The sequence below is a fragment of the Lactuca serriola genome, chromosome 3, assembly GCF_051521515.1.
Source record: "Lactuca serriola cultivar US96UC23 chromosome 3, Lser_US96UC23_V15, whole genome shotgun sequence".
In the NCBI taxonomy this organism is placed as follows: Eukaryota; Viridiplantae; Streptophyta; class Magnoliopsida; order Asterales; family Asteraceae; genus Lactuca; species Lactuca serriola.
Window position 1 is genome coordinate 71,034,012 of NC_136410.1, and position 72,089 is coordinate 71,106,100.

The window sequence follows — 72,089 nt, forward strand, 5'->3', positions numbered from 1 at the left end:
TGTTTGTTTTGGAAGTGGTTAAATGTCTTTTGTCTTTTTCCAAGTTTGCGGAAGAAGACGTGCACTTGCAAAACGTCTACCCGCCAGAAGAGAAAAGTGCTCAAAAAGTATTTTTGTAGAAAAACAAACGAGGCCTTACTGTTGATGAATATCCTATTCTTGATTGAAATCATTTTTAACAATACCTTTTTTATATATTATAATGATACCAACAAACATGGTCTTCACCATATATAGACATTTAGAAACAAAGAGGGGACTTTCCTGTATACAAAAGAGACAATTTACCAAGGCTAAGCTTTCATTACTAATGCTTGTTGTTGTTAATTAATATCATTATATAACATATGGTTAGAAGCAACTTCCTTGTCTGAAGTAGGTTCACAGTGAGATAAGACTCGTGTAATAGTGAAAATCATGAAGATAAGAGGGAATGTGTCTTGCCAAGTCTAAGTATTTTGGATTTGATTGTGGAGTAAAAAAATGATCTATAGATTAAGGCAATGTATTACATGTAGGTAGTGAGGTTATGGTAGAGAGTTAAACATGATCCAAAGAGTTGAGGAAGACGAATTTGAAAATGTAGACTCAAAAGTGTGGTGCTCGGGATGATAGCAGTCCAGTGGTACAATAGATATCATCAATTTTAAACGGAAGATGGGGATTGTATTAGGAGGTTTGAAAGAGATAAGAACGTTATGTCCATAAAAAAGTGACTTAGCGAGAGATTCGTATAAGTGTTTGATAGTTTTTCTAAGAAAATTAAACCATCATGATGTGAGTTTAAATATCAACACACGATAACAAAAAGCATTTCATAGGAAGTTAAAAACATTTATAATAACATCATAACATTCGACTCAATAAGAAAGCTCAATTTAAGAAGACATCTAAGCTTTTGCGACATATATTTCGCAATTGAGTTTTTTTTACTAGATTGAAAACACAAGATAAAACTCAATACCCATAATTATCATCAACAATAGTATAACCTCCCCTCCGTGATCTTGCTTCTCTATCAGCCTACAAATTAAAACCAAAAAGTTGTTACACTTCATGCATAATTAAGGACATGCATGTTGGAATAATCCATGACTTTTTAGAGCGAAATATATTTGTTTTTTCTTTAATTTTGGGTATGACCAAATAAATGTCACGTGGGGTCATGATTTTCATGTATTTTCGATGAGATTAGTGGTTAGTTGTTTAAATGCGTCCTTTCCATTTGAAGAACAATTGAGTAGTAAATTTGCCCCAATCGTTTCTCCCGTTCTCTTTTTACTCCGTTTCAAAGTCGTGAGAAGAAATAATTGGCCTTATAAAATGTATCATGTATGTTAAGGCAAGACAAGTGAATAATATAGATGTAAACTCACCCTACTTATAATCCTTTCGAACTCTTCGGGTCCATTTTCTGCTATATATTTCTCTGCAGCGGTTAAAATATCATCCCGTTTACTGAAAATGCCTTTCTTTTGTGGTAAATACCATATTTTAACTTGTGGATTTCTGTAAAATGGTCTGATGAAATGCTTATAGACATAAGCAGCTCCATTAAAATAAGGCAGTACTAACCAACATGTGGCAAATAGCCTAGCATATGGCCATATTGGGAACCTGAATCATGAACAATCTTGTTAATTTAGTGTAAATTTTTATCATTTATTGGACAATATATACCAAGTGTAAGATTCAACTATGGGAAACATTTTAGTGAAAATAAAGTTTAATAATTACCATTCAAGAGGCTTTGAGAATGTGAGTTCAAAGAGTGTGATTAATGAGTAAAGAACCCAATAAGTTAGCCATTGTTGGTCATCTGATTGAGACTTTGTCTCTATAGCTTTGATTGAAGCATATCTGGTAATGAATAAAACACAAACCTTCAAAATCTAAATACAAACAAAAAAAAAGACATGATTTTTTGACAGTATGAAAAGAAGAAAAGAAAAGAAATAGCCGGATCAAGCTTTACATTTAATGATTATAGAATGGATGACCTTTACATTTATTCATACAAAATCTGTTACTAAAATCGTTTATGCTTAAAATCTAGAAGTTTTGGTATTTTTGCAATAATCGTTTAGTGAATAATTTAACTCTGTCAAGAAAAATGTTGCTAAAACAACGTTTTTCTTGATCAATATAATAAAAAAAAATGCACTTAAACTATATAATTATTGAATCAACTACAAATCATGCAAATGGATTTTAAAGCAAAAAGTTCCGCTTACAAAGGATAGACAAGAGCAATCACAGGCCTGCAACACAAAAAATAAACGAAGTAAAAAGATCAGTAAAACTATAAAATGTAAAATGTAAATGAGCTAATATTTGAGTATATAAACAAGTCATGATCAACGTTTCTAGAATTCTAGGATATTAACTAAGTTACCTCATATTCGTGAAATAACTTAAAAGAACTCATTTATCTCATTTGTTGTTTTTAAACATTAAAAATGCATGAAATTAAAATAAATACAACTAAATCTAGAGTTTGTATTTGGTGCTTTCATCTCGTTGCACAACATACCTATATATTTATAGGAATATTTTTTTTCATATGGCTATTACATGTTTAAAGTTTAATATTTAATATTGGAGATTAAAACAAAAATACAATTAAGCAAAAAAATAACAAAAGTTAAAAGTTAAATATAATAAACGAGTAAAAAATAAAAAATAAAAGAATTACTAATACAAACATAAAACTCAAGAAAAACAGATTAAAAATGGCTTTTAGTATTGATTAAAAAAGAACTTACTCTAATTACAAAAAAACATTGTAGTTGATTCTCAATATTTGACCTATCAGTCTATCACATACCCCTATTAAAAATATTAAATCTTTAGTTTCAACATGATATGATATGTTTGAGATTTGATATAAAATTTTCAAGAACCGTTGTAATTTACTTAAATGAAGTTGTTTGGATTTTCAATTATAACATTTTTTTGAAGATGAATATAACAAATTTTTTCATCACTATTATACGTAATATAAATATAAAAAATAAATATAAAAACACAAAGAAATTACCCAATAAGGACATCAATATTCTTGGCCACCACAGAGAGAAAATTTTGAGAACCCATATGCAATTTGTTTCAAGAAATCACTAACATGTGGTTTTTATATTGTGAATTAAAGGAGCGTGAGGGTAAATGGCTACCATGTTATTCAAAAGTGATAACTCTATATATAATACTTTTTAGAGCATGATTGTAAACAAAACATCATCATTTCAAAATTAGATTTTTAAAATTTCTAGTACTTTTCATGTTAGCAATTAAAATAAATAAAAAAATATCAATATTTTCCTTGTCACTCGGGCATGAATTAAAAGACTATTAGGTAGGGTGAGCATCAGTTATCCGTTTTTGAAACTGGAAACGGCAACTTCAGAACTGAAACCGATATAATCGGTTAATATTTTGGTTCCTAAACTTTAAAACCGATCAAGACTGGATCCAATTCTTGACATTTTGGAACCACTATGTACTATATATCCATCTTATATATATCAACTCCATAATCTATGTTAAAAGTATTTATAAAATTAAATTTTAAATATTCAAATGTTAACTATATGTATATTTTTAAATTTTAAACAGAGTATACAACCATACATTATGTTTCACATACATTTTATATGTCTATACAATATGAAACTTAAAAACATTTGTTGCAATATAAAACCTAAAAACATTTGTTTTGAGCTAGTGACTTACTTCGATGGCCACAGTTTAAAAGGAAAAGAACTTCTATTTTTAAAATTAATTACATTTAGATCATGTCATCTCTATTATAAAAGAGGTATTGAGAGATTCAAATTTTCATTTTTCAGTTCATTTGTCTTTTACAAAATATATACAATCCTTTAATGTTCCTATATCTTATGACAATATCACAATATCATTAAAAATATCTTAGAATCTAGGTATCTGGAATCGAAACTAGTTTCAAGATCTTAAGAACCGATGTAATCGGTTCCGGTTCTGATTCCAACATTCCAAACCGTTGGTTTTGAGATTTCAGTTTCAGACAATTTAACCGAACATCTATCTGAGCTCAACCTTACTTTTAGGTAACCAAGTCTTTGCATACAAAATAGGCAACCAGGTCTTCACATACAATTTGACATTTCGATCTTTAAAATGAATATAGCATTATTATTATTATTATTATTATTATTATTATTATTTTGTGATTTACCCTTCAAAATCAAATGTTAAAGAGTGCTCAGAGGAAATGTCAAAAGGTAACTGAAAAAGCCGAAAGTTTGCAAGTAAAAGTGCATTTTAGTTGGAAATATGGAAGCAAATTTGATATAAAAGAATCCTATGAGTCGCTAAAAAAGAGGCACCGAAAGAATTTAAGAGAAATTGAATCGTACAAAAGATGTAATATATTTATAACAGATTACAATGTGTTTATAATATTATTTTACTAGGTATAGGTATAAGAACCGTATATTATACGAGTTGATTTAAAAAATAAATAAATATTAAAGTGTAAAAAGAAAATATTTTTTAATGTATAACTTTCAAATAAGAAAAGAATAAATGTATTTATTGCAATTTAATATTATATATATATATATATATATATATATATATATATATATATATATATATATATATGACATTTAATACTTTACATATATAAATATATGACTTTAATTTTAAAATTGAAACAAACCAAAAATTAACAAATGGATAATATTTATTTCAAAAATACCAATGACAAGTGTCAAAATTCATGAGAGATTGACATGTGACAAAAAAACTTTCATTTACTAAGAAGTATATATTTCAATATTCCGAGAAATAACCGATTAAGAAAGTTGTTTCAGATTGCGGTAACTTGTTATAACAAGTTTATATATTATTATTTTTTTTTTCATTTTTTCCTACAATTTTTGATTAAAAATTTTGTTTTTTAATTTTTCATAAAATTGTTATTAATTTTATTTCTTTTATAATAGACCAGATTCCGTTTACCACTCATTTTTACATATCTTTATACACATTTGTTACTATGTTTGTTTTTAAGATTTGTTTTATAACTTCAGATGTTTATGTTTCTTTTATTAAACGTCTCAAATAGATTTATAATAGACAAAACTTCAAAAATGGTCTCTATGGTTTTCGAAAATCTGAAATATAGTCCCTAATCTTTAAAAACCTCACAAATGGTCCTTGTGGTTTCAAAACTTTTAACAAATGGCCTTTTTCGTTAACTCCGTTAGCTTTTGGCAGTTAAGTGAAGGTATTTCTGTCATTTCACTGCCATAGGGACCATTTATGAAGATTTGTCTTATTTAAAAAATATATATATATTTAATATTAAAGGGTCCCACCTCTCCCTCTCTCTCCCTCTCTCTCTCTCTCTCTCCAAAAAAAGAAGCTACAACAATGGAAGCTGCAACAATCATGTTACCAAATCTCAATCATTCAAATCCACGAAATCCCTCGAATCAAATCCCCGAAATCCCTCGAATCAATTCATAGATCTCACACCCAACTCTACCATCAATGATTCTTAATGAAATTTCCAATTCACAACATCTGGGCTCAACTTTTTCTACTCATCGTCTTCCCCATACACACCCACAAATAAGAAAAACCCAAAATCGAAAACTCCATATTTGTCCACCGAATCACATTCTAAGAAACTAGTCTCGACCCACGAAGAAGCACTACTAGGGACGATCCAGAATTGCAAAATCAGAATCCCACAAGGTAAGCATCGAAACCCAGAAAAAATTGAAGATATAATTTGGTAAATAGGGCATGAAGCCACCTGTGAGAAGCATGAAGATGGTGGCTAAGAGAACCAAGAAGGTGACCGACGTTGGGAATAAAGTGACAAAAGAGGGGTTTGTACATCAACAAGAAACAAATATGTTTACTCATTCTCCTGGAATCAATTCAAAGTACATGGATCGGGTTAGGCTAAGTTCACAGAGCTTACCAAGAGTGGGGGAGAGGGGGAACTCGGTGACGTGCGACAGGGGGCTGCTCTGACGGCCTTCTACAACTTCTCTTCTGTTTTAATTGGACGGAGACACGAGTGGGTGGGGGTGGGGGAGGGGGAACTCGGTGGTGGTCAGAATCAGCATTGGCGGTGGTTGTGGGTGGTTTTCTCTCTGGTGAAGGTGGTGGATGGCAGTTTCCGGCCTTTCTTGCAACATAAATGGTGGTGGTGGTTGATTATCTGATCAGGAGAGGGACGGAGGGGGTTACCGGTCAATAATAGTGGCATATGGTGGTGATTCACGGTAGTTAAATCCACCAATGTTGGTTCTTTAATGGAGGCAACGATGTATTTTGACCACCCTTCACGGTGGTGTCATTTCTTGATAGTAGGTTAATGAGAAGGAGAGAAAAAGGAGGTGAGGTGGTGATGTTTGATCGAATCAATGGTGGGGAGGTGGTATTTCATAGTTGGTCCTGGGTTTAGTTTAAGAGCAACCAAACAAATGCTCTAATTAATTATGTAAGATTTCATTTGATCAGGAAGAAAAAAGAGTTATCACTTTTCTACATCTTGGGTGTTGACGTTCAAGGAGAGAGAGAGAGAGGAGGGACCCATTAATATTAAATAATTAGTTTTTTTTAAATAAGACAAATATTCATAAATAGTCCCTGTGGCAGTGAAATGACAGAAATACCCTTCACTTAACGGCCAAAAACTAACGGAGTTAACGAAAAGGACCATTTGTTAAAAGTTTTGAAACCACATGGACCATCTATGAGGTTTTTAAAGATTAGGGACTAAACTTCAGATTTTCAGAAACCACAGGGACCATTTTTGAAGTTTTGTCTAATGTGGAACATATTCAAATGCTTATGAGGGTCTTCATTCTCTAATCCATGAAAAGTTGGAAGGTGATGGACTAAACTTGACTTCAATTTCAAACCTCCTTCCAAAACCAAATAATTGATACCGGTTGGATTTTGTGTAACATCGGTTTCCATCATTTGCCTCAAAGTTCTTTCAGGAGATTCTCCTTGGCCCGCCATTGCAATTGGTTCAATAATGGGTGGATTTTGTTGTAGGGGTGGTGTTTTGGGAAATTCTTGGCAATGGTCGGGACTAGAATCGGGTTCCGTGTCACTTGATGAAGCGGGTTCAACCTCCGGATCCCCATGAGGATTAGAAGTTTGACCACGTTTTATCCTCTTTTCCTTCGCCAAACGCCTTGCTTCTTTTTCAATTTTCAGATTATAAATCAAAGCACCTGTACGTTGAGATCTGGGCATAGAGAAACAAATTGATTAAAAATAAACCAATCCCCAACAACTGCGCCAAAATTTGGTGGTTGTCGAGGCCAACTACTTGTTCAAGGGATCGTATCCATGAAGATTGGTTCAATTTAAATCTCTATGTAAACCACTTGTTCAAGTACTTGTAAAACGAAAGTAAAAGTAAAAAAAAAAGGGGGGGGGGTTAATTTTGTTTGATTGTTTGACAAAATTAAAACTAATCTATAATATAAGTTTGACAAGTAAACAAGTAAAAGATTTGATTAAATTCAATGAAGTGAAATTGGTTGATTTTGGGTACACCACATGGATGACATGGTTGACTTATCATTCTACTAAATGGAACAACACTTGTGAATTAATTTAACTTGGCTATAGCAATCTGTAAGCACAAATTACCCCAACTCTTCATTGTTATTAAAATGGCTAGAGGAGCTCTTAACACATTTCCTTAATTAAAGTCACAAAATCAATGAAGCATATAATCTTGTGAAAATCAATTACCTTTAAGTTCTAAGAGTTACCAAGTCCAAAAGATAATCAAATGCTTACATTATCTTTATGGAGGAAATATTTCCATGGCCTAAATGAAATGAAAACAAACATATAAACCTTTTGTTGCTTACTAATTTGAGGGTCCATTACTTAACCAAGAAATTAGTCAACAAAAATAAGCATTCATTCATCAAAGCTCATGATCAAAGATAAATAAACAGAACAAGATGTTTAACTAGAAAACATTTCTATAAACTTTAAGCACAAGATAACATTTAGTCTTCAAATCAACCAATCATCCATGGGATTTAACCCTAATAAACCAAATGAGAATCTAGCCAAGCATGCCCAAAATAAAAGAAATACAAGATAGTTTAGAGATACCAAACATGATTCAAAGTGCAAGATGAAATGAAATTACACCAATCTTCAAAATCTTCAAACTCTTCCCAAGCCTTCTTGAGATAAAAACAAGTGATTCTTCCAAGTGTTGATAATGAAAATCTCCCCAAATCTTCAGTAAAAAGTGTTTATTTGCGGATTCAAAAGCTCCCCAAAATCCATCCACCAACCTTCCCAAAATAGAGTCAAAAAGTCAAAACTCGGATTCACCACAGCACAATCCACGCTGACCGTTTGTAGATCCACGCAGACCGCGTAGGACTCGCTGATTGCATGCCTTGGGCCATTTAAAATACAATCCAACCTAATTTTCTCATTCATCCTTCAGCCCACATGCACAACTCTTGGGAGCCCAATTATGTTATTCCAAAGCCTCCTATGATGGTCTAATGCCTCCTTAGTCTTCCTTAACTCGGATCCTCTTCCAAAGATTAAGTCCAATGCGCTTCTCACTTATACTGACACCAAGCCCAATTGCACCACTTCAAGTCCATGAACAAATTGCAAGCCTCCAGAGTCCCGCACTCCTTCTATACCTCCAATAACAAATAGTCTTCGATAAATCCTGCAAATAAGCTTAAAAGACTGGAAAGCACCTGGTAAAGGAGAAAAACAACAAAAAGAGAAAATATGCATGAAGATTAACTAAAATGGGATGATTTTAACTAAAAATAAACTATGAAAAGAAGTAATAAAAACGAAACTATCAAAGATTCAGTGAAAGTTCTAAATCATGTTATGAATTTTTATTATTCTTCGTACAAGTTGAGTTGAGTAAAATTTTATAGAAGTATTTCATTAAAACATTTAATTTTTGTTATTTTTAACAAAAAATGTTTTGAGTAAAATTCTTTAGTGAAGTTGTGATAATTTAACATTAGGTTATATCATAAGGTATGGAAAATTATAAGAGTTTTATCAATAGCTTTAAATTATGAACTTATTGAAATATTACTTGAAAATTTTATTATTCGTTGAGTCTTAAACCCATGTAACTCATGACACTTTGTCTTACGTTGTGTTTATTTTAAATGCCATGTGTCTCACAATTTGGAAGTAGGGAATTAAAAGTGAAAATTTTCTACAAGATAACTTTTCGAAGTCATAGAAGTGGGACATATCATTTGGTAACTTATACTATGTCTGTTTGATATGTAGCTTGTCACCCTAAATTTGTGTAATCATTTTATAAGGCTTTTTGTTAAACCTTATTTTTCTGAACCCGTGACTATATGTTATGAACTTTGAACAACAATATTTGTTTAACCTTTAGATTTTCGTTGTCACAATTTGTAACATCCCGGAATATCCAGAGTAAAGTTGAAGGGATAAAAGAGTAAATTGGGAAGGGGAACTCGGCGAGTCCATGGGTGGACTCGGCGAGTAGGGTCGCGACTTTGGTCGCATGTTAAGTGGCCGACTCGGCGAGTCGGCGGATGGACTCGGCGAGTAGGCGCTGAGTGGAGAAAACCCTAAATCCGGAGGATGAGCCCTATATAAAGAACATAACATCCTTTCCCCCAGCCTCTCTACTCTCTCTTAAGTCCAGAAACCCTAGTTGTCATGTGTGAGAGGATCAAAGTGCATTTGGAGGCTTGAAGAAGTGATTGTTGAGGAAATCTTGAAGGTTAGGAGGCTTGGAGCAAGGGGCTTTGCTTAGATTCGGGTTTCATTGCTGTTGGGGCTTCCTTTTGAGGTATTATCTCGTTCTTGGGCTGTTATTCATATAGATGCATCATTTTGGGGTTTATGGGGAAACATATCTTGTGATGTATTGGAGTGTAGAGGTTAGATCTGAGGTTTCTACCTCAGATCTGGAATGGAAAAGGGTTAGAGATTGAGTTGCAGTTGCGTGAGCTGAGGCAGGCTCCGGTGCAGTCACAGACGGTGCCAAAATGGTCCAAGACTGTTGATTCTAGAGTGGGAGACATGAGTAGCCACACTTTTGGGAAGTGTGGGAGGAGCCACACCGGAGTTTGTAGGTCCGGTGGTGCATGCCGCAAGTGCGGAAAGGAGTGGCACTATACGAGGGATTGTCGGCAGTCAGCGCTGGTTCAGGATTTGAGGATTTGTTATCATTGTCATCAGGTTGGACATTTGAGGGTCAACTGTCCACAGCTCGCTACAGGATCGGTGCAGGCTCCAGCACCGGCCACTTTGAGGATCACGGGTGGAGGTCAGGGTGGAGCGGAGCCCCCAAGGGCTCAGGGTCGTGCTTTTCAGCTTACAGTAGAGGAGGTCAGAGCAGTGCCGGAGGCAGTCGCGGGTATGTTTCTTTCTTGATGTCTTGATTATCTTGTGGTTATTGTGGAATATTGTTTATTTGCTAGTCTTATTGTGTGGTTTTCGGTGTGGTATTTGTTGTTCTTTGAGGGTTATGGTTTGGTTATGGATCAGTGTTGGGAATTTCGTTGGTTATCATTCATGAGGGTTATTAGTGGAAATCTGGCGTTGGTCAGAATGCCTGGTAGCATCTGCTTTCTGAGGAGTGGTTCGCTGCAGATTGAGTTTCTTTCGAGCGGGATGATCGGTGTGGAAATGTGATTTTTGTGAAGGTTGCTAGTGCTATTGGGAATTAGTCTGCGTGTAAGTGTTGGTTTTGTGCAGGGTTGTTTTGGGAGGTCGGTGATAGCGACCGGTGGTTGATAGTCAGTGCCCTAAGTGGGGGAGAATTGGAAAATTCTCCGGAAGATCGATGAGTATGTGAGATTGTTGAGCTGTTTGGGATTCAGCAGTGTTCTGTCAGCCAAGAGCGTAGGCTGGTATGAGTAAGTTTCGGGCATGCGGGGCGGGATTCAGACCAAGGGTACTTAATTGCGGAGGGCCTGGGATCAGGCCGAGATTGAGTTGTATGATGGAGATAGAGTTCAGAACCCCTAGAGGGCTAGAACAGTATGCATGGGAGGATTTCTCGGAGAGATAGCTCGGAATGATGAGCGTTAGTTGAGCGGTCCGGATAGACTGAAGGCTGGTAGGCGTACCAGTCAGGCCGAAGGCTCGGAGAACGGTCAAGCCAGACTGAAGGCACTGGAGGGCGGTTCAGATTAGATGAAGGTTCTGAGAGTGGTCTAGATTGGCTGAAGGCCTGTTAAGGCGGTCCAGTCATGCTGAAGACATTGCAGGTATTGTTGGATCGGTTCAAGGAAATGGATTGAGTATGTTGTGATGTGTTAGCATTAGAAGGTCTGGCCCCGGGTATTGATCTTGATTAGTGGAGATGATACATGGACTCGAGACTCCTTGCGAGTAGAGTCATAGCATGTGTGTTGGATGGATAGCGGTTACGCTATGAAGGAGTGGTGTAGCATTGGGCGAGCACTGTGGCACTTGTCGTAGTGACAAGGCGGCCAAGTGGATTTCCCTGGTAAAGGAAAGAGAAAGGAGTGTAACTCCGAGAGGGAGTGCAAATTCACGGAAGTGAAAGCAGCAGCGCAGAGTTATGTTTGGAGTAATCCAAGTATGGTCATTGAGCAGCGTGTTTGCGACAGTGGAATGGAATCACATCCGGTTTGGGATATCTGTTGAGGTCGCGGAAGGAATTCCACGGGTGTAGAGCCAAGAGGGCTCGGAAGGGATGCAGGGAGGGAGTCTTGGGCTCTTAGTGTGATTCTGATTAGGGAATTGTGTATGTAGTAGTGGTTCATCCTGGGGGATGTTTGGATATGTCGTCAGTGTAACGGGTTTTCCCAACCTGAGGGTGCTAGAGCTAGTTCAGCATGTGTATGTGATTTCAAGAGGAGAACTCATGGAAGTTGCTATGAAGAATGTGTCTTTCTATCAGTGGAATGGATAGAGTTGGACTCGGATCGGGAATCCGGTGGTGCATGGTTATTTCTAGCTCACAAGGGTCGCGTGATGGTTGCGATTTGGAGCAGTGTTGCATCATGAGTAGTACTCCGTTGTTAAGTGGGGTTATCAGAGGGTGAAGCCGGTGGCCGGCTTGAGACGGTGGTCAGGACACTGTAAGAAAGGAGAAAATGAGTTCGAGTTTCGATGGTTGTGCCTTGAGGAACCTGGTCTGGTTAATGCCAGGTGGCGCGTTGCGGGAGTATTTCTAGAGTTGAGTTGCCGCAGGCTTTGAGGGCGAAGCCTAATTTAAGTGGGGGAGAATTGTAACATCCCGGAATATCCAGAGTAAAGTTGAAGGGCTAAAAGAGTAAATTGGGAAGGGGAACTCGGCGAGTCCATGGGTGGACTCGGCGAGTAGGGTCGCGACTTTGGTCGCGTGTTAACTGGCCAACTCGGCGAGTCGGCCGATGGACTCAGCGAGTAGGCGCTGAGTGGAGAAAACCCTAAATCCGGAGGATGAGCCCTATATAAAGAACATAACATCCTTTCCCCCAGCCTCTCTACTCTCTCTTAAGTCCAGAAACCCTAGTTGTCATGTGTGAGAGGATCAAAGTGCATTTGGAGGCTTGAAGAAGTGATTGTTGAGGAAATCTTGAAGGTTAGGAGGCTTGGAGCAAGGGGCCTTGCTTAGATTCGGGTTTCATTGCTGTTGGGGCTTCCTTTTGAGGTATTATCTCGTTCTTGGGCTGTTATTCATATAGATGCATCATTTTGGGGTTTATGGGGAAACATATCTTGTGATGTATTGGAGTGTAGAGGTTAGATCTGAGGTTTCTACCTCAGATCTGGAATGGAAAAGGGTTAGAATGCATAAAAGCCCATGTTTATGAGTGATTGAAGGAGCTATCTTGTCCTAAACCCAAACCCTAGAGTGTAAATGTCTAGATCTCCTTGGATTCACGTAAAGTTTGCCACTTTACGTGATTGATGGCCTTAGGAAGGGTAGATCTATGGTTTGGATCATCTGCATGGCTTGGAAAGCCTCGGTATGGATTCAGACCCGGTGGTACTCGGCGAGTCACATGGGTGGACTCGGCGAGTTGCTTGAAGATAGGCTGGAACTCGGCGAGTTGGAAGAACAACTCGGCGAGTAAGTTGAAGATAGCCTTAGACTCGACGAGTCTGTTCTTGGACTCGGCGAGTCTTGTCGAAGAGTCCCAATCTTTTCTGGTTGAGCCGAGAATCGGTGAGTCAAGGGATGACTCGGTGAGTTGTGTGTGAGTGGACTCAGAGTTGTTGGACTCGTTGAGTCTCGGGGTGACTCGGCGGGTTGAGTCGCGGATTGGGGAATTTCTGAGCATGGGGATTCGGCGAGTCATCGGGTTGACTCGGCGAGTATAGTCAGTCAGGGGTTGACTTTGACTTTGACCAAGGGTTGACCAGTGATTTCCAGGGGCATTTTGGTAATTGTTGGATATTGTTTTGGGTTCAGTACCTTGGTGGTTGTCCAGTGGTGGAGATCGTATCAGTGATCGGAGCAGCTTGGGTTATCTGTTCAGTCGGCAGTTTCGAGGTGAGTTATCCTTACTATATCAACAGGGTCTAAGGCACCAAGGCCGGCCCTTTATCGGATTGAGATCCGGGTATTTGTTTTTATGTTATTGCTTTGATATGTTTGCATCCTGGTAGCTAGGATGGTATATGTTAGAGACCTGGTTAAGGTCGGTTCCCTGATATGTAGGGTGATGCTATGCTAGTGACCGGTTAGGTCGATATCCTGGTTAGAATGATGGTATGTTATGTGATCTGTTTGATCGGCTTGTTGACTGTGAATTGTTATATGATTGTATCTTTATGTGCACATGGTTGTTTGGACTGGGGTTGGGTTGATGCGGGTCCTGCTTTGTGCTGTAGGCCAAGATACCCAGGGCGGACCGGTTGTCCCGAAGGCCCAGCGAGCGGTCCGGATAGGCTGTAGGCCCCAAGAGGGCGGACCAGATGTGCCGAGGCTCGGAGAGTGGACCAGGTCGACTGAAGGCCCGGTGCGGGCGGACCAGTCATACTGTAGACTCAGAGAGTGGACCAGGCCGACTGAAGGCCCGGTACGGGTGGACCAGTCATACTGTAGACTCAGAGAGTGAACCAGGTGGATTGAAGGCCCGGTGCGAGTGAACCAATCACACTGCAGACTCGAGGCATATGGCTAGACTCGGAGGGTGGACCAGGTGGACTGTTGGCCGGTGCGGCGGACCAGTCACATAGTAGACTCGAAGTGCATGGCTGTTCTGTGATCAGATATGTTATGCGTGTATGGTATATGTGGTTGGTATCTTGGGGATATCTCACTAAGCTTTCGGGCTTACAGTTGTGGTTTTATGTTTTTCAGGTTCTTCAGGAGACCGTGGCAAGGCAAAGACATGATCGTACCGCTCCTCATGTTTATGTTGTGATGAGATTCTGGGAATACTTTAATTTAACTATAATGAAAACCTTTTTGTAATAAGTTAATGAAATCGGGGTGTTTTTGAAAAGTTTAAATTGGTTGGAACTTTTCGGTCGTTACACAATTTGTTCAAGATGGATCACGAAAGAACATGAAATGATATGTAGATTGTCACCCTAAATTTGTGTAATCATTTTATAAAGCTTTTTGTTAAACCGTATATTTGTAAATGTAACGCCCGTAGATCCGGGCTAGTCAATTTAGAGATAATAGGGTTCGAAAATGACTTTTCGACAAAAGATTATTTAGAATAAACAATCTTAATCAAGTTCTAGTACATGTTACAAGGGTTCCGTACATATATAGAACGCCGAAATCCGAGTTATAACGAAGAAGTTATGGCCCGTCAAAGTTTCGCGACGGAACCAGCACGACACCGGGAAACGTAAATAGTGAATTTACTATAGAGAGATATTCAGTCTTAGCGATCTAAACGAAAGCCGTAGAATTTGTTAAACCGAGAGCGTCCATAAAAAGAACGCCCAAATCAGGCTTCGTATGAAGAAGTTATGATTTTTCGAAGTTTCGGCTTAGCGATGTACAGCCCGAAGTTCGAATATTAGATCGAGCGGTTTTTAGCCGACACAACCTAAATGAGAATCGAAGATCTCATTAGTAGTAGCGTAACGATAAAAAGACAGACGAAAACGGACATCGGATGATGAAGTTATGAATTTTTTAAAGAACTAATCATGTCCCGGCCTGTTAATAATATAACTTCTAAAATAAAGTCAAAATTAGCCAACGGAGTCTAAACGAAAGTTGCAGAGTACGTTCCCGTGTACGCGTGGATATAAAGAACGTCGAAAACGGAGATCGTATGCGAGAGTTATGATTTTTAGAAGTCGGAAAGGGAATTTGCGAAATTTGATGGGAGATCGATGAAGTGGCTGAATTCTAGCCGTTCGATGATGATCAAGACTCGCTTCGGATGATGACGCGTCGTCCTTCGCATACGCCCAACGTCCGCAGCTTGGTACACCCAACGTTCCGATCATTTGCGCGGTTCCGAGACAAGCCACGCTCCACCACCGAAACCTCGCCACATGTTGTACGATGCAAACTACGCCCCGCGTCCGAGGACCTGTACGCCCAGCGTACGTCCGAGGACCAGGCTATGAAAGGAGGCCGAGGGCTGCCTGCATTTTCACACCAAAATCACTTCTCTCTAGTTTCTTTCTCTCTCTAGGATCCCAAACCCCTCCTAAACCCTAAGTAAACCCCTAGCTCCCGAAGGAAGCCCCGAGGCTCCCAGAGTCTCGAGAAAAAGGGTCTTTCGATTCGTAAACGCTGATCCAAGAGAAGCCTAGTTTTCTATAAAACCCGCTGTAAGTGAGCTACGCCTATGCAATTTTTAATATAGCTTTTAAATCATTATAGTAACATTATTAGGGCCTTAAAATAATTATTTAAGCTATTATTATGAGTTATATAGAGTGTTGTTTAATGCTTATATAATAATAATAATAGCTAGACTATTAATTAGTCGCGGTTAACGTTAGACTAAACCCTAGCGATATTGATACTAGGTTTTGTCGAGGAAAATTATTTTGAGAGTAACGAAGCGCTGTCCGAGTGCAGAGGCGCCACCTAATCAAGTGAGTGCATGGTCCCATTCATCTTACACATAGATATGAAGTATTTTATATAAATGAAGTGCTATGTGTGTATATTATCTATATACTAGCTATCTATGCTAGATGAACGATTTTATACAAGTTTTATATGATTTAAACTGTATATGTATTTATATCTACATAATATGTTGGGTAAACACATGGGTAGATGAAATATGAGTTGGATGATGAGTTGAGAGGTGAAATAGACCATGAGCTGAGGGTGAGAGGTGGACGATGTAAGAAGCCTTTTACCCAAATGTTGGCCCCATCATCTAGCAGAGTATGGATGACAACCACGGACTATTCTAGACAATCCAGTGGAACACTAGCAGGCTCGCAACCTGTAGGTGTTATTTGAACTGTGTATTCACCAGCTGTACTCTAAAAACCCATTGACCTGTATTGCGAGTGGACTCTCAAAAACGATACTATCAATAAGTGAGATAACCCTGGAAGATGCGCCTAAAGGACTCTACCGGCAAAAGCGCCTAATAGAGAACCTCACTGTTGGAATAGTGTCTAAGGCTGCAACTATATTAGGCAAGTATTTGACCCGGTTGTGCATGGTCCTTTTGGGTTGCCTTCACCATAGCAACTTAACAGGATGATTTATTATGAGAGAAGTAATATTATTAATATATTATGAGAATAATATAAAGAGTAATAATATTATTATTTAATTAATATAAGTCATAAATTAATTAAGAATTAATTTGGTGACTTAAAGAGATTAATTGAATAAAGGGGCATAAACTGTCAATTGTATGATAGTTGTACTTTGGGCTGTAAATCCCTTATAGATAATGGTGGACGGTTTTAAGGACTTTGGATAGGCCTTGAAAATCTTCCAAAGGCTTATCATGAAGGGGATTGGATTGCTTAGGGCTTAAGTTATCCAATTAGGGTTTAAGGGTGAAACCCTAGGAGCCTTACAAGTATAAATAGACCCTAGGGGTCAAGGGAAATCGGCACTTGTGCTTTAGAAAGAAACCCTGGCCGATTTTCACTTCCCTCTCCTCTCTCTCAAATCATCCTCTTGCTAGTTGGTGTTTGTAAGCCATTAGAGGAGTGACAATTGTGACTCTAAAGCTCCAAGGACAAGAAAATCAAGCAAGTGATTGAAGGTAAACTTCTAATTCTGATTTCATGTTGTTATTATAGTCTATTAGCCATTAGAAGTTTTGGATTGAATGCATGTTTAATTAGAGAAACCTAGATCCAAGCATTAGGGTTTGCATGTGCACATAGGAATGTTCATATGGCCAAAAACCCATCACTCACAACCCCGACAGATGCGCCTAACGGACTATACCTGCAAATGTGCCTTATAAAGGATGTCATAATTCTGGAAGCTGCACCTAAGTGATAGAGCTAGCAGATGTGCTTGACAGTTGTGTTATAGGCAACAATGGACTTCGTACCTATTCCTTAGGAAAAACCTTAGAAATGAATGAACAAGAAATAGCTGATTCTTAGGGTAGACCCGTAAGAGTAAAGAAGATAATGGGGATGGGTAATTGGGTTAACTGTTTGATGATTAAACATAATAATTATATTATCGTGGGTTGAAAACCTTATGTACTCACCAGGTTTCCCAACCTGACCCACTCAGTTTATTTATATCACAGGTGTTGATATGAAGTCACATTACACAGAGAGATTAAGGAGATATAAATCACTAGTGATAATGAATGTAAGTTCTGTTTATGCTTACGCTTCTGTATTGACGATGACATCCCAAATGTTTTAAAATGAATAAAAATACTTTTCTTCGGACAAGCTTTGATAACGTATTTATCATGTTTTACTGGGAACAAATTCCGCAACATTTTTATTAAAAGGGGTACTCTGATTTTCATAAAGCATAAACAAAATCGGTCTTTTTTGATCGTGAAAATGGGGATGTCACAGTTGGTATCAGAGCATTAGTTTAAGCGAACTAGGAATCACTACTAGAAAAAACGCCTTTTACGACGCTCATTGCGCGTCGTAAAACGCTCAGACGACGCGCAAATGCGCGTCAAGGAAGGCCCTGTCATAACGAGAGACGACACGCATTTACAACGCGCATTTATGACACACAATGCGTATCATTAAAGCCACTGTCAAGAAAGGCCATGTCATAAATGAAGATGACACACGTTTTTGCGTATCGTAATTTTTATTTTTTATTTTTAAAAAAATTATTTATAGATTTACTAATTTTCAAATTAAATTTGCATTTCGTGTCTCATAATAGAAAATAAAATACCATATACAAAAAATACAATCCATTGCACAATCAATTTCATTCAATAACATCATGTCATAAAATTGTAATACATTGATATTAAGGGGATCTAATTGTACATTGTTATTAAGAGGTTTTCCCTAACTATATAACCTAATACTACATAGAAGCAACTTAGCATGGAAATAGAAGCAACTTGAGAAGTTCTGATATCAAATACTCAGTCCCTTCATCATCAATTACCAACACCACAGTTTCTGCAACCTTCTTTGCAAGATTTTGGACCTCCTATATTACAAATAAAAGCTAACTTAGCATGGAAATAGAAGCAACTTTATCAAGATCACTATGGGAATGTGAATGTCACAACTTATAAGAATATAGTCAAACCTGCTGGAGTGTTGTCTGCCATGCAGACTGAACTTGCGGATGCGTATCAGTTAGCACCTAAAGTCAATAAAAAAAAATTAAAATTAGAAATTTGATTATATTAACTAATAAAGATGTAAGCTAACATTGTATTCTTGTCCAAAGTACCTCAGTCAACTTTGGGACAATTTTTTGGCTACATGAAAGGAAAGTAGTGTTTATAAGCATATTATAATATAATTTAAAAGAATATGGGAGAAATTAAATATCACAAAATAAATTGAAAATGTGTTTAGAATGTTTACCTGACCATGCAATTGCAGAACCAAATGTGAGCTGTCTAAGGGTTTTATAAAACGAATCATATTGGTCTACTATTACAGTCCAACAAGGAAAAAGAAGTCCTTACTCTAAACACCCACTTTTTCTACATACCAACTCCAACTTGAATTTGACAGTGAAAATTCACTCTGAACAAATGTAGAAGCATCACCAACATTTTTCTGAGCCACAACCTTTTATCCATATTCAACATAACCAATAGATATAAAAAATTAGATCATGTTTCAGCTTCTGTGAAGTTAAATACACAAGAAAACATAGATATAATTTTACCTTTGCTATGTTGAAAATAACGTTCTTACAATCTGGAAGAATGCTCACAGACCATAAATATTGCTGCAAGAGTAAAATATGATCCTATTTCCTGAATTATAGAAAGGAAAACTACAAAGCACCCATTTAGAAGTGGCGAATTGCTCATAGTCACAGTTTTTAACAGACCAACTATTTTGACCATAATGAGGAGCCAGTGATAGTTTTAAATAATTAATGGCCTATATCATTTCAACAAAGGTTCTTGCTGAACTATTTTGACCATAACTATTGCTGGTCCCAAGGTTCTTGCTGGATTCATTGATGCTCCTATCAGTGGCCTATATCATTTCAACAGAGGGAAAATGTGAACAAAGAGGGTACCTTTTTTTTAAACTTCTATCAACATACCTAGTTATCAGAATATTAAGAAGGTTCACTTTATACGTACCCAGCTATAAGAATATTAAGCATGACAGTTGCTCCCACAGCTATTCCCGCCAGCTCGCCAACCTGTGGTGAAATAAAAATCAGGGCTTAGGCTATGCTGATTTTACATTTGAAGATTTTTTTTGCAGTAAGTGATTCTTTCATATTAATTCCTTCTTCTCTGATGATTAATAAATAAATATCTTTAATAAAAATGATCTCTGTCTAGACCATTATACCCTTGAATTGTATTCACACGATTTTACATTATTTTATTGTTATTGATAAGTATCAAAAGATATTAGACTAATAATTAAAACATATTTGACCATCTGTGCCCCTATGTACACCGGCACCTACCACCAGTTTAATTTAACCATAGTTAGTTTTAGGGGATTAATTAATTAATTAATTAATTAGAGGTGTTATTAATTACATGCTTGGATCTTCACTACAAACCGAAAGGGCATTATGGTCACATAAAACTCAGCAATCCCATGTTGATGGTGGGCTGAATTCATAATCCGAGTATGGATAAACTAATTACCCAAAGATGGTATTCCTTATCTTCACTACAAAGCAATGTTTTTTGTTCTATCAATAGAGAATTATATGTCCATTAATTTAATGATGTAGACTGGATAAACTAATTACCCAAAGATGGTATTCCTTATCTACAGATGACAAACAAATCATCCAAAGATGGTATTTTTCCAGATTAATTGTAACAGCCCGGAATTTCAAATATTGATATAATTATGATTTTGGGGGTATTTTAAGAGGGGACTCGGCGAGTTGGAGCCTAGACTCGCCGAGTAGGATCGCAGACCGGGTCACGGGTTCGCGACTGGACTCGACGAGTCCAGATATGGACTTGGCGAGTCTGCGCTGTTTGGCGAAAACCCTAACCGTTCAGGTTTGGGACGTATAAGAGGCACTTATAGGCCGTCATTGTCCGTCTTTAGTCGACTGAGAAGAACCCTAAACGGCTGTGGGCATCTGGAGCAAGATTGAAGGATATTAGGGCCTTGAAGGAATTGTTGTGCAAGGAGGAGAAGAGTTTTGGCTAAAGGAACAGCAAGGGATTCGAGTTCTGCGGGTTGGGGACACAGAGAGTGCGTTATTCAGGTAATATTTCGGATCTTCTTCTGTTGTGTAGATGTGTGCATGGATTTAGGGTTTATGGAACCCATTTGGTGATTAGATGGATTAGTACCTTGTTACCCAAACGACTATAACCCTGTATTAGGACCTTAGAGGTCCAGAAGGTCCCATGCTTGTGTATTTCGGGACAATACTTATCTCAGGAAGCAGTTTGATCGACTGCATGGCATGGACTCGACGAGTCCGATGAACAGACTCGGCGAGTAGCTTGAAGAATAACTGGGACTCGTCGAGTTGTTCTTCAGACTCGGCGAGTTGAGTCGGGGTGGCCCCATGATTCTTCCAGGAGGAACTCGTCGAGTCAAGGGGGATACTCGGCGAGTTAGATCGCGGATTGAGTGAAGTTCTGAGTATGGGGACTCGGCGAGTCATAGGGTTGACTCGGCGAGTAGGGTCAGTCAGGGGTTGACTTTGACCTTGTCTTTGACCAAGGGTTGACCAGTGGTTCCAGGGGTATTTTGGTAATTGTTGATTACTGTTTGAGTTCAGTGCATTGGTGGCTGTCCAGAGGTGGAGATCGTATCAGTGATCGGAGCAGCTTGAGCTATCTGTTCAGTCGGCAGTTTCGAGGTGAGTTATCCTCACTATATCGCTAGGGTTTATGGCACCAAGGCCGAACCTTTTGTCGGATGGAAATCCGGGTAGTTGTCATTGCATGTTATGGGCCGGAAGGCATTGCTGTGTGGACCGGAAGGTCATGGCCTGGAAAGGCGTATGTATGCATTCAGTATGTTGACTGATTCGTAGGGTAATGTTATGTTAGTGACGGGTTAGTCTGGTATCTTGATTAGAGTAATGCTACGTTATGTGATCTGTTGATCAATTGCTAACTGTGAACTGATATATGATTATGTGTTATGCGTATGATTGCTAGATCTGGGGTGTGACCCGGTATGCAGGGTCGTTCTATGATTTGTTATGTTATGTATGCGTTTTATGCTATGGGCCGGAAGGCAATATGTTATGGGCCGGAAGGCAATATGTATGGACCGGAAGGTCGTGGCCTGGAAGGGCGTATATGTGGTTGGTATATTGGGGGTATCTCACTAAGCTTTCGGGCTTACAGTTGTGGTTTTATGTTTTCAGGTTCTCTGGAGTCTGTGACAAGGCAAAGGCGTGATCGTACCGTTCCTCGCGTTGGTGTTTTATGATATGAACCTGGGAAAATACCCTGTTAAATAATGTATTGAAAACCTTTTTGTAACAACGTTATTAAAATGAGTGGTTTTTGAAAGTTTTAATTGTTTTGAAATTTTGGATGTTACATTAATTATTCAATTTTCCGATAAATTCATAATCCGAGTATGGAACATAGCAAATTCCAGCATAGTTGTTGCATAATTGAAGGAAAATCAGGATGAATACCAATCAGAACAAACAACCATATGAAATCTAACATGTTTACTCATCAAAATTGAATCAGTTATGAAACCGACCACATACCTTGGGTTACTACTTGCTTTAACAGTCACTGTGATAAAAGAAACATAAAACCTCAAAAAGTAACAACATGATAGATGTAATTTAGCATAATACAAAAAGTTCATACCCTGGATAAGATAAACATACAAAAAATTCATCGGACTATAACATATTCTCGAATTTATGCTCGAAATATTAAATGTGAGTTTGTGTGTGAGGTGCTATGTGCGACTGCTAACAGTGTATCAGAATGGGATCGAGAATCAGAAAAGTAGGGGGAAGGATATCGCACCTAAGAAATCAAACAAGAAAAATTAAAATAAGGGAGAAGGAACAAAGCATATCTGAGATGCTTAGAGAGTAGAAGTGAGGATCGTGGAATGAGGAGGAAATCGCCATTGAAACCTACATAGTTTTTCAGTTAGGGTTTAACACATGAGAAGATGAGAAGATCCAAAATCAAAATCAAAGCTATGAATAGAGGAGAAATTAAAGAAATAGAAGAACGAAAACATTAGGAAGAAAGAATAACCAAACCATATCTTAGTCGGGCTAGGGTGTGGAAATTTGAGCAGTCTCCGACGAGGTCACATGAGCCCGAGGTTGCCGGAGGAAAATACCCCTAAGGTCGTTTGAGGAGAAGTGAGAAAAGATGTTGTCGGCGAGGTGAGGTGAGATGTCGATAGATTGTTGCATAGGCCAGAGAGCACCAAGTGTTTCCGTTCTTGAAAACAAAAAGCCCTAGTCCCTGCGATTTTGTGGAATTTAGTAGTACTATCCTTGCTTGTCTTCTTCTTTGCTTCTGAAATCGTAATAACAATCTCTATGAAATCACAGGTTGGGTTTTAGGTTAGAGGGAAAGAGAGAGGAAGACGAAGACCCTAGGCTTCTTTCTTGCTAATTGGAAGACGAGCGGGTTTTAATTTTTCACATGGAATAGGTGGGGTTTTAATTTTTTGGGATTTCATTTCCCCCTTTCAAGAACGCGCGTTTTGAGTAAAACATAAAGCGACATTCACAGAGGACGCACAATTTTAGATAAAGTGCCCTCCGTGTTTTTTTTTTACATGAGACACTAATCTAAGGGCACGCAATAATCCGTGACATAAATCCTTAATTTTTTTGAAGAGACGACACTTTTTTAATGTCACTCTCTTTTGCGTAACATAAATCAATGAGTGTCGTGGTTTGCACGTCGTAAAAGGGTCTTTTTCTTGTAGTGAATATGAATTTATTTCTAGACTTAAACTTAGAATTCTAAGCGATGATTGTGAGGTATGAGCACTAGCTTATTTTAGGAATTGTGCCTAAAAATGCTTTTATGTGTTAAATGCTTGTGCCTGATATGCGTTATTTGTTCGGATCTATGGTCTATTGCCGACTGCATCTGGAAACCTTATGTATTTAGGATTCTTAGCGTTTAACTACGATATTAGAACTAGCATATGAACGTTTCGGAGTGATAAGGATGATTTAAATGTCAATCCTAAATAAAGATCTAGATTCACCTTATTCGGTGTATAGATCAAGATGGAAAGGACCCGTAGCGGAAACGTGAATGCAAATGGGAACCGAGATCAACCTCCAGTGATATAGAAAATACCAGTCGTAGTAGAAGTTGCACCAAAGCCAATCACCATGGTTGGAGTACAAGCCATGATGCGGGCTATGTTAGCTGAACAAAGGGAAGAAATGAGGCAGATGTTGCATGAAAATAGGGACGAACCTATAATGCCAGTTGAACAGCCCGAATTGAACGATGGGCAGTCAGAAGGAGGGAACTACAGTGGGACTGTTGGTCAAACCAACCCACCAATAGTTCAACAAAACAACTAGGATGACGGAGTCGAGAGGAATGGATGCAAGTACAAGGATTTTCTGACTTGCAAGCCATCGATTTCACTGGAAAGGAAGATCCGATCGGGGTCATGGATTGGATCTCGGAGATGGAGTTAGCTTTCATGACATGTGGTTGTAGAGGAAAACTACAAACCACGTTTGCGGTACACCAGTTCAGAGGAGGCCCGGTTCATTGGTGGAACACTCTGGTGAAGACTTTAAGCCCCAATGAGCCCCTGCAATTGACGTGGGCAGAGGTTTTGGTGCAGTTCAAACGTAAGTACTGCTCACCAATAGTTCAACAAAACAACTAGGATGACGGAGTCGAGAGGAATGGATGCAAGTACAAGGATTTTCTGACTTGCAAGCCATCGATTTCACTGGAAAGTAAGATCCGATCGGGGTCATGGATTGGATCTCGGAGATGGAGTTAGCTTTCATGACATGTGGTTGTAGAGGCAAACTACAAACCACGTTTGCGGTACGCCAGTTCAGAGGAGGCCCGGTTCATTGGTGGAACACTCTGGGGAAGACTTTAAGCCCCAATGAGCCCCTGCAATTGACGTGGGCAGAGTTTTTGGTGCAGTTCAAACGTAAGTACTGCTCAGCCCAAAATCTGCTCAAGCTAGAAAACCAATTCTTTACCTTGAAGAAAGGAAGCATGTCTATTGATGAATACACCAACAACTTCATAGAGAAGATGGAGTTCACCTTGCGTCTTGTTCCAGATGAGCTGACGAAAATCGACAAGTACACAAAAGGACTTCCATGGGAGTACGCGGTGCCAGTGCGTCAGGCACCTACTCTGGAAGCAGCTATCTGGGCGGCCAAATATGTGGAGGATATGATTAAGGGAAGAGCTTCCAGCAAGGTTGAGGTTGGCAAAAAGAGGAAATTCGAAGGATCGACAAGGCCCGATGAGAAGATAAATTCCAATACAAGGAAGTTTAGAGGAGGAGGAAGTGAAGAAAGATGGTGTGAAAAGTGCAAAAAGAAACACACTGGAAAATGCGGTGAGGAGGTGACTTGTTTCAAGTGTGGGAAGCATGGGCATTATGCCAACGAGTGTACATTCAACAAAAGGGTGTGTTACGGATGTAACAAGGAAGTGAACTTCAAGAAAGACCGCCCAAAGAGAGAGGGGGCTACAAAGCCAAATGTGCCGCCAAAGCCAAAGGCGAGAGCATTTCAAATGATCATTGACGATGCAGATGACAATGTTAGGATTTAGGAGTGAAGGCTTGACATCCAAGATCGAGTTATGAAGTAGTCGTGTAGATAGTACCACGTGGTGTAGCCTATTAGAGGCATATTATAGGTTGAACCTGAACACCTATGTAATCGTTTCAAGGAATAATATAAAACCTTCATTTTGTTATCTGGTGTGTTAAGTTCTTATGTGATTTTATTGTATGGTGAATTGGAAAACTATGAGACAATACTTGGGACGAGTATGAGTAGGTGTGAATGGTAGTAGATGCATATACTACCGGAAGCACATGACTCATGCTTGGATCAGGGAAAGTCACAAGTTTACTAAGAAGCTAGTAATTCATTCTATTTTATTCAAGTATGTCATTACCATCGTTTCCGTAATGACTAAGAAGATGATTGTTATTCCGACCCTAGTGGTCATATCGAATTGAGTCCGACTGCGGTGAGGATGATACGTGGTTCAGAGAACCAAGTCCGATGTAGCATCTGACTTAAGCTCGAAGATAGAAGTGAAAGACAATCAAAGCAATCAGTAGAGGTATCGTGATTGTTGCTTGTAGCTAGGAGTACTACCTTCTAAGATGTGATTATATCACATTAGAACATGAAGGAAGATATAGTCTGTTCTGGAATTTGACTCTAAGAGACATGAGCCTAAGCATTACAACATATGATGATAGGTCATGACACATCGTTCCATTGTAGTAATAAAAGAACTTATCTTAAGTTCGTATCCAGTGATGATCGAGATTGTGACTTGAAGGTCATAATTTGTAAAGGTAAGAAAATTTTAAATTGGGATGTTTCTGTTAACATGCTAGACCTTAGGGACCATTTATGCCAAATAGCGAATTTTGTTTATCACCTTCCTATTGCAGCGACACAATGAACTGTCACATGTTCTTTCTCTTTTGGACATGCAGTTCACGAATGTAGTAAAAGGTATTTGATACCAACCCTAAATAACCTTCCCATTGACTGATCACACATATCCTCTTTCTTTTCAGTTTATTATCTCGAGAGAAACTTGGTTGTGAAAGACTAAGTATTGATTAGGGTTTTATGAAAAGAAAATTTAATTTGGGCTCATTTCTTCCATCTTCAGTCCACTTTGAGGTACGTTCAAGGTATTATTCCCCCCCTAGTATCATCCTTGATTCGTTACCGACATTATGGAGGTCGGAGCTTCCTCCGACAACCTCTAGTTTGCCAGAAAACCGCTAATAGCAGGATTCTCTATTTTGAGAAACTTTTGTCTAGTTTATTGAGTTATAGGCTTTGTTAATCATCTCTACGAATGTCGTTTAGTTGCCTTAAAAATTTAGATCAAATATATGTAGCTAAAACCAAGTAAACAACTCCAAAATGCCTTTTAAATCTCACATGCTCTCTTATATCACGATTTTATTCCAAAAATATTTCCGACCAAGTTTGATAAGTTCTACCCATGGTTATGATCATTTCTAGGTCCCTTGGGCACCTAGAAATAAGATCGCCATCATATCCAACTTCGCCATCGTATCAAATTGTGCCACCGTATCCAACTATGACATCGTATCCAAGTGTGTCATCATATCCAACAGTGCCACCATATCCAACTGTGCCATTTGAATGCTCTAAATTCTCAAGTCACATTTAACAGTTAAGTTTAGGTTTGCCAACCCAATCTACATTTTACATTTCTTAGTAACTTATTCACTAGGGTCCATCAAAGGGTTTATTTTCCTGCTGATGAGAAGTTTCCCCTTTTGATTACTGATAATTTGATGGTCATTCATTTGTGTGTATTTCTTTCTTTATCCCCTAAAAATGAAATTCTATCTCAAATTATTGTAGGTTCAAACCGTGAATAAGCATTCAAATTATCTAGATGTATTAGGTGATACATACAACAAAACCACATATTAGAAGATCGAAATCGATGTTGATCTAGGTGAAGATTACACAAAGCATGTTTTTATAGGATATATACAAGTAGTCTCCTTTTTATTTAAATTTGGTCCTCATTTTTGGCTTTTGTAGGGGGATAGAAGATTCTTTTAGTGTTTTAAATACATGTGAACTTCTATATGTTGGTACTAAGTATGATGGTTTAATTTCTGATGACAATATATGGAAGCACAAGGTATCAATACAAACAACCACAATGTTAGAAGAATCAAAAGATGTTACTAAGGACCAACAAGAATCTTCCCCTTAAAAACTATAAAAGGTTGTCATTACCGGATGCAATTTCTACGACAATTAAAGATACACAAGTTTGTGATGACAACTTAGATCAAAAAACCATGGAGGTGGCTGTGTTTCAACAGATGTGATGAAATAAATTAGCACAAAAGTGCTTGATTGGTACATGATTTTTTTGTATAATGAAATTATTAAATGCGGTTCAGTTTGAATATTAGCACATTTATTATATGAATTGGACTGTTGTGTTGTATATGTATTTTATTTTGTATTATGAGACATTATGTAACACTCAGTTTTCACTTTACAGTATAATTTAGAATAGACATCTAGTTATGAAATTCAAAGTGTAAATACATTTTGTTTTGGCATATGATCCATACGAAAGTTATAGTAGACGAAAATGTGAATCCGTGAGTATAAAGAACACCAAAATCCGATGTCATAGGAGTTAGTTATGATTTCTTGAAGATTCATGTTATAGTGTATTGCTGCAATGTTTTTTGTAAAATACGAAACAGAAATAGATTACTTATTAGCTAAAGTAATGTAAATGAGAGTTGATTTCTACATAATTACGAAACAGTAGATATAAAGAACGCCGAGAACGAAAATTGTATGAAGAAGTTATGGATATTTCAAGGCCATTCACGATATAATCTTTATAAAATATAAAGTAGATAGACTGTGAATTAGCTGTTAAGATCTAAAGGAAAGTTGTAGTACATAGAATTACAAAACTGTGGATACAAAGAACGTTGAAAATAGAACTCGTATGCGGAAGTCACGATTTTTCAAAATGTGAGAATTTACCTGTGAGGGGTGATGCGGCACCATACGAATGCACCATGTGGCAGCTGGAGGCCCAACCTTCCCACCTTACCAGTGATGGCGTTGCACCAACATAAAGATGACACGTGGGGGAGACACACCTAAGATAGGGCACAACACGCCTTTCCAATATATATATATATATATATATATATATATATATATATATATATATATATATATATATATATATGTTGGAATAATGTCTAAGGCTGCAACTATATTAGGCAAGTATTTGACCCGGTTGTGCATGGTCCTTTTGGGTTGCCTTCACCATAGCAACTTGATAGGATGATTTATTAAGAGAGAGTAAATATTATTAGTATATTATGAGAATAATATTTAGAATACTATATTGTTATTTGATTAATATAAGTCATAGAATTAATTGGAATTAATTTGGTGACTTAAAGAGATTAATTAAATAAAGGGGTATAAACTGTCAATTGTTTGATAGTTAAGCTTTAGACTATAAATCGTTATAGATATATAGTGGACGGATTCTAGAAGCTAGGATAGCTTCAAAATCGTCCAATGACTTATCTATGGAAAGGATTTGGATAGCCTTAAGAGAAGATTATCCGATTAGGGTTTAGGCTGTAACCCTTAAGGAGTCTACAAGTATAAATAGACCCCATATTCCTTCAAAGGTAAAGTAATCTATTCTTTTATCTTCTAATAAACTTTTGGTAATTAAAATTTGAATGTTCATGTATATTTCTTTTGTTGATTATGTGATACTTTTCTCTATAGAACTGTTATTTGGGTAAAAAGTTATCATAATTTGTTAACCCTAGCTTTTGAATATAATTGGTAGTTTACTTGTGATTTTTCTATAATAATTCTGATGTCTGGATAACCCAATCCACCAAACGCATTCACAATAAGGAAATTCAAGAGGCACAATAGTGGCGACTTTTGATCAAAACCCCAACCAAGCATATCTTCTACATAGGATGGAAATAAAATACTATGATCTATTAATCATTTGGAAGAACTTGGTAAGGTCAGAGTCTATAAGCAATATTAAATGTGACCGAAATAAAACAATTATTTTTTTTACGTAAAACGTTCTTGACCAGAAGCAAGCATTGTTTAGATTTTTTTTTAAGTTCTAGGATGCTTGATATTTGCTCATTTAGAAATGCCTTTGTTTGGTTTATGTATATTTTGATTCCCTGATCTATCTATAGTTTGGTATCGAAGTTACCACTGCCTGGATGTGATCATTGCAAGTAATTTTAATTATGTTAAAGAAGAAACAAGAGAAATGCCAATCAATCGTTGAGAGCATTCTAGGTTCTAAATTAACCATTAAGAAAACAATTCTTGTTCCTAGAATCATGGATGCAAACATCTCGACCAAATTATGTGACTTGGAACTAACTTTGTTGATTTGGGTTTCTTTTTTTTAAGGGTACTGACTATGGAATATAGTTCATAAATAAAGGGGATGAGTTACCACTTGGGTTTCTTATTTTATGACAAAAAATAATATGCCTTACCGTATTTATTATAGACTATTGGCATATTGAATCTATGTTGACATTGTTTTAATCTATAACCATTTTTGGTAAAACTGTATATTATATGGGGTTATATTGCTCTTTGCAGATTCAATGACTTCAAATATTTTGTTGTTGGTTCAGGACGTTATAATTTACTTCAAATAAGCTTAATTTGAGAATCTTGTTGTCATGAACCTCATTTCTTCACATTGCTTTTCCAAATTTTCATGATCTTTAGCCGGTATTGGAATGATGAATTTGTTTTTCATGTATACTTGGTTCTCTTGTAGGTATCTGATATTTTCTCAGATCCCTCCTTTAAAATCCTCTCAGATGTTATAAGTGATAGATGTTATAAGTGATGGGGCAGTTATCAAAGTTTTAGGTGTGCCTTCAGGTACCAAATCCTTTTCCTATACTACCCTAAAGTTAGGTGATGTTTTTCGATATCAAACATTTTCTACTTTACTAAAACCATTTATATGGTGCGATCAATTACATAATAATAGAATATTCCTACATCGACTTAACGATGATTAATCAAAGAAGTAAGTATTTTAGTGACATCACAGTTTCAACAACTAAGAGTTGTATGCCTTCAAGAAGCTATTAATCGAGCTATCCATAAAAGAAAACAAAACAGGCTTTGAATTTTATTTTTTAAATATTGCTCTCATTGTGAACCAACAAGTTTAGTGACGAGGAACATTCATGCTCAAGTGGTACAAATCAGTTGGTTCTTTATGCCACTTGCTCTACTTATAATCATCAAGATTCAATAAATATGTTGCGCACAATAAACCTATAAGATCACCATGTCGTATCCAAGTGAAGGTTACTATCAGTTTTTTTTTATTTCCCACACTTAGCTTTTTATATTTGGTATTTATTTCCTATCAGGATTATGCATGTGAAGCTTTGGGACACTCTATCAAAGTCATAGAGGGCTGCAACGGTTGAGAAAAAAAAAAGATTAGCTACAATACACTTTTTTCTATCAAGCAATTGTATTTTGGAAAATATACATAAGTATAGCATTTTACTTTCAAATGAATGTTATTTTTATTTTTTTATGTAGCATCATATTTTCATAACTATTGTATCTTCTTTAAATGTATCCGTGGGTCGTGCTTAGCACGACCCTCAAACATCATAGTATATATATATATATATATATATATATATATATATATATATATATATATATATATGGAAAATAGAAAAATCATAAAAATACATAAAAAAAATACTAAGACATCACAAGATTTTTTTTTGAATTTTTTTATCAAAAAATCGCAGCATTTTTTACAATTTCGCTGAAAAAAAAATCATTTTTTTTTGTAAAAATTTTTTTTCCTGCAATTTGACCTAAAAGTTGTGATTTTTTGATAAAAAAAATTCAAAAAAAAAGTTTGTGATCTCTAAGTATTTTTTTATGCAGTTTAATGATTTTTAGGGTTTTTTTTTACGGTTTTTTGTTTTCCATAGAACATATATATATATATATATATATATATATATATATATATATATATATATATATATATATATATATATATATATATATATATATATCACAATTGTAGATGGAAAAACGACATGTACAACTCATATCCATGGACTTTTGTGAGTAAAATGTGAATGGTTGATGATACAGAAACAATAGTAAACAATAGCAGGGCAAGAATCATGGGTTGTAGGGTCGAACAAACACTCAATGCCACAAAACTATTTTCACCCAACTCATATGAGAAAAGACCTGCCAAGATTTTTTGTGCTACTAAACTATAGGAGACCCTTGGATTTATTCTAGTTAGACAAACACCTTGTATTTTGTTCCTGCGGATGAATTAGGCAGTATCAAAAATGAAAAAAAAAAAAAAACACCAATTTATCCTTTGGTTGGCCTATATATAAAGAACTAGTAATTCAAATATATTGTTTAACATAAATGAATAAATGTTTAAATTGAATTAAGTATTTAAGTTGAAAGATAAAAACGAAGAGTTTGTGTAGTGCTTTTAAATTTAAACAAAGAGATAACATAAGGGTTTTGGTTTGGTAGGTTAGACAACATAACATAATTTTGATTGGAATATTTGTGAATTGTCATGTACGCTAGTCTCGATTTGTTTTTATCAATAATTTATAAACAAACAACACTTGATAAATTAAGATGCAAAGAATTTTTTTTTTTAAAAGACAAGGAATTAAGGCAATTAAATAATTAAAGCGATCGGCAAATCCATATACAAAATAAAGATAGATTTTATTAATCGTAAGCGTCAAACATACGATTTCTGCCTAAAGTTATAGTAGTTCAAGACTTCAAGGCGATCTATTTATATAGAAGAACGAGTCGACCTAACAACTGTTCGTAGATCGTTCCAAAAACACAATCAAGTGTCTAAACATGCTTTTGACCTTGAAATATAAATAACATAAGACTTTCACAACTGGGATTCCACTGGAAAGTCTCAATTGTGGAAATAAGATCAAAAGAAATTAGACTTCATAACACAACATAAATAACCTCAATGGATTAACAATAGAAAAATCAATCCATCGATTTATTGGGACCTTGAAATATAAATAACATAAGACTTGTTTGTCTAACGTATTATAGTTTTCTTCTCCACGCTAAAACTAGAATAAAGATGTAATCTTTGTTTGGCAATCTTTTTGTCAACATATGCGTTTATTCTTTGACTAGTTTATAACCCGTGGAAACGACGGTTATAAAAGTAATTAAACTTTCATAATAAAAATATATAATTATTAATCAATTGTTTTAAATAAATGATTTTAAATAAATTATTAATTAAGAGATATATCAAATTTTTAAAGTTATTATATCTTCATATTTAACATATAATTAGAAAATATAAATTTGAATTTTGAAATGGTTGCCTAATATATTTACATGACACATGACATAATATTAATGAGAACTTGTATTAGAATGACACTTGTCACAATGAGATTAAAACTATTCATTTATTAGAATAGAGATTTTATTGATTATCCATAATTTTACTCGTATGAACTATGTAAACATTTTCTTTTTCATTACACTTATTTTTTTTTACAATATATTAAACTCTAGAATGCTCAATAAAACATTAATTAAAAAAAAAATTAAACTTTGTTTTTTCCTGTTGAACTTCAAATTATGTCAACTAAACATTCTATCTTATTTAATTATTCCATTTAACAATATAGATTCAATGCTGTTACAAATAAAGTAATTTTGAGAATAAATTAAAGGGAAGAATTTGAGAATAAAATTAATAACTAGTCTTAATAAAAATAAATATAATGAAGACATGCCCTTATGGCTAAAGCAAACATTAATATTTTGGATGACGTTTAACAAAATTTTATGCAATAATTACGAATGTTTGCGATTTACGTATCATGTAACAGTAAAATAGATGTGTTGAATACAAAAATGTAAATGGAGACCCCTTAATTCGTGTTGATTTAGGCATTATGGCTGTTACTCGTTTCGTGTTGTATTAGCGTTGATCAGATAACTGGATCCACCGCCATATGTTGGCCTAATTGAGCTTAACGCCGCCAGCATCCCATCCGTTGTGGGCAGCGCACCACCACCGAACTGTTGTCCGTTCAATAGTGCCGTTTGCGCACCAAAGTTCATAAGATGTAACCCACCACCGACGTCTTCGTCGGAGATGCCATTAAGATTAGTCCTTGAAGACCCTCTATTATAAAGATTACTGTTATGGTTATCATTGCTGCTTGTATTACTGGTAGACGGAAAATTCCACGTAGATTCACCTGAGAAAGCACGACTAGAACGCGTATCAGGGCTAGTGCTATCACTGTTACGGTTTCCCATCATTAAAAACGCAGCCGTCGCCGGAATCTGATTGTGACACGCCGGGATCGTAGATTGCGTCATGTAGTTAGATGTAACGCCCATTTGAATACTCCTTGGATCTAAGCAGAACTCATCGTCTTTCGTTACCGGTGTTGCAAAGTGTGACGTTGACGTCGGTTGATTTGTGACGAAGCTAAGACCGTTCCTCAGGTAAGATGTCGGTCCGGCCATGCTCGTGGAGCCGGATCCTCGGAGAGAGATGTTAAGTGAAGTGTAGTTGGCGGGGATTGTTCCGGTTCCGGTGGCGGCAATGACGGAAGGTTCTGCCTGTTGGAGCAGCCACTCGATGGTCTCACCATCGGATTTGTGTCCAAGCTCTCGTGTCAACTGGAAGACTCTGGCGGCACACACGGCGGGCATGCGGATACGGCGGCCTCTGCCGTCGACTTTCGTGTGTCTGTCTTTTGTTGTTCCTCTTTTTTGCAATGGCTTTGCTTTGGGAGCTGGCTGCAGCTCCGTCGTGGAATATTCTTCGCCATTAACGCCACCGGATCTTTCTTCAAGAAGTTGTAATGGGTGGTTTTGGCGGTGGAAGGGAGTTTGATCTTCATGACCTTCCATTATCAGTTATGAGTGTGATTTCCTGAAGAACGGGGATCGTTTTATGGGATTTTGCGATTTTCTCTCTCTAGAATATATAGGAGAGGTTGTCGTTAGCAGCAAGCTTTAGGCAACGAAAATTATTAAAGTGCTTCAAGAAAAATATATACGCCCATTCTTTTTTTAGTTAACATCAAATTATATATATATATATATATATATATATATATATATATATATATATATATATATATATATATATATATATATATATATATATATATATATATGAGAGGTTCAATTGAGAAAAAAAGGTTGAGAATGGGGGAATTATTCTCAGCCAAGCATTTATTTTCGCCACAAAAGTCTCTAACGTATCGACGGAAATGGGAAAGGAATGCACACAGGGCCTCCCTTAGTGTATTATGTGTTAGGATAGGGCTTAGGGCCCCTAATTGATAGGGCCCCCTTTAATTTCAATCCAATGTCCGATTTTCCAAAAAAAAAAAACTGTATCGCAGAAATCACGATCGGTATACAGCACACAACACACGACGATTAAAATTCTTCTTTTTCTTCCTTCTCCAATCGATTCAAGTCTTCAATCCACTAATCCAGGGCCGGCTTCTTGCTTCTTAATTCTCCAATCGATTGAAGCAGGGAGCAGGGTTATCGATTCAAGGGCTTCAATCAAGTTATCATTGTTGTCTTCAGTTATTCTTGGCTTCTTGCTTCTTAATTCTCACGGTCTCACTTCTCCAATCGTTAATTGACTCACGATAATACACAGTTCATGATGAAATAGTTTTTTTGCTCAAGATATTAGATATACATAAACGAATTTGAACCATTCCTGTCTTCATTAATCTAAACAATTGTGTTCTTGAAATGCTTTAAACACCATTATAAACACATAATTAGTTTCCTAAGTTTTCCGTTTTTAATATATTTATTCAAAAATATATATGTTTGGAGGAATTAAAAGAGACATAAGGGGATGAATTGAAGTACTAACAAGGGAGTTCCCATGGGTAGAAATCTTAGACATGAAGCCTAGGTATGACTCTATCGATATGTTGCAGTAATCTGGTGGTGCCTTGTATCTTATGCTTTAAATAAAAGGTTATCAACTCTTCTTCTGTAGGGTAGAATCTAATTGGGGTTAATAGAATAATAACCAATTAATTACCTAATTGGGGTTACATAAGAAGGTTTTTTTTTCATAATAGATCAACCTTATTTGCAATCTAATGAATGATTTTTTTTTCATAATATGTGATAGTACATGTTTGGTTCCTAATTATTGGCAGAATCATGTGGAATTGCATGTAAGATTTCAATTACATTTGTATATAATTGATGTCATTATAAATATAGCATACAAAATAGAAAAAGTTTTCAATTAGCTTTGTATTTTAATTGTTTTTGGTTTTATCCAAATGGCATGAATGATCAAAGTTGTTAATCTTTTCAATTTCTGATTTTTTATTCCAGATTAGAAGATTCCATTGTTCACAGATTTCAGATTGGCTGATTCCATCGTTCACCGATTCCAGATTAACAGATTCCATCGTTTTTGAGCTTTCCATTATCTCAGGGGCGATATAATCCTAATCCATATCTTATAAACTTATAGTTATTATTAATCAAATAATTAATAATCATGTCAAAGAGAAAATACGAATCCGGTGCTTCAAAAAGGAAACGAAAAATGCAAGAAGAAGCTTTTATAGATAAACAAAAAGGGTCGTTTTTAAAATATTTAACTATAAACAAAAACATTGATAATGAACAACAACAAACTAATGTTGATAATGAACAAGAACAATCTAATGTTAATAATAATGATCATGAACCAACTAATATTGAAAATGATAATGAACCAACTAATACTGAAAATGGTAATGAACAAACTAATAGTCAAAATAATAACGAACAAACTAATATTGAATTTGAGAACAAACAAACTAATAGTGAAAATGATAACGAACAAAGTAATATTGAAATTGATAACGAACAAACTAATAGTGAAGATGATAACACACCTTTAAACATATATGATCCAAGTAGATGGAATAATGTTAGTACTAACTTAAGAGATTTAATCGTAGAAAAGGGTCCTATTAAAATTTATGATTTTAAATTTCCAAAAGATCAACATTCAAGAAGCTTTACTATATCTCTTTATATGCAAAAAATACCAAATGGAGAAAAATACGAACGAACATGGTTGGTTTATTCCATAGATGTAGATAGAGTTTTTTGTTTTTGTTGTAAATTATTTAATGTGAATACATCTACATGTTCGTTAGCACATAAAGGTAATAATGATTGGAACAATATTTCTAGTATAGTAAAAAGACATGAAGCAAGTAATGGACACATTTTTAATATGAGGTCATGGATTGACTTAGAAACTAGATTAGCAAATAATAAAACAATTAACAAGCAAATCCAAAAACAAATAAATAAAGAAAAAGAACATTGGAATAACGTGTTAATAAGAATCATTGCTATAGTAAAAACTTTAGGAAAAAATAATTTAGCATTTCGTGGAACAAATGAAAAGATTTATGAAGAAAATAATGGTAATTTTTTAACTATAATTGAAATGATTGCAGAATTTGATCTTATTATGCAAGAACATATTAGGAGAATTAATGAAAATGAAATTCATAATCATTATCTTGGACATAATATGCAAAACGAACTTATTAGTTTATTAGGAGAAGAAGTTAAAACTAAAATTATTAAAAAAGTAAAAGATGCTAAATACTTTTCAATAATACTTGATTGTACTCCTAATACAAGTCATAAGGAATAAATGTCAATTATCTTACGATGTTTAGATCTTTCAACCACTCCAATAGAAGTTAAGGAGTACTTTCTAGGATTTTTAGTTGTAGATAATACAGCCGGTAAAGGCTTATATGATGCTATAATTGATGAAATTAAAAATATAGGACTAGATATAAATGATGTTAGGGGTCAAGGTTACGATAATGGTTCAAATATGAAAGGAAAACATCAAGGTGTACAGAAACGATTGTTAGATATTAACCCTAGAGCATTCTACACTCATTGTGGTTGTCATAGTTTAAATTTAGTAATTTCTGATATGGCTAATTCATGTGAAAAAGCTAGTGAACTTTTTGGAGTTATACAACGTATATATACGATATTTTCTTCATCAAATCAAAGGTGGAAAATATTACAAGATAATATATCAAACCTAACACTTAAATCATTATCGCAAACTCGTTGGGAAAGTAGGGTAGAAAGTGTAAAAACAATTAGATTTCAAGCACCACAATTAAGAAAAGCACTTTTACAATTATCTAAAAATTATGGAGATCCAAAAATTAAAAGTGAGGCTAAATGTTTAGCTACATATGAACTTGAAAACTATGAATTTTTATTAGGAATGATTATTTGGTATGATGTTTTGTTTGCTAATAACACTGTTAGTAAAAGCTTGCAATCAAATGATATGTGTATCGATGATGCTATAGATCAACTAAATGGACTTTTGTGTTTCTTTGAAGAATATAGAGAAAACGGATTTGAAAAGGCTTTAGATTATGCAAAAGAATTGGCTTTAGAAATGAATGTAAAACCAGAATTTCGTGAAAAGCGTATCATTCAAAGAAATAGACGATATGATGAAAATGTTGCTAATGAAACTATTAAAACTCCTATTCAGTTATTTAAAACTGATTACTTTTTATATATAATAGATAAAGTCATTACTTCACTTAAAAGTAGATTTGAGCAATTTAATGAGTTCAAAAATATTTTTGGTTTTCTATTTAGTATAGAAAAATTAAAATCATTTGATGAAAATACTTTAAAAAAACATTGTTTAAATCTTGAAAAAACTTTAAAGCATGATGATAGCTTAGATATTAATGGTTTAGATTTATTTCATGAACTAAAACTATTAAGACATATTGTACATTTAGAACGTGATACAATTATTAATATACTTAATTACATTAAAAAGTTTAGTTCTTTTCCTAATGCATATGTTGGCTATAGGATTATGTTAACTATTCCTGTAACCGTTGCTTCTGCCGAAAGAAGTTTTTCTAAATTAAAACTATTAAAAAATTATTTAAGATCTACAATGTCACAAGAAAGATTAAATGGATTAGCAATTTTATCAAATGAAAAACAGTTAGTAAAAGAAATTGATTATGAAAATTTCATTAAAGAATTTGCATCTAAAAAAGTTAGAAAAATTAACTTTACATCATAAAATATATTCACAAAAAACATATACATAAAAAAAAATTTAACTCCGCCATTTGTAAACTTTTTAGTTTATTATTACCGGTCCCAAGCCCGGATAAAGGAGGAGGGTTTATAATATTAACTATAGTAAATGTCAAAACTATACTAAGTATTACCTTAATATATATAGAAACATAGTTTTTCGTTTTTTTTTTTATAATAATTTTTAAGAAGTTATTTTTATCGAAAAATGATTTTAAATATACCAAAATTCATGATTTTTTATTCTCTACAAATAGACATCTATATTGATATAGTTTTAAGATAAAATAAAAAAGTTATTTTTTTTTTTATATTTTCAGTTATCGTTATTCATAAGTGAATAAAAATGAATCTAGTTTTTACTACAGTACATTCGTTATTCATTTATGAATAAAAACTATGAATAATTTTTTTTACAATTTAAGTATCATTCATGTATTAATATAACATATATACTAAACATAGTATATTCATATTTAAATATTAGACGATGCATTCACTTGTGAATATTACATAGTATATTCACTTGTGAATGTTAGATGGTATATTCACTTATAAATATTATATGATATTTTCATATATGAATATTATATAGTATTACATGGTATATCACATGAGAATAGTAAATAGTATATTCAATTGTGAATATTAGATCGTATATTCACTTATGAATAATAGTTGGTATATTCATATGTGAATATTGCACAGTATATTCATATATGAATATTACAATGTGTTGTCAGAAATATATATAATTTTTATATATTATTCACATATGAATAACATACAGACTTGCATATTTGTTTTGTGTTTTAATAATCACATATTGATTCAGGTGAGAAAACATATTCATATGCGAATATAACGTGATAATTTACTTTATGCATTTCATCAAACAGTTGGAGTGCATACAAGTTAACTTTTTTAAAAATGTGATAAATATGGTACTTTGACTACTTAAATCTTACAAAATAGTAGATTAGTGGAGAAATATATGAAAATTTCAAACAAAAAATGATTTGATCTTTTTCTAACCTTAATTTCGATGTTTTATTTGATGAACGATGTTGAATGCATGATACGAATTGAATTTTTTGTTGATTGTCGATGATGTTGTTCTAATGATGCTGGGAGTATAATTAATCGTAGATATTAAAGATATGTTCGTATTCAAACAGAATTGAAGGTTGGATTGAAAGAACAAAAAAAGAATGAATTTCAACTGTTCGTATTTGTGATTGAATGATATTATATCATATTTACAAGTTTGCCACCGTGTCCTTTATGTTTAAAGGCTAATTAAATGAGTGGCTGAGAATGATTCCCCCATTCTCAACCTTTTTTATTTTCTCAATTGAACCCACCTCTCTTTCTCTCTCTCTCTCTCTCTCTATATATATATATATATATATATATATATATATATATATATATATATATATATATATAATAGGTGTGAGACCCATGTACTACATGAGTTTATTTAAAAAAACTAAATACAAAATTTTAAACATTTGAAAAGTATGAATTTAGAAGAAAAGTGAGAAAATATTGAATTATAAAAATTAAAGTGATTTTTTTTCTCTTTTAAATTTAAACAAATAATTTAAATAAATAAAGAAAGAAAATTAATGAATCTTTAATTTGGTAATTTTGAAATTAGAAGGAAAGTTTATTAATGAAATTGATATGCATTTATTGTTGAATATAAATACTATTTACAATTTAATAAAATGAAAAAAATCATAAAATGACATGTGAAATATAAATTAATTTAAAATGACCACAAAATTACATGTGACAAAATAAATGAGAATGTGACATGTGACAAAAAGATCTTTATTTATTAGGAAGGATTAGAAAAAGCAGTATATTAGAAAGAGAAAAGAAAAACTCAATCAAGAAGGTCGAGCAAAATAATTATAAGAAACAGTTTCAAATGGAAAGGAAAGCTCCAAAACAACCTAATATATAGAGGAACATTTAGATCTCTGCTTAATCTAATTGAAAGTGAATAAACTAATATCATTCGTTGTGACCATGGTAGCACGACTGACGTTCCTAAAAACAATCATGTTACGCTCCTTCCAAATCAACTAGATACTGATGTATACCAAAGACAATTTGTATTCTTTTGCTATATGTACACGAAATCATCTCCAACAGGTCAACCCTCGAACATGGTTGATTAACAAGGATTGAAGACCAATCCAACAACCACCTCCGTAACACCACATAACAGGACTTGCAAGTGAAAAACAAATATCGGTACCTTCCTCCACCTCATGACAAAAGAGACAAAAGGTACGTATAAATGAAAGTAATACCCCTCTTAATTAGATTTGAAGTAGTGGGTATTCGAACTTAAAAAAAAAATGATAGTGTCAATGTGACTTGAGCATTTGGATTATAAGATCGATCATCAGAGATAACGAGTGAGCATCAAGAATCATCAATGTACATCAGAGATCATGAGTGAGCATCAAAGATCACTAGGTCCGGCCCTGATAGTGTGCAATGTGTGCAACCGTACATGGACAGGAAAAAAATAGGACCCGGTTTTTAGCCAATTTTTATAGTTATTATATATTATATTTCATTTTACGCAAAAAAAAAGTAATAATAACAAAGTATTTGTAGTTCAACTGGCTCTATGAGGTGCCTTTTGCTATCTCTTGCCAAAAGCCTAGGGTTCAATTCCTATCTGTTCCCTTCGAATTTTTAACTGATTCGTTTCCAATGTATACACATTTACATAAAACTTTAATAAAATGTCTCGTAGTTCAGTCGGTTAAAAGACTTACATCTTGTTGGCTCCTTCATAAAATAACCAGGGTTCGAACCTCTAGCCTCATGCCTTTTGAGATGATTTTTAACTAATCAATTTTCTTATATTAAGGTCCCATTTCTTACTTTTCGCACATGGCCCTCAAAATCAATGAACCGACCCTGAAGATCATGAGTTAACATCATAAATCACATGTGGGCATCAGGGATTACGAGTGAGCATCATGGATCATGAATGAGCATCAGGGATCTTGTTTGAGCATCATGGATACTCACAAGTTGAAGATACTCAAGGAGGATGCACATTATTTGATGATACTCAAGGAGGATGTTCATCAGTTGAAGATGCTCATGTAATGTATCTCAAGGATGAAGGTTAATTTTAGAAGCGATTGTATGACAGATTGTGATTGGTTGACACCTCTCATGGGCCCGTGGATTAATGGGCTTATACCATTACGGTTTTAGGTCGGATCTATACTCTATAAATATGGATGCATGCTACTCATTTGTTTGTGTCTTTAGGCTTTTGTATCCTTAGTGAGTATGTCGAATCTCTATTGGTTGTACTTGTAATCTTTGTTTGATAACTCTATACATATGGATGCCTGCTACTCACTCTTATCCCGTGGATAGAGGTCACCTTGACTGAACCATGTAAATATTGTGTCTTTCTATGCTTTTGGTTTCATATGTTATCCGCATTACTTCCTAACAAGGGTCATCAGAGCTTGGCAAGTACCATCATATATGTTATGATTCAAGTTTCATTTGGTTTTCCTAACAAGTGGTATCAGGGTTGCGGTATTGTGTTTCGTTGATTAAAGATGGCATCTTAAGTGTTCGATTTGGATAAGTTTTTTGGTTCAAATAATTTCACTTTGTGGAAGGTAAAGATGAAGGCTATTCTAGTTGAATAGTGTTGTGCGACTACATTGGAAGGAGAAGCGAAACTTCCAAAAGACATGACACCTGACAAGAAGGTGGATATTCTAGAAAGAGTGTGTAATGCTATTCTATTGATTTTGACATGCGAAGTACTAAGAGAGGTCATGGATAAAACCAGTGCATTTGGGAATTGGGAGAAATTGTGTGATAAATATCAAAACACTTCTCTTACGAACAAGCTATATTAGAAACAACATTTGTATACTCTTAGGATGTCTAAAAGTACCCTTGTGAAGGATCATCAATATAATTTCAATAGGATCATCTTAGATTTACAAGGTGGGAATGTTAAGATCGAAGATGAAGATCAAACACTTATCATCTTATTTTAACCGTTGAATTCGTTTGAGAATTTTGTTGATACTATGTTGTATGGTAGGAAAATGATCAATGTGAATGATGTGAAGGACTCTTTGATGCCCAAGGAAATCAAAAGAAAAGTTTCAGTTTTGTTTGTAGGCAGAGGGAGAACATCAGATAGAGGTGGAGGTAACAAATGGATACCAAGTTTCAAATATAAAGAAAAATTTTGATGTTATAACTGCAATAAAAAGGGGCACTTAGAAGAGATTGTCCATTACTAAAGAAAGGGAATCATGACGTTGAATCAACCAACAAAAACAATGTTGTTATGGTTCAATGGAATTCTGATGAAGGGGGTGATGGTGAAGTTTTGACTATATGTACAACTAAATCTGTCGATGCTTGGATCTTGTGCTCGGGAGCATCTTATCACATGAATTATAATTGTGATTGGTTCAACTCCTTTAAACAGTGGAATGGTATAGTCGATACGGGTGATGATGGGATATGTATGATCAAGGTTAGTGTCACAGTGGATATCAAGATGCACGGTGGTATGGTCAAGAAACTAGATTGTTGGTTTGTCCCGGATCTTCGAAAGAATCAAATCTCTCTTGGCACTTTGGCAAAGGACGGACTGAAGTATTCTGGAAAGGGTGACTGGGTAAAAGTCTCGATGGGGGCTCTTATAGTTATGAAGGTAAAGATGAATCATGGTATTTATTTCCTGGAAGGCTATACAGTTAGGGGAACTGTGGCAGAATCTTAATCCTTGGATCAATATGATGATAAAATAGAGTTGTGGCATCATAAAATAGGGCACATGAGTGATGTGGGTATGAAAATGAGTATATATGGGATGTTTATTGGAAATGTAATGTAACATCTGGATCCTCGAGGTATGAAAATTAGAGTAACTTATGAGTTTTGTGTTGGCCACGACGTGGTGAAAGCATCACCACGACGTAGGATGGCCGCATGAGACATGTATCTCATTTAGGTATCACAGTGTGAAACTATATTGGTCAAGATGTGACATCTGGGTGAGGGAAAACCCTAATTTTCTGGGGTTTTAGGCTTATTTAAGGTATGCTATGTCTAGGGTTTTCACACCCTGAACCTCCATCACCTCCCTTTCACCAAAGAAGCCATAAACCCCATTGTTGAAGATCTTGAGCTTTTGTTGGTATTTTTGGTGTCTTGAATGAGTAGAAGAGATTTTGGGTGTAAATATGCATATTGCAAGTCTCATGATCATCTTCTATCTCATATTCTGGACCTTTGTAAGTGTTCAAGTTCCAAGCTTTATTGTCCTATGTTGCTAAATCTAGGTTTTTGTCCCTTTTCTTCAAGTATAAGCTAGTTAGAATGGTGGGATTCCATAAAGTTGGCAACTTTATGGGTCATTGAGGTCCTTTGATGAACATAAGGTTTATATATAATTTTTGTTAGTGTATTGAGCTCCATTCATGAGATTATTTGTGTTGATTCTCTATTTTTTTTATCTAACCTAAGCTCTAGACTTGCATTGGACATTCATGGCTGAAAAACATCAACCTTTAGATTGTATTGGATGTTAGGAAGCCTTCTGGAAGGAATGGGTGGATGGATTAATAGATTGAGAGCTGAATACATTTAGCTGAGAAATCCCAGTTCCTACGACATGGCAGTCTGCTCGCCGCGACGTGGCGATTGGGGGTTTCCTGGCTGTTTTGGGCGGACTCTATCATGATGTGATGACATGACCATCACGGCATGATGGTAGCTTTGATCGTGACCGAGTTGGTTCGTAACCAAGATTTTAATCGAGCATGAGTTCGCTCTCCATGACATGACCATGGATTGATCACGACGTGGAAGTTAACTGATGTTGTCTTTGACCGTTGAGTTTTTGACCCTATTGAATTTTGGTCAAATTGTTAGTTCTAGAGTGTAAGTTAAGGTGTGACATTGTGTGATTCCATAAGTGGGTTGTAACACCTATTTCGTGGCATAGAGTTATGGTTTATCTGACTTCGTGAGAGAGGTGGGTCTTCTCACTAAACTATGTAGGTTGTTAGATTGTCTCTATGACTCTTGCATGAAAATTTGTGGTTGGATCACAACACTTGTATGAAAAACTATGGTTGGATCACAACACTTTTTTGTCTTTGTGACTTTCATGGAAGACCATGGTTGGATCATGGTAGAAAGGCTACAGTTGGACTGTATTCTGCAAGTGACTATAAGACTATGTTTGGATCATAACATTCATATGGGTTGAAAAACACCCCTAGGACTGAGCGCACATATATGTATGGTATGTGATATTTTGGGGAACTCACTAAGCTTTGTACCTACAATCAATGTTTTAAATGTTTTAAGGTACTTCCAGTTCTAATGGGAAGGGTCCGACTTGATCGCACTGCATCCCCAGAAAGCTTTTTCCGCATTGATTATTATGATTTTACTCGGATGTTTGAGAGATACATTTTACTATGATTGGTTTTTGAACATATGTTTATGTGATCTAGGTGTTTAAAACCAAAATTTTTATTTAGTATTTTTGGGATATTACAAGCTGGTATCATAACCTTAGTTTGAGGGATTCTGTGACATCCCCATTTTCACGGCCAGAAAAGACTGACTTGTTTATGCTTGTTTAAAAATCAGAGTATCCTTTTGAAGAATAATATTGCGGAATTTCTTCCCAAAAACATGATAATGTTATTATCAAAGCATTTCTGGAGAAATGTATTTTATTTATATTAAAACATTTGGGATGTCATCGTCAATACAGAAACATAAGCATAACGGAATATTACAAACCTTACAATAATTAAACTAATGACTTAAAACTCATTGAATCTCTCAACAAAATGTATCTTTCATATTGCTAACTGTGATACAATAAACTGAGTGGGTTAGGTTGGGAAACCTGGTGAGTACATAGGGTTTTCAACCCACAATAATATCATTATTATGTGTAATCATCAAACAATTAACCCAATTTCCCATCCCCATTATCTTCTTTATTCTTAAGGATCTACCCTAAGAATAGTTTATTCTTCATTTATTTTTTCGTAAGGATTGTCCTAAGTAATAGGCACGAAGTCCATCTCTGCCAGGGTTTATCCAACCGACACTAAGTCCATAGTTGTCGATGTTATCTATTAGGCACAATTCTCAATGTTCATTTGTAAGGCACTAAGTCCATAGCTGCCAGGGTTTTTAGAGTACATCTGGCGAACACGTCATTCACGAACACATACAGGTTGAGAGCCTGCTAGCATTCCACTAGACTGTCTACAATAGTTTGTGGTCATCATCTATACTCTGCTAGATGACTGGATCAACTTTAAAGTCAAGGATTCTCATCATCTATATCATCTTTCATCTCTCATCATTCATCTACCCATCTTTACCCCCATATATATAGGTAAAAAAATACATATGTAGTTTACATCACGTAAAACATGTATAAATCGTTCATCTAGCATAGATATTAGGAACATAGATAATAAGCACATATAACATGTATTAATATTAAATACTTCATATCTATGTGTAAGATGAAAGTAACTATGCACTCACTTGACAATTCGAAATTTGGACCGCGCTTCGCTTCTAGCAATTGTCTTTTCCTTTGACATAACCTAGTATTATTATCGCTAAGTTTTGGTCTACTATTTATTGCGACTAATTATTAGTCTAGATTCATCATTAACTCAAATTCTACTTCAAGATCTATCAAGTAAGGATCAACCAGGCAGGACAGTTGGGAGGCATGACCATTTCGGCATATAGTTTTTCTGAAATCCAACAACCAAGCCAACGTGACCATTCTTAGACACCTCTCCCGTAAGTAGATCAATCGGTATAAAGACTTTGAATCTTTGATAAATTTTATTTATAGGCTCATAATAACGATAATGAACTTAAACATAAGTTATACTTAAAGTAGTATAAGCATAACTCACTTACAAGTGGTTTTGCGAGAAACCGAGCTTTGCGCGGGCAGAACTTCGTTGCTGAATCTTTCTAAAAAGATTTTTGCAGCGCTTCAGCACTCACCTTCCTATAATAAAACTACAGAAAGAAAAGTTGAATCATGAGAGACCGAAATGCTTGGGGGATAAGAAGAGAAAGACTCTTGAATCAAGAGAATGGTGCAAAAAATATAAGAGCCTAGAGCCTCTTATTTATAATAATTGAATTTTCAAAAACCACCCTCTATAGTTACTTAAATGACCTTATAGTTATTTAAACGACTAAACATCCATTTAAAATATTATTTTAAATAGATTTAATGATATTTTTACTAAACTATTGTCTCAGTCTTATAACGACCGCATCGTCGATACCTTTCTAATGATATATATATATATATATATATATATATATATATATGATTTATACTTTATTTTAATATGTAACTATGCTATTATAAATAATAACTCGTTCATATGAACTCCGCTTTTTGATGTTCATCATATCTACGCGCCGCTATCGACGAGATCTACATTCATTGTGCGCTGCCGACTTTTATATCTTATAAAAGTCATATATAACTCATACGGAGTTGGATTTCTACGAAATTTATATTTTCGGGATTGAGAAGACGTGTACTTTCTAAATATTATATATATATATATATATATATATATATATATATATATATATATATATATATATATATATTATCTTATAAAAGTCATATATAATTCATACGGAGTCGGATTTCTACGAAATTTATATTTTCGGGATCGAGAAGACGTGCACTTTCTAAATATTATATATATATATATATATATATATATATATATATATATATATATATATATATATATATATATATATATATGTTTTGGCGCACTTATTTTTACGATTTACGAACGATTTAGCTGATTTTTTCTATTTTATTAAATTATAATAATCATGAAACACATAATATTCATATAATTCTTCTTTATTACGTCAAATAGGTTAAAATTGTTGATCCTAACTATTACTTTGGTTAAGATTATTTATCCTAGATAATCTTCTATAAAAAAATCATTTTTAACGCTTATTATATCTTAACTGACTAGCCTGAATCTACGGGTGTTATAGATTTAGGAACACCTTTGGCTATGTCTGAACTCAAACTGATAAATTGTTAAATCTTTTTGTAAGAAAAACAAAATTTCAAAAGATTTTCACAAAGAAATGGGTGTGATGTGTGCAATCAGCTGAGCTCAAGTAAGTAATTTCCAAAATACCCATACATGAGTATTATGTTTAGTATGTTATTATGTGAGTTTCATGCTAGATTAGGGTTAAGGATACCTTCAGGAATTGCATAATGATAGAATTCTTTGATATGTGTGATACCTGATAGCCTAGGAGGAAGTGAATGTTACATGCTACTTGGGGTCTACATTAACAAAGTTAATTATTAAGTGTATGTTTAAAAATTGTATACGGTTAGGATCATGTAACCTTAAAATGATTGATTTTGCCTTATTTCCTATTCCTTGTGTGGTTGTGAGCTTAGGGTAGAATTTTTATTTGACATTTTATTTGATCCAGTATTGTGTATAATTTGCATGCATAAGACAACTAGTGGTGCTGATAGAGGATTCCTAGGAGAGCCTAAGGAGTGTTGTAGCGAGATTTGTATGTTGTTTAGCATAGGTATCATGAGAATTTCTATAGTGGAGTGATTTATAGGATTCACGATGATTCTTCAAGAAAGTAAGGATAGGTGTGCAAGGAAGTATTGGGCCCGTACTACCGAAACTATAGGATCTATACTCGAATCAAGGAAAATTGTGGAGAACCTAAGGAGCTTTTAGTATGAGAGTTCCCTCAAGTACGTTCTAATCGTTTATATGTTTTCCATTGAATATGGTGGTGAGCACTCAAGGAGGAGATTTTGGTTCATGTTCTTGTTTAGGCTCTGGTGTTAAGTCGATTAATGAAAGGATACACGAGTTCATTATGTCAAAGATTACCCATGGTATTTTAGATGCAAATCTTATGATGTTTGGTACCATCAATGAGGGGATCATCGATATGTTGGATGATCGCTTAGGGTCCTTTCACTCAGAGATTGCAGTTGGTCAGTTTGGGACACGTACTCTTTCCTTTCAGGATTTCAAGGCTTGTGGAGCCCCATAGTTCTTTGAGATGAAGGAGCCCATTCCTAGCAGATGGTGGATTGCAGATATGGAGAATTCTCAATGGATGAGTTTTTGCCCTGAGGGATTGAAGGTCGGGTTTGCATCTTGCCTTCTGAGGGACCGAGCTCGCGACTGATGGGGGGAGGTTGGAAATGCCTTGGGATATGAGATTGTGGGGGCCATGACTTGGACTGATTTTGTGACGAGATTCAGGGCAAATATTGCACCTGTTATTGAGGTGTAGAAATTGGCAAGGGAGTTTTAGTACCTTCTCCAGACAATGGAGTCTGTGGCGAAGAGCACCGCCAAGTTGTGGGAGAGGGCTTTACTAATTCCACAATATACTTTTGATGAGGAGATGAAGAACATGAGGTATCATGACATGCTCAGGGATGACATTCGAGAGTTCGTGAGTATGTCAAGCTGAAAGACCCTAGATGGCATAATTGCTAGAGACCATGAGCGAGAGATTGAGTTGGAGCTTCGGAGGAAGCGAAAGCCAGCTACTGTTCAGACGATTGAGGTCTCAACAAAAAGGCCCAAGACTCTTGACTCACAATCGAGGGGCCAACAGGGTCGGGGCCGTTGCAGAAAGTCACATGATGGGACATGTAGAGTAGGTGGTTCGAGTTGTTTTAGGTGCGGCTAGACATGACACTTTGGTCGATATTTCCCTCGTGGGACACTTATTTGCTTTCACTATAACCAATCAGGCCACAAAAAAGTTGAATGCTCGATATTTTCAGGAGGAGCAATGGCACCACCTGCTCCAGCTATGTTAAGGACCGCAAATGGCTGCTAGGACAAGGCGGAGGATCCTGTGGTAAGGATTTGGGCATTTTAGTTAACGACCAAGGAGGCCCGAGCAGCACCGGATGTGGTTATGGGTATGTATCGTCATCATGTCTTTTCCTGCTTTCATTATTTATGCTTATGTTTTATTTGATCGTGTATAGGGATGTTTTTAGTCAATGGTTTGACTGCTCATGTTCTTTTAGACTCAGGTGCTACCCGATATTTTGTATCTCTTATGCTTAGCAAGAACTTTGGTGATACTCCGGGAGCTTTGGATTACCCTTTGGATGTAGAGATTATAGACGACCGTACAGTACGTTCTCCGAGTGTTCATCAGGGTTGTGTTCTTGAGTTGTTCTGCGAGAAGTATCTGATAGATCTAGTCCTTATTCCTCTTTAGGGTACTAAGATTATTGTGGGCATGGATTTTTTGAGCCATAATGGATCTATGATTGATTGTGAGCATCAGCTGGTGAGAGTTTGAACCCCAAGTATGGGAGAACTGATAATTTATAGTGATTCCACTCAGCGAGTACCAACTTTTTACTTAACTGCGAGGGGTATGAGACATCTTTAGCATGAATTCTCTGGGTTTGTGGCTTATGTTATGGATACATGGGTTGTAGAGAGAAAGATAGTGGGTGATGTTCTTATCGTTCGAAAATTTCCAGATGTGTTTCCTGAGTATTTACTAGGAGTGCCTTCTGAGAGACAGTTAGAGTTCCAGATTAATCTGGTTCCAAGTTCGGCTCCGATAGCCAAGGCACCGTATTGCTTGGAACCACCAGAGATGCACGATTTGTCTACACAACTTCAGGAGCTATTAGATAAGGGATTCATGAGGTCGAGTAGTTCACCGTGGGGAGCACCGATCCTATTTGTGAAAAAGAATGGTGGTTCACATAGGATGTGCATTGACTGCATGGAACTAAACAAGTTGACGGTTAAGAATCAACACCCACTTCTTAGTATTGATGATTTATTTGACCAAATCTCGAGTTACATCTTGGTTTTCCAAGATTGATTTGAGATAAGGATATCATCATTTGAGGGTCAAGGATGAGGATGTGTACAAGACAACCTTCAGGACTCGTTATGGTCACTATGAGTTTGTAGAGATGGCACCCGGGCTCAACAATGCATCGGCATCATTTGTGGATATCAAGAACTGTGTATGAAGGATGATGTTAGACCGGCCTGTGATAGTGTTTATTGATGATAGCTTGGCCAATTTTAAGACCAAGTAACAACATGAGAAGCACCAGATGCATGTTTTAGATACTTTGAGGAGGGAGACGCGTTATGCCAAGTTCTCCAAATGCGAGTTCTGGTTTCACGATGTGAAAATTCTTTTGGTACATTGTCAACCAAAATGGTATATTGGTTGATCTAACTAAGATCGAGGATGTGATGCAGTGGGAGGTTCCGAGGTCACCATTTGAGGTTCAGTGTTTCCTTGGGTTAGTAGGTTATTATTGGAGGTTCATTTAGGATTTCTCCAAGATTGTTGTCCCTTTAACCAGATTGAGGAAGAAGAATGTTTCTTTCCGGTGGGGGCCTGAGCAGCAGGAAACATTTGATACCTTGAGACAGAGATTATGTGAGGATCCGATTTTGACCCTTCCCGAGGGTATGGATGACTTTGTGATTTATTGTGATGCATCGATTTTGGTTCTGGGCACAATACTTATGCAGAGGAGTCATGTGATTGCTTATGCATCAAGGCAGTTGAAGCCTCATGAGGCGAATTAACCTACTCATGATCTGGAGCTGGGGGATGTGGTTTTTGACCTCAAGATTTGGAGACATTATTTGTATGGGCTCAGTGTACTATTTATACAGACTACAAGATCTTGAGATATTTTATGGATCAACCAAACCAGAATATGAAACAATGCAGATGGCTAGACATGGTGGAAGATTATGACTGTGAGATTTTGTATCATCCTAGGAGGGCCAATGTTGTGGCCGACGCCTTGAGTCGCAAAGCATCAAGTAAACCTATTAGAGATCTATGCTTGAGGATGGTTATTGTTTCACCAGTATTAGATTTGATTAAGAAATAGAATGTATAGGGGTTAAAGAGGGAGAATTGGAAGGAAGAGAGAATCAGAGGATAAATTATGTTATTTGTCAGAGGTAGTTGTGGGTTATTAACTCAGTGCAACAATGTATGGTTTTCGGTTGCTGGTAGGCTTAGGAATACACTCTTGGAGGAAGCACAGAAGTCTAAGTTTTCGATCCATCCGGGGGTCACAAAATGTCTATAAATTTTAGACTGAGCTACTGGTGGCCCTGCATAAATAGGGAAATAACATGGTACGTCGAGTGGTTCCTGACTTACCGGAAAGTCAAGGCCGAACATCAGAGACCCCATGACAAGATGCAAAATTTACCCATTCCCATGTGGAATGAGAGTATATCACTATGGAATTTATCATGAAAATGTCAAGGACAACACGTGGGGTTGATTCTAGCTGGGTAGTTGTCAATAGATTGACCAAGAGTTCTCATTGCATCCTTATATCGAAGGGCATTTCGATCAAGAAGTTGGCCGACTTCTACATCAAGGAGGTAGTCGCTCATCACGGAGTTCTAGTTTTAGTGATTTCTGGTTGTGATGTTCATTTCACCTCCAGGTTTTGGAGAAATTTTCACGAGGAGTTGGGTACGCAGCTACATTCAGAATAGCATACCACCCCCATACCGACGGATAGAGCGAGAGTATTATTCAGATGCTCGAGGATATAATCAAGGAATGTGTGCTAGATTTTGTTGTGGAGTTGCGATACTTATCTTCCAATGGCCGGTTTCTCCTACGACAGTAGTTATCATGCTTGTATTGATCGACCTCCATTCGAGATGATGTACGGGAGTAAGTATTGGAAACCGGTTTGTTGGGGCGAGGTTGGACATCGAGTAATAGGGAGTACTAAGGTAGTACTCATGACTATTGATTTAATACAATAGGTGTGGGATCGGTTGTAGACCGTGCAGAGTCGCCAGAAGAGTTATGCTGATCGGCGATGTTTGGACCTCAAGTTCCATGTTTGAGATTTTGTGTTTCTAAAGGTGTCACCTTCGAAGGGTGTCACCCGGTTGAGGAAGCAGGTCAACTTAGTCTCTGGATTTATTGATCCTTTCGAGGTTATTGCCTGGGTGGGCAATTAGATTTAATTGTCAAGCTTAGCTAGATTCACAACACCTTCCATGTTTCCCATATGCGAAAGTGTGTGTATGATGATTTCGTAATGGTTCCCTTGGACAAAATTCATGTTGATGAGCACCTAAATTATGTAGAGAGACTGATTGCGATCCTCGACAGGAAAACGAAGACCTTACACAACAAGGTGATGGGCTTGGTAAAGGTGCAACATGTAACATCCCGAAATTCAGGTAAGGTTATTTAACCCCTTTCTTTTGTCAAGTTGCCAAGATTAGTCCCTTGAGTGATTCTTGTAGCAAATGAGTACGTTGGGTGTACAGGGGAGTACGCTGCACGTACTCGTGCGCTTAAACTGGACGCGGACTCGCCTGGGTACGCTGGGCGTACCCAGGGTTATGCTGGGAGTAAAAGGATCCAGATGCAAACCCTAAATTTTTGGCTTGTGCACTATTTAAAGGATGCTAAGGCTCATTTCTCAGTCTCCATATCAGAGAGTGAAACCCTATGTGAGCCTTTCGTCGTCCTTAGCTTGAGTGTGTGTGTCTTGGAGCTAAAAGTTCCTTAGTGTGTTAGTGAGGAAGAAGGAGAAGAGCTTGTGGAGGCTAGGGCTTGAAGTGCAAGTTTGGATCTGAGATCTTCAGAGGAAGGAGCTTCATTTAGAGGTATAAAGTTCAAAACTTTCCTCTTTATTTTGGTTGATGTTGCATGGACCATTTCTAGGGTTAAAAGTCCCAAAGGTGGAGACTTTATGAGTGTAATGGACTCCATGGACCTAGATATGTCTCATTTCAGTGATATTTGTGTTATAGATCCATAAAAATCCCATCTTGCTCGTTGTTATGGGGTTATGCTTGAGATATGAGCTTTCTAGAGTTGGAAATGGAATGATATGGGTGTTGGTGACTTGTCCAGCCATGCAAAGGCGTAATGTCACCAACTTTATGGATTAAGAGGCTTAGAAATGGTTAGATCTAGAGTTGGACGTGGGTCTTAACTGTTTAAGACCTCAAGTGCTTAGAGTCTAAAACTGAGCGTTACGCTGGGCATAATCCCAGTACGTGCGGCGTAAGGGGTCGCGTACCCCATTTCTGTGAGGACGCCGGGTACACCCAATGTACATGGTTGGTACGTGCAACGTAACCCGGAGAGTTGACTTTTGTTGACTTTTAGGGTTTGGTCAACTTTAGGGTCTTTGAGCCATGAGAGGGGTAAAATGGTCTTTTACCCTTCTGAGAGTACCAAGAGAAGGGATAGCCTAGCCTTGAGAGGTGTATTCATTAAGAGTGTTTATTTCATATGATTAGGCGGAGGCTAGACCAGATTATTTCAGAGTTCGAGATTACCGAGTTACCCGAGGTGAGTCTTCTCGCTATACTTTACCTAGAGTGGTAATTTAGAGTTATATGACAGAGTATCTCGTATATTATTTATGTGATTGTGATACACTCCATTATTTCTATGTGATTCATGTCGTGTATGTTCCAGTGTTTAAAGAGTTAGAACCGGAAGGTTCACAGAGTTAGGACCAGAGGGTCCACAGAGTTAGGACCGGAGGGTCCACAGAGTTATAGCCTCGAGTGGCTATTATATGTTATATGTGGTATTTTGAGGAACTCACTAAGCATTTATGCTTATAGTGTTATGTTATGTGTGTTCAGGTACTAGTGAGGATCGCGGGAAGGCGCCGGCTTGATTAGTACACACACGAGGGGTTTCTACATATTATGATCTTGGGATGTTATGTTAAGGGTTGTTATGTGATACAATGATATTTTTATAATACTTATGAATGAAAGTGTGTTTTTAAAATGTGAAAATTATTTGAAAATTTTGGGTGTTACAAGTTGGTATCAGAGCCTTGGTTTGAGGGATTCGGGTGTACCTCTGGGCGTATCAGAACTCAAACTGAGGATTTGAGAGATTTTCAAAATAAAATTCTCAAAATTTTCTCAAAGAGTAAAAAGTTTTTGAAAGAGCAGAGCAGAGCAATGTGTACGATCAGTCAGCGCCTGAATGGTGATTTCCCAAAATACCCTTACATTATGAGTTATGAGATATGTTATGATATGTTATGCATGCTAGAGTAGGCTAGGTATTCTTATTAGGAATAGAGTGAATAGATAGCAGCAAGGAGATTACGAGAGATCTGCTAGAGAGTAGACTATGGATGGGAAGGTAGAGTAATTGGGACATGGGATCTTAGGAGGAGGACTTGGGGTGAATATTGATGCGGTGTGGACGGTAGTATTGGGCCCGTACTACCGAAGGCACCGGATCAGTGCGCAACCCAAGTAAAAATCCTTAGGGTACCTGGGATCAAGCAGGTATGGGATATCGAGTGTGTGTACACTTGAATGAGTCTCTGATATCTTGTGTTGTATTTCAAAGAGACATCATGGTTGGGACACGCCACACACCGGAGAGCAATGGTGTTAGCGATGAGAAGATCCGCAGATTGATTCACGAGGAGGTGGTTGCTGCCATCCGAGCTGAGATACCAGAGATGTTTGGGTCTATCAAGACCACCCTGATCGAGACTTTTGATGAGCGATACGCTGCTCTTACTGATGCTGTTGTTGCTGCGGCCACCACAGCCGTTGCTGCTGCGAGGCCACAGGGGGTGACTCGTTGCTGTACCGAGAGTTCAGCAACACGAAGCCACCAGAGTTTGATGGGACATAGGAGCCGATCGCTGCTATGAGATGTATTTCTGATATTGATGGATGCTTCTATACGTGTTCTTGTCCGGAGCATCTGAGAGTCCAATTCGCGCTGAACCATCTTCGCTTGGGGGCGAAGGACTGGTGGAAGTTTGTGACAACGCACTATTCTTTGGCAGAGCTTGCTGCGATGACCCGGGAGAGGTTCACCGCTATGTTTCGTGATGAGTACGTTCCCCCAGTGGAAAGGGAGTGTTTGGCCCAGGATTTCTTGACCCTCAAGTAGGGTACTGAGTCTTTTACTGTGATTACCAGGATGTTTCATGAGAGGGCGATGTTCTGCTCTGAGCATGTGTCTACCGAGTAGGCATGTATGAGTCGGTATCTGAGTATTATGAGGAGGGACATACGAGAGTTCGTGGCGAACTCGACGTACCGGACATTTGTTGAGCTTCAGGAAAATGCCCGGAAGAGGGAGATTGAGCTCGAGACTCAGGCCAGGGAGGAGGTAGAGTCTCAGGGGAGGGATCGGCGACCGACACAGTCCCAGTCAGCTGCCAAGCAGGCTAAGTCCGCTGATTCGAGATCAGGAAACCAGAAGGGCCGCAGTTGTGGCAAGTGCGACAAGAGTCATGAGGGGTGTGCAGAGCAGGGTCTTGCTACAAGTGTGTCAAGGAGGGGCACATGGGCAAGGATTGCCCCAAGGGGTTTGCAGTTTGATTTCACTGCAACCAGACCGGACACCGCAAGGCCGAGTGTCCGCGGTTACGAGGTTCAGCTCAGGGAGCTTCTTAGGGATCTGCCCCTGCTGCCATTCGAGCTACAGAGAGTCGTCCGGTGAAGGCTGAGGCGCCGAAGGCTTGCGGGAGAGCGTTCCAGTTGATAGCGGAAAAGGTCCGTGCAGCACCCGATGTTGTGGCTGGTATGTATTCTTTCATCTATTTATTTTGAGTTAGTGGTGTTATGCTCATATTATGATAGGCGTAGGTACATTTCTTGTGTGTTCTGTACCTGCTTTGGTGTTATTTAACTCGGGTGCGAGTCGGTCTTTTGTGTCGTTAGCCTTTAGTCAGCACATCAGTATTCATCGAGAGGCGTTGAGTCGACCTTTGTGAGTTTCCATAGCTGACGAGAGAGCAGTGTATGACACTAATGTGATTCGAGGATGTGTACTCTAGATCTTCGGCGTTGAGTTTCCGATTGATTTGGTCCCGATTGCTAAGGGAGATGTCTGTGTCATTGTGGGCATGGACTGGTTGTGCAAATTTGGAGCGGTGATCGACTGCGAGCAACAGTTGGTGTCCATACGAGACCCTAGTGGGGGAGTTCTTACGGTTTATGGCGAGGGCACCCGTTCTGGGTCGGCATTTTGTTCAGCCGCAAGAGCGAGGCAGAGTTTACAGCAGGGCTATAGTGGGTTTGTGGCTTATGTGGTGGATACGAGGGCAGGTGCAGAGAGACCGAGGTTGGTCGATGAGGTCCCGATAGTTCATGAGTTCCCAGATGTTTTCCCCGAGGATTTGTCGGGTGTGCCTCCCGAGAGGGAGGTGGAGTTCCGTATCGATTTGGTTCTGAGGGCAGCGCCTATCGCAAAGGCGCCCTATCGCCTTGCACCTCCAGAGATGCAGGAGTTATCCTCGCAGCTTCAGGAGCTGCTGGGAAAGGGTTTTATACGGCCGAGTAGCTCGCCGTGGGGAGCGCCGATCCTTTTTGTCAAGAAAAAGGATGTTTCACACCGGATGTGCATTGATTACCGGGAGTTGAACAAGTTGACGGTTAAGGACTGTTACCCCTTACCGAGGATCGACGATTTGTTCGATCAGTTGCAGGGAGCGTCTTGGTTCTCCAAGATTGATTTGAGGTCTGGATATCATCAGATGAGAGTGCGTGATGAGAATATCCAGAAGACAGCGTTCAGGACTCGTTACGGGCATTACGAGTTCGTGGTGATGCCTTTCAGGCTCACCAATGCATTAGCGGCGTTCATGGATCTCATGAACAGGGTGTGCAGGCCGATGTTGGATCATTCGGTGATCGTGTTCATTGATGATATATTGGTGTATTCGAGATCCAGAGAGAAGCATGAGGAGCATTTGAGGGAGATCCTCGGAGTTCTGAGATCAAAGAGGCTTTACACCAAATTCTCCAAGTGCGATTTCTGGTTACGAGAGGTCCAGTTTCTAGGACACCTCATCAACCAGAACGGGATATTGGTCGATCTGGCCAAGATTGAGGCGGTGATGAGTTGGGAGGTGTCGAGATCCTCTTCGGAGATCAGGAGTTTCTTGGGGTTGGCTGGTTATTATCAAAGATTCATCCAGGATTTCTCCAGGATTTTTGTTCCTCTCACCAGACTGACCTGGAAGGGTGTGGCTTTCAGTTGGGGCCCGGAGCAGCAGGCCTCATTCGAGACACTTCGCCAGAGATTGTGTGAAGCGCCAGTGTTGGCCCTTCCGGAGGGAATAGAGGACTTTGTGGTATATTGTGACGCGTCGATATCGGGATAGGGTGCGGTGCTGATGCAGAGAGGGCATGTGATAGCTTACGCATCGAGGCAGCTAAAGCCTCATGAGACAAGGTATCCTACTCATGATCTGGAGTTGGGGGCTGTGGTGTTCGCCCTCAAGATCTGGCGTCACTATTTGTATGGGGTTTGGTATTACCATATATACATACCACAAGAGCTTGAAGTATCTGATGGATCAGCCCAACCTGAACATGTGCCAGAGGAGATGGTTGGACGTGGTAAAGAATTATGAGTGTGAGATCATGTACCACCCAGGCAAGGCTAACGTGGTAGCCGATGCCTTGAGTCGTAGGGCAGAGAGTGCCCCATACCGAGATGTTTGTTTGAGGATGACAGTGATGACTCCAGTTTTGGACACCATTTGGGAGGCCTAGGTAGTGGCCATGAGACTGGAGAACCGCAAAAGGGAGCAGGTGATCGGTCAGATATCTGAGTTCGTTGCCGATAGCCGTGGACTTATGACTTTCCAGGGCCGGATTTGAGTGCCATATAAGGGCGGGGCACGTACCATTTTGATGGAGGAGGCACACAGGTCGAGGTTTTCAATCCATCCCGGGGCCACTAAGATGTATTTGGACCTGAAAAGAGACTATTAGTGGCCTTGTATGAAGATGAATGTTGCGTGGTTCGTAGAGAGGTGCTTGACCTGTCGCAGGGTGAAGGCCGAGCACCAGCTTTCGCATGGCAAGTTGCAGCCGCTTGAGGTTCCCGAGTGGAAGTGGGAACAGATTTCCATGGATTTTATCACCAAATTACCGAGGACTGCGAGAGGAGTCGATGTAATTTGGGTGATCGTTGACCGGCTGACAAAGAGCGCTCATTTGCTTGCTATTAGTGAGAGCTCTTCCGTAAAGAGGCTGGCAGAGGTGTATGTGAGGGAGGTGGTATCGCGGCATGGTGTACCGATCTCGATTGTGTCAGATCGAGATGTGCATTTCACTTCCAGGTTCTGGAAGAAGTTTCATGAGGAGTTGGGTACTAGGTTGCATTTCAGTACTGCTTACCACCCACAGACGGACGGACAGAGTGAGCGGACGATTCAGACGCTCAAGGACATGCTTCGAGCATGTGTATTGGATTTCGGAGGGAGTTGGGACACGTATTTGCCTTTGGATGAGTTTTCCTATAACAACAGCCACCATTCAAGCAATGGTATGCCTCCCTTTGAGTTTTTGTATGGGAGGAGGTGTCGGACTCCCATCTGTTGGGGAGAGGTAGGGCAGCGAGTGATGGGCAACACTGAGATAGTGCTTCGGACGACTGAGCAGATACAACAGGTCAGGCAAAGGTTGCTGACGGCTCAGAGTCGTCAGAAGAGCTACGCGGATAGGCATCGCTCAGAGCTTGAGTTCCAGATTGGTGATTTCTGATGGGTTTTAGCCATAAGAACATCATATGTGCTCATGCAAACCCTAATGCTTGGATCTAGGTTTCTCTATTGTACATGCAATTCATCCAAGACTTTAAACCCTAGATCTAGGATATGATAATCAATATTAACATAACAATGGGTTTAAGATATTACCTTGATTGTTATGTAGCAATAACAATCTCAAATCCTCCTTGTAATGACTTTAGAAAGCTTAGAGTCACAAATGTCACTCCTCTAATGGTTCACAAACACCAAGAGCAAGAGGATGAAGAATGAGAAGAGAAGAGACACCCAAAAACATGAAGGATTCAGTTGCCCGCGTTTTTGGTGCCCAAGGGGTCCTTAAATAGTGAGGCTATTAGGGTTATCTAACAAGGAAACCCTAATTCGGATGCTTAGGCCCTAAGCAACCCATGGACTCCCTCCTTAGAGGCCTTGGACGATTTCTAATGGGTTTCCCCCATAGAATTCGTCCACTCCATCCTCTATGGAGTCCATTAGCCTAATATTCAACTATCGCACAATTGACAGTTCTAGTCCCCTTCATTTAATTAATGTCTTTTAGCCACAAAATTAATTCTTATTAATTCTTGACTAATATTAATTAAACAATATGATTTCTCCTTTAATAAATTATTCTAATAATATATTAATAAATCATAATTAATCCTTTATCTCCAAAATTCATCCTATCAAGTTGCTTTGGTGAAGGCAACCCAAAAGGACCATGCACCATCGGGTCAAGTACATACCAAAATAGTTATGGACTTAGACACTAATCCAACAATTTCGTCCTCCTGAAGGTGTCACCTTGGAAGGGTGTGATCCGGTTCAGGAAGAGAGGCAAGTTGGGGCCTCGTTATATTGGTCCATTCAGGGTAATCGCGAGGGTAGGCAGGGTGGCATATTGTTTGGAGTTACCTGCGGAGTTGAGTCAGATTCATGATACCTTCCACGTGTCTCAGAACAGGAAGTGTATAGCCGACGAGTCAGCAGTGGTGTCGTTGGAGGATATACAGGTGGACACGGGTCTGAATTATGTTGAGAGACCGATCGCGATCTTGGACCGGAAGGTCAAGGTTCTGAGAAACAAGGAGGTGCCACTGGTTCAGGTCCAGTGGCAGCATCGGAAAGGGTCCGATCTGACTTGGAAGACGGAGTCAGAGATGCGCGAGCAGCATCCAGAGTTGTTTTCGACATGAGACTTCGAGGGCGAAGTATGGTTCTAGTGGAGGAGAATTGTAACATCCCGAAATTCAGGTAAGTTTATTTAACCCCTTTCTTTTGTCAAGTTGCCAAGATTAGTCCCTTGAGTGAGTCTTGTATCAAATGAGTACGTTGCGTGTACTCATGCACTTAAATTGGACGCGGACTTGCCTGGGTATGCTGGGTGTACCCAGGGTTATGCTCGGCGTAAAAGGGTCCAGATGCAAACCCTAAATTTTTGGCTTGTGCACTATTTAAAGGATGCTAAGGCTCATTTATCAACCTCCATATCAGAGAGTGAAACCCTATGAGGGCCTTCCATCGTCCTTAGCTTCAGTGTGTATGTCTTGGAGCTAAAAGTGCCTTGGTGTGTTAGTGAAGAAGAAGGAGAGGAGCTTGTGGAGGCTAGGGCTTGAAGTGCAAGTTTGGATCTGAGATCTTCAGAGGAAGGAGCTTCATTTAGAGGTATAAAGTTCAAAACTTTCCTCTTTATTTTGGTTGATGTTGCATGGACCATTTCTAGGGTTAAAAGTCCCAAAGGTGGAGCTTTCTAGAGTTGGAAATGGAATGATATGGGTGTTGGTGACTTGTCCAGCCATGCAAAGGCTTAAAGTCACCAACTTTATGGATTAAGAGGCTTAGAAATGGTCAGATCTAGAGTTGGACGTGGGTCTTAACTGTTTAAGACCTCAAGTGCTTAGAGTCTGAAATTGGGCGTTACGCTGGGCGTAATCCCAGTACGCGCGGCGTAAGGGGTCGCGTACCCCGTTTCTGTGAAGACGCCGGGTACGCCCAGTGTACATGGTTGGTACGCGCAGCGTAACCCGAAGCGTTGACTTTTAGGGTTTGGTCAACTTTAGGGTCTTTGAGCCATGAGAGGGGTAAAATGGTCTTGTAACACCCCAAAGTTTGGAAAGTCAAGAAAAGAAAGAAGACCATAATTTTAAGGGGAGACTCGGCGAGTCCATGAAGAGACTCGGCGAGCCCGAGCGGGGTCCGGGTTGAGGTGTAAGCGACCGACTCGGCGAGTCGGCCAAGGAGACTCGACGAGTTGGGTCTGAACGAGGAAAACCCTAAATCCAGGACTTGGAGCCTATTTAAGCGTCTCATTCTCCTTCCTAGGGTTCCTTTACTGCCTCTCTACCCCAAAACACCAAACCCTAGCCACCATATCCGTTTTGAGCTAGATCTTGCTTTGAAGAGTGCACTAAATCTTGGAGAAGGAAGAAAGGCCTTGGAGGTGCAAGAAGGGACTGTAGATCCAGGATTGAGAAGTCATTTCAGACCAATTGGAGGTAATAAGTTGTTGCTTGGACTCTCTTTGCACATAGATCTATTCTTATGTGTGAGTTTTGGACATTTTAGCATGATAAGTAACCATTTCGAGTTAGAGGTCCCGGTCTGAGGTTGCTACCTCAGATCCATGGTTGTTTTGGTCTAGAATCCCCTAAAATATCAGCCCCTGGTATGTTGAAGAAGTATGTTGCCATAAACCCTAGTTTGAATGTGTTTTAAGCCTAGATCTCTTGATCTACACGTAAAGTTTGCCACTTTACGTGGGGGATAGGCCTTAGAAGTATGGATCTATGAGTTGAAAGCCCTGCTTGGCTCGAAAAGCCACTGCATGGATTAAGGACTGAATAGACTTGGCGAGTCCTTCGAGTGGACTCAGCGAGTATCTTGAAGATGAGGAGGAACTCGACGAGTGGGATGAACAGCTCGTCGAGTCGGATGAAGTTATGCATCAACTCGGCGAGTTGGAAGAACAACTCGACGAGTTGGTTGAAGATTGCCTTGGACTCGGCGAGTCTATTAGTGGACTCGGCGAGTCAGGTCGCGAAACCCCAAACCCTTCGAGTTGAGACTCGAATCAGTGAGTCGGGTGGTGACTCAGCGAGTTGGACAGGACAGGACTTGGAACTAGTTGGACTCGGCGAGTCATAGGCTGACTCGGCGAGTCGAGTCACGAATAAGAAAGACCCTGAGCATATGAACTCGGTGAGTCCTTAGGAAGACTCGGCGAGTAGGGTTGACCTGGAAGGATGACTTTGATCAGGATTTTGGACTTTGACCAGAGTTGACTTAGTTGGCTGTCAGACTAAGTGTCATATTGATATTGATAGCTCGGAGAGCTAGAGGAGCAGCAGCTTAGTGGATTGACGAGTAGCAGCCAGAGGTTTATCAGCAGAGCTCAGCAGTTCAGGTGAGTGTTCCTTCCAGTAGTAACGGGTCTAAGGCCAGAATGCCGGCCCGTTTAGCTAACAGTCAGCTTCGGACCTCGGTCCGATGTAGTAGTTAGTATGTTTGATGACTTCGTGGTTCAGACAGGCTTATGTGTTTATGCTAGATGATATGTTTAGGCCATGATCAGTCAGCTTCGGACTTCGATCCGATGTAGGGGACAAGGTCCCAGTCAGCTTCGGACTTCGGTCCGATGTTAGCTTCGGACTCCGGTCCGATGTAGGGGACGTAGGTCCCAGTCAGCTTCGTACTTCGGTCCGATGTCTCAGTCAGCTTCAGACCTTTGTCCGATGTTCTAGTCAGCTTCGGACTCGGTTCGATGTAGGGGACGAAGGTCCCAGTCAGCTTCGGACTTGGTCCGATGTTCTAGTCAGCTTCGGACTCGGTTCGATGTAGGGGACGAAGGTCCCAGTCAGCTTCGGACTTCGGTCCGATGTTTCAGCCAGCTTCGGACTTCGGTCCGATGTAGGGGGCAAGGCCCCGGTTAGCCGGACTTCGGTCCGATGCAGTGGGCAAGGCCCAATATGTGCTTTATATGTTATTGTGTGGTATGTGGTAGTTTGGGGGAGCTCACTAAGCTTCGTGCTTACAGTTTCAGTTTTGGTTTCAGGTACTTCCGCAAGCAGAGGGAAGGGCTCGGGATGATGGCATCGCACACACCACAGCCACAGTTTTTATCCTGGGAGTTGATCAGTTATCTTATATATGTTTTGATACAGTCATGACACCGTTTTCTCAATTGTATTTTAGTATGGTTTTGAGATTTGCAACGCATGGTTTTATTATGATATACTCCGTTTTATGATTATGGTTATATTAAAAATGAATTTTTTTTTTCGGGTCGTATTTTTGGGTCGTTTCAAGTTGGTATCAGAGCCTTGGTTTGAGGGATTCGGACATGCTCTCGAGCATGTCTGGACTCAAACTGAGGGATTCGGACATGCTCTCGAGCATGTCTGGACTCAAACTGAGGGATTGGTATAAAGGTTTTCAAAAATGAAAAGGCAGTTTTGTAAAAAAGAGAGTTTTGAGAAAGCAAACGGTTTTAGAAAAGTAAAAAGAATTCAGAAAGAAAGAACTTTGAAAAGAAAAAAGGGGTGTGGTGCATGCAATCAGCCGAGCTCAAGTAAGTACTCCCAAGTTACCCATACAAGTTATGTTATGAGTATCAGTTTCAGTTTCAGCTTCAGTAGAATAGCATGCTAGAATAGGACTAAGGATCTAGGATGATGCCTTATGTGCCTGCTTTATGTGTTTAGCTTGATAAGAATTGCATGCTAGTATTGAGTAGACAGCAGTAGGATAGCCTGTTTAGGTTATGCCTGGTAGCGCGAGCTTAGCATTGTATGCTAGTGTAGTTTCTCGCTATGAGAGTAGTTTTTCCTGAGTATGTTTCCTTTATCTGAATGTTGCTTGCTTTGTGCTTTGTGGGACTCTGAGTGGTGGGAGTTAGCCATTAGGTGAATACGTCACATCACATGTGATCAGGGTTGAATAATATCAGAGTGCTGGATTTGGCCCTACTGCGCAGCTCTTGTCTGAGTCCAACCGTTGTAGGGACGAGACTTTTACTCGAAGGATTATCCGAGCCTCATTGCATGTGATGGTATTCAGGTGGTGGCTAATTGGCATTACAAGGAGACCTTCAGCAGCTGAGGACTAGTTTGGGTGGAGTCAGAAGTTCCCTAGGGCAAGCCTAGGAAGGTTGTAGCAGAGATCAGTAGCAGTAGAGTGACTTGGTGGAGTCGAGGCAGTTCTTGAGGAAAGTACGGATAGATGTGGAAGGTAGTAGGGGCCCATACTACTGAAAGCAGAGGATCCGTACTCGATTCAAGAGGGTCCAAGGCAAAACCATGGAACTAGTAGAGTGTGTGAGAGGTCCCTCAGCAGTAGTGTGTAAATTGATTAGGAATTGTTATATTTTCAGCATGGTGACATTGCGCGAGCTACCAGTTAGCAGCTCAGGCGTCGAGGAGGGATCTGGCTCGGGCTTTAGAGTCGGGCAGCTTGATGATCAGATGAGGGATTTCATTTCCGCAGAGATTATGCGCAACATCATTGATCAGACTCCAGTGATTTTCGGTTCAGTTAGAGAGGCCATTGTGGCGCTCATGGACAGGTATCTTGAGACCTTTAAGGCCGGGATAGTTTCAGGACAGATTGGGGCTCGTCTAGGTCCCGAATCTTATGGAGTTCAGGGATCCACCAGGGAGGGAGACCCCATTTCTAGTTTTTGCCATCAGGAGACAGGAGTGAGTGAGGCATCTTGTCTCCAAGAGAGACCTTTGGATGATTGGATAGTTGAGGAAGTTTCGCGAGCCATTCGCGAGGATCTGCCTGACATGGTCGTGAGGATCACTGATAAATTGATCGAGAGGCTCCAGGATTAGACAGCTGTTGTTCAGTCGGCGGACAGGGAGTCGGAAAGGAAGAGGAAAGCGGATGAGACTCAGGTAGCCTCAGGTTCGAGTAAGAGGCCCAAGGGTTCGGATTTAAGGACTAGGAACTATCAGAACCGCAGTCGATGCGAGAAGTGTGGAAGGACGCACATGGGTGTGTGCAGGCATAGAAGCGGTGATTTTTTGGGTTGTTTCAAATGCAGTCGAATGGGTCATATTAGCAGGGATTGTACTACTACCATTGCCCAGGGACTTGACCCGATATGTTTCCATTGCGGTCAGAGAGGCCACAAGAAGGCCCACTGTCTGAGTTTGTATACAGCAGGGCAGGTGCCAGCTCCTGCCCCTGGGACTTTGAGAGCCCAATGGACGTCAGGGCCGGGCAAGGGCGCCTACGGCTCGGAGCCGAGTTTTCTGGTAGATTTCAGCAGGGATTCGAGCAGCACTGAGTGATGGAGGTATGTATCTTTTGCTTTTTTGTCATCTATTATTGTGATATTATTGTTATGTTGCTGCATTACCTGCTCGTGGTTGAGTTTTATGCCATCTGCATACCTTGGAATTGAATGGTGAATTGGAGGTCGTCCCCTCTAGATCAGGTTACTTCGGATTCAGTATCTGTAGCATGTATGTGTAAGATGCAGTAGTGCTTTACTACTTGCGGAAGGCGTTAGTTGGGGAATGATCAGTTATATTCTCAGGAGTGATAGCTCAGAGTTTTTAGTGGAGTAGCCAGCGGTCAGTAAGGAAGTGGGTTGGGGATGTGCACCCCAAACGCAGGTTCTCGGGATGTAGTCCCTAAAGCAAATGCAGTTGAGGATCGAAGGGTGCGGATCTAGTAAGAGTTAGTTGGAGCGCTGGCAAGGGTAAACGTCGGCAGACAGCATATCGCCCTTTTAATGGAAGGAAGGTTGGACATCCTTTCGACCAGTGAGCAGTAAGGACCTAGCTGAATTCAAGTGGGGCGAGAACCCTCGAAGTATATAAGGATCATAGCCACGTAGACTCAGAATGAGTGCGCGGCCTCTTAAAATGATTGTAGCACAGTGATCGATGGATTGAGGAGTTCAGATTTGGGAGTTTAAGGACCTTCCCAGCAGTTAGTTCGTGTAAATGAGATGGTTAGAAGCTGGATGAGAATCCAGAGTTTGAGGACCACCTGTAGAGGCTCAAGTGAGTCGGAATGAGGATCCTGAGAAACGGTTAGCAAGAAATGTCTTCGTATTAGTAGCCAGTGGCAGAGTCAGCATGCAGGATTGTGTAGATTCAGGAGTTGGGAGTGTGGAAACTTCCCAACAATAGCTTCTTGTATCCAGATTAGTAGACGGTCGGTTTGGGAACCAAGCCGAAGAGTTCCTCGACGAAGCGCTAAGTATTTCAAGGATATAGGATGTCGAGGATGAGGCAGTAATTCAAAGATTGAGAGCTGGTTTTGAGAAATCAAGATGAGGAATCACTAGCGGGACTAGGGATAGTCAGGATGTCCTCGGGATAGTAGTAGTAGTGTTGTAAGTCTGCGGGGGTAGCCGTAGCATTCACTAGCAGTCAGATAGTAGTGGTAGTGTTGTAAGTCTGCGGGGGTAGCCGTAGCATTCACTAGCAGTCAGATAGTAGTAGTAGTGTTGTAAGTCTGCGGGGGTAGCCGTAGCATTCACTAGCAGTCAGATAGTAGTAGTAGTGTTGTAAGTCTGCGGGGGTAGCCGTAGCATTCACTAGCAGCCAGATAGTATTAGAGAGTTGTAAGTCCGCGGGTGTAGCCATGGCCTTTATCAGATTGGTAGGTAGCATGAGCGCGTGTTGGACGCGGGGAAGCAGTAGTACCCACCAGTTCGGGTGCAGCAGTGAGGATATGGGAACCCACGGGTTAGATTTCGGATTCCCAAATGGTTCAGATATGGCTAAGTTAGAAATTTCGGCTATAGATCGTCACATCAGTTATGAGATCAGAGTAGCAGTGGACCGTTGGGGTTCGGGTATGTTAAAGGCTACCGTCAGTCTGGGAGCCGTCATGTTGTTAGTCGTGGAATTGATGATGTCAGGATGTGACGTATGGACCCGATCGGTTGGATCGGAAGGTTGTTAGAACCAAAGTGACATGATAACTAGTGGAAACTAGTTCCAGAGAAAGATTTCGTTCAGAAGTCGTGGAAGCGACTAAGTGAGGAGTCCTTTGATTCCACAGTTGGGTTGGAGTTCAGTGTTTCAGGCAGCTCAGTGTTTCAGTCAGTTCAGTGTTTCAGGAAGCTCAGTGTTTCAGTCAGTTCAGTGTTTCAGGCAACTCAGTGTTTCAGTCAGTTCAGTGTTTCAGGCCGTTCAGCGTTTCAGTCGGTTCAGCGTTTCAGGCAGTTTAGAGTTTCAGGAATGTTCAGTATTGCAGGCAGTTCAGTGTTTGGAAAGTTTCAGAGTTTTGGGACAGTATTAGTATTTGTATTGGAATGCAAGTGCTGACGGTATAGTTGATTGATTTGGAAATGGCGAGTCCCTCTCAGCAGGATCAGTTGAGCCTTCTGCCAAGTGTAAGTGATCTGTAAGGATAGCTAAGCAGGTAGCTTTTCGTTCAGGATGGAAGGCTCGAGTTAGTAGGAGTTGAGTAATCAGATGGGATATAAGCAAGCTGGTTCCAGCAGCATCGTTTCAGTATGAGTGGCAGAATGGATAGAACAGTTATAGATAGTCGAAGTATCTTCAGGAGTCGCTGGAAGCAACTAGGAGATTGCGATGGAGTGCAGTGACCGGTGGGAGTCCGGTAACTCAGATATCGGTAGATTAGTTGGACCAGGGTGGTCTCAGTGCATCCGGTAGGCAGATGAGGGGTAACAGGATTTTTCAGTAGGAGGAAGTAACGTTGAGGAATTATGGAAAAGAGAAGGAAACAGTATGTACCAACAGTATTGACCAACACTGTGAGTGGCTAGAGTGATGGACAAAAGGGTGTTAGTTTTTCTAGGTAGAGAGTTGGAGGCAGTTCGCAGAACAGTTGGTCATAGCAAACTTCGAGGACGAAGTTTAGTTAAAGTGGGGGAGAGTTGTAACACCCCAAAGTTTGGAAAGTCAAGAAAAGAAAGAAGACCTCAATTTTAAGGGGAGACTCGGCGAGTCCATGGAGAGACTCGGCGAGCCCGAGCGGAGTCCGGGTTGAGGTGTAAGCGACCGACTCGGCGAGTCGGCCAAGGAGACTCGAGGAGTTGGGTCTGAACGAGGAAAACCCTAAATCCGGGACTTGGAGCCTATTTAAGCGTCTCATTCTCCTTCCTAGGGTTCCTTTACTGCCTCTCTACCCCAGAACACCAAACCCTAGCCACCATATCCGTTTTGAGCTAGATCTTGCTTTGAAGAGTGCACTAAAGCTTGGAGAAGGAAGAAAGGCCTTGGAGGTGCAAGAAGGGACTGTAGATCCGGGATTGAGAAGTCATTTCAGACCAATTGGAGGTAATAAGCTGTTGCTTGGACTCCCTTTGCACCTAGATCTATTCTTATGTGTGAGTTTTGGACATTTTGGCATGATAAGTAACCATTTCGAGTTAGAGGTCCAGGTCTGAGGTTGCTACCTCAGATCCATGGTTGTTTTGGTCTAGAATCCCCTAAAATATCAGCCCATGGTATGTTGAAGAAGTATGTTGCCATAAACCCTAGTTTGAATGTGTTTTAAGCCTAGATCTCTTGATCTACACGTAAAGTTTGCCACTTTACGTGGGGGATAGGCCTTAGAAGTATGGATCTATGAGTTGAAAGCCCTGCTTGGCTCGAAAAGCCACTGCATGGATTAAGGACTGAATAGACTTGGCGAGTCCTTCGAGTGGACTTGGCGAGTATCTTGAAGATGAGGAGGAACTCGACGAGTGGGATGAACAGCTCGTCGAGTCGGATGAAGTTATGCATCAACTCGGCGAGTTGGAAGAACAACTCGACGAGTTGGTTGAAGATTGCCTTGGACTCGGCGAGTCTATTAGTGGACTCGGCGAGTCAGGTCGCGAAACCCCAAACCCTTCGAGTTGAGACTCGAATCAGTGAGTCGGGTGGTGACTCAGCGAGTTGGACAGGACAGGACTTGGAACTAGTTGGACTCGGCGAGTCATAGGCTGACTCGGCGAGTCGAGTCGCGAATAAGAAAGACCCTGAGCATATGAACTCGGCGAGTCCTTAGGAAGACTCGGCAAGTAGGGTTGACCTGGAAGGATGACTTTGATCAGGATTTTGGACTTTGACCAGAGTTGACTTAGTTGGCTGTCAGACTAAGTGTCATATTGATATTGATAGCTCGGAGAGCTAGAGGAGCAGCAACTTAGTGGATTGACGAGTAGCAGCTAGAGGTTTATCAGCAGAGCTCAGCAGTTCAGGTGAGTGTTCCTTCCAGTAGTAACGGGTCTAAGGCCAGAATGCCGGCCCGTTTAGCTAACAGTCAGCTTCGGACCTCGGTCCGATGTAGTAGTTAGTATGTTTGATGCCTTCGTGGTTCAGACAGGGTTATGTGTTTATGCTAGATGATATGTTTAGGCCATGATCAGTCAGCTTCGGACTTCGATCCGATGTAGGGGACAAGGTCCCATTCAGCTTCGGACTTCGGTCCGATGTTAGCTTCGGACTCCGGTCCGATGTAAGGGACGTAGGTCCCAGTCAGCTTCGGACTTCGGTCCGATGTCTCAGTCAGCTTCGGACCTTGGTCCGATGTTCTAGTCAGCTTCGGACTCGGTTCGATGTAGGGGACGAAGGTCCCAGTTAGCTTCGGACTTGGTCCGATGTTCTAGTCAGCTTCGGACTTGGTCCGATGTTCTAGTCAGCTTCGAACTCGGTTCGATGTAGGGGACGAAGGTCCCAGTCAGCTTCGGACTTCGGTCCGATGTTTCAGCCAGCTTCGGACTTCGGTCCGATGTAGGGGGCAAGGCCCCGGTTAGCCGGACCGGTGGGCAAGGCCCAGTATGTGCTTTATATGTTATTGTGTGGTATGTGGTAGTTTGGGGGAGCTCACTAAGCTTCGTGCTTACAGTTTCAGTTTTGGTTTCAGGTACTTCCGCAAGCAGAGGGAAGGGCTCGGGATGATGGCATCGATCACACCACAGCCACAGTTTTTATCCTGGGAGTTGATCAGTTATCTTATATATGTTTTGATACAGTCATGACACCGTTTTCTCAATTGTATTTTAGTATGGTTTTGAGATTTGCAACGCATGGTTTTATTATGATATACTCCGTTTTATGATTATGGTTATATTAAAAATGATTTTTTTTTTCGGGTCGTATTGTTGGGTCGTTTCAGGTCTTTTACCCTTCTGAGAGTACCAAGAGAGGGGATAGTCTAGCCTTGAGAGGTGTATTGATAAAGAGTGTTTATTTCATATGATTAGGCGGAGGCTAGACCAGATTATTTCAGAGTTCGAGATTACCGAGTTACCCGAGGTGAGTCTTCTCACTATACTTTACCTAGAGTGGTAATTTAGAGTTATATGACAGAGTATCTTGTATGTTATTTATGTGATTGTGATATACTACATTATTTCTATGTGATTCATGTCGTGTATGTTCCAGAGTTTACAGAGTTAGAACCGGAAGGTACACAAAGTTACAACCGAAAGGTTCACAGAGTTAGGACCAGAGGGTCCACAGAGTTAGGACCGGAGGGTCCACAGAGTTATAGCCTCGAGTGGCTATTATATGTTATATGTGGTATTTTGGGGACTAAGAAATTATGCTTACAGTGTTATGTTATGTGTTTCAGGTACCAGTGAGGATCGCAGGAAGGCGCCGGCTTGATCAGTACACACACGAGGGGTTTCTACATATTATGATCTTGGGATGTGATGTTACGAATTGTTATGTGATACAATGATATTTTTATAATACTTATGAATGAAAGTGTGTTTTTAAAATGTGAAAATTATTTGAAAATTTTGGGTGTTACACAACAGTAGCACCTGAAGGGTTCTGAGTGGGCTTAGGAACCAAGGACGAGATGGGGGAACATTAAACCGAGTTGTTTGTAGCAGTAGACTTCGAGGATGAAGTCCGATTCAAGTGGGGGATAACATTCCTAGAAGGGTGTGGATACATTCTCTGTCACAACGTGTTTTAAAGCCATGAGAGCAACAGATCCTATAAGAACTCTGTAGTTAAGCATGAGTGGGCAAAAGCAATCCAGAGATGGGTGACCCCCTAGGAAGTTTTTGCGTCGGGAGCGTGAAGCGGACAATATTGTCATACATGTCGGAGGAGGATGTTACATAATCCTTATATCAATGGGATGATAAAAGAACGTTGTGGCATCATAAGTTGGGACATATGAGCGAGAGGGACTTGTTTGGTGGAGATGTACTGGAAATGCTAAACCTGGTGAAGTTTGTGTTCAAGAGATACAATGTAGGGTGAAGTTCAGTGCGGTTCAACACTCAAACAAGGAGATTAGTGAGTGTGTTAACTCATATTTATGGGGTGCCTCTCCTTTGAAGTCTGATGAAGGACATTATTACTTTGTGAGCTTTATTGATGACTACTCAAAGAAGACCTACATGTACTTTCTAAATACAAAAGACGAAGATGAAGTGTTTAGGAGGTTCAAGGAGTGGAAGACCTTGGATAAAAAAAGAAGATTGGGAACCATGTCAGGTTACTTAGAACAGAAAATGGGTTGGAGTTTTTCAAGGCTTCACTTAACAAATTCCGAAATACAAAAGGTATGGTGAGGTATCGCATAGTACAACCAAAAACAAAACAAAGCGGAGGGGTAAAATAGATGAACCAAACATTGGTGGAGCATGCTCAATGCATGCATATATCTGTTTATTTATCAATCAATTCTTGGTAGAAACAATCAACAATACTTGCTATCTGGTGAATAGATCTCCACAAACTACAATTGATTAAAAGACTCCTCAAGAGGTGCGGTCTGTAAAATCCTCTGATTATTTTGGTCTACGAATGTTTTGATTCCCTGCTTATGCTTGTGTGAATGATGGTAAATTGG

At 38.7% G+C, this 72,089-nt stretch overlaps 2 protein-coding genes across 2 annotated transcripts; both read right to left on the reverse strand.

Moving 5' to 3' along the window:
* Positions 1 to 801: 801 nt before the first annotated feature.
* Positions 802 to 3,164, reverse strand: LOC145094505 (HVA22-like protein a). Its single transcript, XM_079032671.1, has 5 exons — positions 3,041 to 3,164; positions 2,235 to 2,261; positions 1,738 to 1,860; positions 1,377 to 1,617; positions 802 to 1,023 (listed from the first exon to the last, which is right to left on the reverse strand). Exons 1-5 carry the CDS (start codon positions 3,094 to 3,096, stop codon positions 958 to 960), a joined length of 513 nt encoding a protein of 170 aa, XP_078888797.1. The 5' UTR covers positions 3,097 to 3,164; the 3' UTR covers positions 802 to 957.
* A 30,036-nt stretch (positions 3,165 to 33,200) lies between these two features.
* Positions 33,201 to 34,448, reverse strand: LOC145092576 (transcription factor TCP15-like). Its single transcript, XM_079030525.1, has one exon. It carries the CDS (start codon positions 34,331 to 34,333, stop codon positions 33,368 to 33,370), a length of 966 nt encoding a protein of 321 aa, XP_078886651.1. The 5' UTR covers positions 34,334 to 34,448; the 3' UTR covers positions 33,201 to 33,367.
* Positions 34,449 to 72,089: the final 37,641 nt, after the last annotated feature.

Bases quoted from the DNA above. Each gene is read 5' to 3' on its own strand.
- LOC145092576 (XM_079030525.1), bottom strand. From the start codon at position 34,333: ATGGAAGGTCATGAAGATCAAACTCCCTTCCACCGCCAAAACCACCCA.
- LOC145094505 (XM_079032671.1), bottom strand. From the start codon at position 3,096: ATGGGTTCTCAAAATTTTCTCTCTGTGGTGGCCAAGAATATTGATGTC. The intron at 1,861-2,234 runs GTAAGCGGAACT...ATTCATTACCAG, and splicing joins ATTGCTCTTGTCTATCCTTT to ATATGCTTCAATCAAAGCTA. The intron at 1,024-1,376 runs GTGAGTTTACAT...TTTAATTTGTAG, and splicing joins TCGAAAGGATTATAAGTAGG to GCTGATAGAGAAGCAAGATC.